Below are 72,089 nucleotides of genomic sequence, written 5' to 3' on the forward strand. Positions count from 1 at the left end.
CGGCGACCTTGACTCCTGGCGTGACGGAGGCACGGAGCAGGATGGGGCGGGCTGGCTCGGGCGGAGCGGCGGCGGCAGCGCGCGCGGCTGGGCGTGGCGGGCTGCGGCGGCGGCGGGGCTGCGGCCGAAACGGTTCACGCGGCTTGCGGGGCTGCGCCGAAACGTTTAAGTGGTGAAGCCACTTTGCCGAGAGCCAGATCTAGGAGGCTCTCGGCAAACCTTCCCCCTTTGCCGAGAGCCCCTAGATCCGGCTCTCGGTAAAGTTATTTTTTTCAAATTCGGTTCGAATTTTTTAACTAGCTAACTGCACAAAAAAATATAAAAAAAATAAAAATTATTATTTGCCGAGAGTAGCTCTCTGCAAACCTCTTCGCCGAGAGCCAGCTCTCGGCAAAAAATTGATCCAGGCCAGGTAAAAAAAAAGAAATCTGCGCCGAGAGCGGGACTAGTTGCTCTCGGCAAAGAGTCTTTGCCGAGAGCAATCCCCTGAAGCTCTCGGCAAATCAAATCCAAAAAAAAAATTAATAAACAACAAACGGCTCCGGAAAAATACGAATTTTTGTCGTGTTACAACTTATGCTCTCTAATGGCTATACAAAAAGTTTGGAACTCCAAAACTAATTCGACCGTGACATTGTTTGAAAATCCTAATGACTCCTTCTCAACTTTATGAAACTTATTCGGAGATGTCTCAGATTATAAGAATCATACGCAACCACTTGTGCGAAACATTTTCAATTTTTTACCACAGCCTCCAAGTGTGATACCATGACTTCATTGCAAATATCACAATTTTCCGACTTCGTTTCCTTTTTTAAGAATTTTTAAATCGTTGGGCGACATATGTTCGTGGTCTTCGATTCGTAAAATAAAAGGTGAAAAAAACGTCAACAAGATGTTATTTGCCCTCAATAATGCATAAATAGCATGAATATCATTTTCTACTTAATTTTTTCCCGTGTTTAAATCAATCGCTGTTCAAATTTTAATCGATTAAAAAAACTCATAGAAATGCAATTAATTAATTATATATAGCAAATAATTACAAAAATACACAAAATTTTAATATTGAGTACAACCTGTAGTATGTCTGTAGAGAAAAAAGTTTGGAGCATATGAAAGAAAAAATTATTTAATTGGAGAGAGTTAGGAGAAGAGAAACACATACACATGAAATATAGAAACCACATTTGTCGAGAGCCTGGGAGGGGCTCTCGGCAAATTTTTGCCGAGAGCAGCTCTCGGCAAAGAGGTTTGCCGAGAGTAGTAACGGAGGGGCTCTCGGCAAAGCGGTGACGCCGTCAGGGCAGGTTACGGCTATGGGCCCGCGGCAATGTTTTGCCGAGAGCCTTATTTTGCCGAGAGCGCGGCCTATGGCAAAGGACCGTTTTGCCGACAGGCATTTTTTGCCGAGCGCGGCTCTCGGCAAAACGGCCCACTTCGCCGAGAGCTGTTGCTTGCCGAGATGCAGGCCCACGGCGATCCTGTCACTTGCCGACAGCCAATGTTTGCCGAGAGCCACTCTCGGCAAACGTTTTATTTGCTGAGAGCCCGCGTTTTTGCTCTCGGCAAAAATATAGGATCTCGGCAAAGGACGTTTTCCGGTAGTGATGCTTCCAATCAAGTATTAGTAATCATTCTAACTTTTTTTTTCGTAAAGCTCGTCATTCTTATTCTAGTACTATATTATATTGGCATCTACCTTTATAGTTGCTCCATGTATCTGATGTGAAAATGGAATCTTTGCTTTGTCAGGCTTGTAAAAATTGTGAGTAGTATAGGAAATATTATAAATTAATGTGAGCATACCCTTTCTGATGCAAATAAAATAGTTAGCCTTCAATTATTCAGCGCTGCTTTTCCTTTCAGCTCTATCTAATTTCGTTTTTATTTTGTTCTTACCTTCAGGGTCTGGATAGCCCCTTGTTCTTTCTCTATGCAATGCTGAATATCCAGAATCCAATGACTGTGTACGGCCGTGGTGTTAGGGCCTTCAGTGGTGGACTGGTTGCAGTTGGACAGTGCAAGCTTCTGGAGCATGTCTTGGTAATCTATATGTGCCATGTTTTCTTGTTGTATGGAAGTTTTTTGGTTTTGTCCTTATTTGCACAATTTGTGGTATGATGACTGTGAGGTGCTTGGTAATCAAATGCTTTGCTAGGAAATGTGATCTACCATATCAAGCATTTCATGTTAGAATTCTAAATAGTTTTACCATATTAAATATCAAAAGAGCTCAAATCTTTTATTTTTTGTGCATGACATATCTATATTAAACTCCTAATATTGTTTCCATGCAAATATTAAACATATTGTTTACCTGCGTCTTAACCAGATGATTTGTCGGCGCGCGCGAGGACGCGCGTGATGGACTAGTATGCATCATGCATGATGCATGGTAGCGATGGGCAACCACCCTGGTCTCGGTCTCAGCTAATCATGCATCATACGGCGCCCACACAACACAAATACACAATGCATATCTATCTACGTGCACATTCACGAGTGTAAGGCATGATTGTTGCCAAAATGTGGTCCCATCACCTTATATTCCTTTGGTTCATCACGGTCGAAAACAAGCTGTGCTAGCTCTTCTCTAACGACCCAATCATCGCCACAACGCTGGATCAACATGCCGACTGAACTTGACAACTTGACATGATATTTTTTTAAACCCAACAACAACAACAAGACAGCCGAACAAATTCCATGAGCCACACAATTTTATTTGGAGACCTATGGCCTAAGATCCCACCATGCTAATAAAACTAATAGTAAACAGTCCCTAGTTAGTTGATCTATTAATATGTTTATTTGGATCTACTAGTACTAAATTTTAGCGGCTAACCATTAGCACTTGCGGATCAAACAGACGTTTTATTATATTTAATCTTTAAAGAATAATAAACAATAAAAAATAAAAGATTGAAGCGAGACTATGAGCAGTTTCATATATAGCTGCCGGCCGGTTTATTAGGCTCCGGCTCCTTCCATTAGAAGCACTCTTCAGTGGTTCCCACGGGGCTTCATACTGGTCACTCTTGCAAGTTGCAACACAGAGCGCTGAGATCGACGATTAGAACCACCAGCGCGCGATGTGGCCCATCTGGGGCGGTTCTTGGCCAGCGTCCGTCGGCTCTGTCACGGACTCACGGCGGCGCTGCTCCTCGCCGCCGTCATCGTGCGCCTCTTTGTCCCCCGTGCCTGGTCTTCATCAGGAATTAGGAGGCAGGCAACCGCGAGCGGCACGGCCGGAGCACGGCTCCCTGCCGGCTCGCTTGGGTGGCCGCGCCTCGGCGAGACGCTGGCGTTCATCCGGGCTGCGTATTCCCCCCGCCCGGAGTCCTTCGTCGAGAAACGCCGCCTCTTGTGAGTAGATATCATTAACCCCGACCTAGCTTATGTTGGAGTTGTTCCAAATTCACTCCAGGATATAGGCCAGGCTTCTGACGGAGCGAAGCGGAGGCCCGTCGCCAGAGCGTAGCGCAGTCTGAAGCCGGCCCATCGGGTCTCGCCCCTGTGTTCGGGGGGGTGCGGGGGGCAGAGCCCCCCACGGTACGGTACGGTATATATACCCTTGCTAGGGTTTCGTGGAGACTTGATTCTCTTGTAAGCCGCCATAGGCGTGTAACCCAAAACTCTTGAGATAGTGAGATTGTTGCTGGCTGGTGCCCGTGGTTTTTCCCCTTCACATCGGAGGGGTTTTCCACGTTAAATCGTGTGTCTCCTCTGTGGTTTGATTCTTTACTTCATATTCCTATACGTCGTTCATAACAAGTGGTACCGGAGCTTTGGTTGCTGTTAGGGTTCATGACGACGTCGATGAAGTTCGATCTTCCGCTGCTGAACTACGACACGCGGTTCTCGCTATGGCAAGTCAAGATGCGGGGGATTCTGGCGCAGACTCATGACTATGATGAGGCGCTGGATAGTTTCGGAAAGAGGAAGGCCGAGTGGACTCCAGAAGAGACCCGCAAGGATCAGAAGGCGCTCGCCCTAATTCAGTTGCATCTTCATAATGATATTTTGCAGGAGTGTCTGAAAGAGAAAACTGCTGCAGAACTATGGCTGAAACTGGAATCGATCTGTATGTCCAAGGATCTAACCAGTAAGATGCAGATGAAGATGAAGCTGTTCACCCTGAAGATGAAGGAGGAGGATTCAGTGATGAGCCACATCGCTGAATTCAAGAAGATCGTCGCCGACCTAGTGTCGATGGAGGTGAAGTATGATGATGAGGACTTAGGTCTTTTGCTGCTATGTTCTTTGCCAAATTCGTATGCAAATTTTCGTGACACCATACTTTTGAGCCGTGATGAACTAACCCTAAAGGAAGTTTATGAGGCTCTCCAGTCTAGGGAGAAGATGAGAGACATGGTGCAGAATGACGGGACGTCGTCCTCCAAGGGCGATGCTTTGCATGTGAGAGGCAGAACTGAAAACAGATCCTCCAATGATGGCAATGATGGTAGAAAGAACTACGAAAGGAGAGGCCGTTCAAAGTCCAAGCCGCATGGTAATAAAAAGTTCTGTGTTTATTGCAAGCTGACAAATCATAATGTTGAGGATTGCAGAAAAGTATAGAATAAGGAGAAGAGGAAAAACAAGTCGGCTGGTAAGGTCTCTGTTGCTGCGGCTGCGTCTAATGATGATTCTGGAGATTGTCTGGTAGTATTTGCTGGTTGTGTTGCTGGTCATGATGAATGGATTCTCGATTCCGCATGTTCATTTCATATTTGCACTAACAGAAATTGGTTTAGCTCGTATAAGTCTGTGCAGAAAGGGGATGTTGTGCGGATGGGAGATGATAACCCGTGTGACATTGTGGGGATTGGATCAGTTCAGATCAAGACTGATGATGGCATGACACGCACGCTGAAAAACGTCAGGTATATACCAGGGATGTCCAGAAATCTTATCTCATTGAGCACGCTTGATGCAGAAGGTTACAAATATTCCGGTTCAGATGGCGTTCTGAAGGTATCAAAAGGTTCTCTTGTTTGCTTGAAAGGTGATCTTAATTCTGCAAAGTTATATGTCCTTAGAGGGTGTACTTTACCTGGTTCTGATTCCGTTGTTGCTGCTATTACTAATGATGAACCTAGTAAAACTAACCTTTGGCATATGCGTTTGGGACATATGAGTCACCATGGTATGGCAGAATTGATGAAGAGAAACCTGCTGGATGGCTGCACTTCGAGTAAAATAAAGTTTTGTGAGCATTGTATTTTCGGGAAGCATAAAAGGGTACATTTCAACACTTCAGTTCACACCACTAAAGGTACTCTTGATTATGTTCATGCTAATTTATGGGGTCCTTCCCGTAAGTCCTCACTTGGTGGTGCTCGTTACATGCTTACAATTATTGATGATTACTCTAGAAGGGTTTGGCCTTATTTTCTGAAACAGAAAGATGATACTTTTGTTGCTTTTAAGGACTGGAAAGTAATGATAGAAAGGCAAACTGAAAGGAAGGTAAAATTGCTTCGTACTGATAATGGTGGAGAATTTTATTCGCGTGAATTTAATGATTATTGCAGATCGGAAGGCATTGTTAGGCATCACACCATACCCCATACTCCACAACAGAATGGTGTGGCCGAACGCATGAACAGAACCATCATGTCCAAGGCCCGTTACATGCTGTCTAATGCCAGGATGAGCAAGCATTTTTGGGCTGAAGCTGCTAATACTGCCTGTTACTTGATAAACAGGTCGCCTTCTATTCCACTAAATAAAAGAACTCCCATTGAGGTATGGTCTGGTACGCCTGCTGATTATTCACAGTTGAAAGTTTTTGGATGCACTGCTTATGCTCATGTTGATAATGGAAAATTAGAGCCTAGAGCTGTTAAGTGTCTTTTCCTTGGTTATAGTTCGGGAGTCAAAGGCTATAAATTGTGGAATCCTGAAACAGGAAAGACTTTTATGAGCAGGAGTGTTGTTTTCAATGAATCTGTGATGTTTACTGACAGTTTGCCCTCAGATCATGTTCCAGAAAAAGAGCTGCAGCGTATGCGCATGCAGGTGGAGCATGTTGATGATGATACAGGTGTGCAGGTGGAGCCTGTTGATGAGCATGGTGACCATGATAATGATGTTGCTGAGGATGATGCTCATGATGATGTTCAGCAAACTCCTCCTATTTTGCAGTTAGAGGAGGATTTACCTATTGCTCAACGCAAGTCAAAAAGGACAATTGCACCTCCTAAGCGTCTTATTGAAGAGTGTAATTTGTCTTACTATGCTTTGAGTTGTGCTGAACAGGTGGAGAATGTTCATGAGCCAGCAACCTATAAAGAAGCTATTCGTTGTGGTGATACTGAGAATTGGATTTCTGCTATGCATGAGGAGATGCAGTCTCTTGAGAAGAACAGTACATGGGAGATTGTACCTTTGCCTAAGAATAAGAAGACCATCAGCTGCAAAATGGATCTTCAAGAGAAAGGAGGGTTTATCTCCAAGCGAGCCTCCAAAGTATAAGGCAAGGTTAGTTGCTAAAGGCTACAGTCAAATTCTGGGTGTTGACTACAATGATGTGTTCTCTCCAGTGGTAAAACACAGTTCAATTCGTATTTTCCTTAGTATTGTTGCTTCACATGATCTTGAGCTTGAGCAATTAGATGTGAAGACTGCGTTTTTGCATGGAGAGCTTGAGGAGGACATATACATGGACCAACCAGAAGGGTTCATAGTGCCTGGCAAGGAAAAATATGTGTGCAAGTTGAAGAGATCCTTGTATGGTTTGAAACAGTCCCCTCGTCAGTGGAACAAGAGGTTTGATTCATTTATGTTAGCACACAGTTTTAAAAGATCTAAGTATGATAGCTGTGTTTACATCAAGCATGTTAATGGATCACCTATATATTTGCTGTTATATGTTGATGATATGCTGATTGCTGCCAAGAGCAAGATTGAAATCACTAAGTTAAAGAAGCTATTGAGTAGTGGTTTTGATATGAAAGATCTTGGTAGTGCTAAGAAAATTCTTGGTATGGAAATTAGTAGAGACAGAAAATCTGGTTTGCTATTTCTTAGTCAACAAAATTATATCAAGAAAGTTCTTCAGCGTTTCAACATGCAAAATGCTAAGGTTGTTAGTACCCCTATTGCACCTCACTTTAAGTTGTTAGCTACTCAGTGTCCTAGTACAGATGCAGAGATTGAATACATGTCAAGGGTTCCTTATTCTAGTGCTGTTGGGTCTTTGATGTATGCCATGGTTTGCTCTCGTCCAGATTTGTCATATGCTATGAGTCTTGTTAGTAGATATATGTCTAATCCTGGCAAAGAACATTGGAGGGCAGTTCAGTGGATTTTCAGGTACCTCAGAGGCACAGCAGATTCCTGTTTAAAGTTTGGAAGAACTGATAAGGGTCTTATTGGCTATGTGGATTCTGATTATGCTGCTGATCTAGACAGGCGAAGATCACTTACAGGTTATGTGTTTACTGTTGGCAGTTGTGCTGTGAGTTGGAGGGCTACTTTACAGTCAGTTGTTGCTTTGTCTACTACTGAAGCAGAATATATGGCTATTTGTGAAGCGTGCAAAGAATTAATTTGGCTGAAAGGTTTGTACGCTGAGCTTTGTGGAGTTGAATCTTGCATAAGTTTGCACTGTGACAGTCAAAGTGCAATTTACCTCATTAAAGATCAGATGTTCCATGAGAGAACTAAGCACATAGATATCAAGTATCATTTTGTGCGTGATGTGATTGAAGAAGGTAAGCTGAAGGTATGCAAAATTAGTACTCATGATAATCCTGCTGATATGATGACAAAGCCTGTTCCTGTTGCTAAGTTTGAGCTGTGCTCAAGCTGAGTTGGTTTAATTAGATAGTCCAAGAGACTATTGTTGGCACCAGTGGTTTTCTATCTTTGTTATGTTCAGGATGAAGGGTTGATTTATGATACAAGATGAATTTGTCTCAAGGTGGAGTTTGTTGGAGTTGTTCCAAATTCACTCCAGGATATAGGCCAGGCTTCTGACGGAGCGAAGCGGAGGCCCGTCGCCGGAGGCTTTTTTCCTTCTTTTAATTATTTTTTGGCGGCAAGAATAATTGACGACTGTGGACGACAATTATTCTCAATTTCTCAGGTACGGCAAGGTGTTCAAGTCGCACCTGTGGGGTTCGCCGGCGGTGGTGAGGTCGGACCCGGAGGTGAGCCACGCGGTGCTGCAGGCCGACGCGTCGGCGTTCGTGCCGTGGTACCCGCGGTCGCTCATGGAGCTGATGGGGCAGTCGTCCATCCTGGTGCTCGGCGGCGGGCTGCAGCGCCGGGTGCACGGCCTCGCGGGCGCCTTCTTCAAGTTGCCGCAGCTCAAGGCGCAGGTCACCGCGGACATGCAGCGCCGCGTCGGCCGCGCAAGGACGCGTGGAGCAGGCGCCACCACCGGAGCATGAGCAGCAACGGCGGCGGCGCACCGCCCGTGCGCGTCCAGGACGAGGCCAGGTCGGTACGTGACGCGACGCGACGCGAGCACCGTCGTCGTCCTCCTCGTCCCTCCATGCTTGTTGACTACAATTAGTGCCAACTGCCGACTGCCGACTGCCGATCCAGTATTTGTGTCCATACTGCATGCACGTAGACGTCGTAAATAGACTAGTAGCTGCGTTTTTCCTTGGGTCGCCGCCACACGTGTGCCGATTCTCGTGCACGCGTGCGCGCCCCATCCCATGTCGGCATGTCGCTACCATGGGCGCCGTGCCGTGCGTGCGTCTGGATGCGACATGCGAGGTCAGTATTGATGCTTCGCGGCTTTGGGAGTTAGCATTTTGTCCATATGTACACATGCATGGAGCCATGGACAGTATTGCGGTCGCCAAGATTACCCACAGCTTGATTGGAACCGCATATCATCCTCACACAATCGACATGTTTGGATGGAGGGATATTTCCTACATATAATAAAGAGGTGGGATATCTTTTAGGGATAGAGATAGAGATAGAGATAAAGATAGAGATGTAGTTTGTTTGGATAATAAGAACTGATGAAAATCATAAGATTTTTAGGACATTTAATTTTATGGAAGATGAGAAAAGTCGCATGTACCTCTCCTTAAAGAAATGCAGACATTGATTTGCACATGAAGTCATGAGAGATTAATTGGCTGTACCAAAAAAAAGTACCATGTATATCCAAACAAAATCCATACCTTATATTTAGAGAGCACATATTTTGAATGCCTGATGAAATGATGAATCCCTGATATTGGAGGACGGATGATGTAGTGTTCAATGTTTACATCTTTTTGACGTTTTATTATAGGCAACTAATAATTGTTACGTACCATCCTTTTTTTTACTTAATAGGTTTGTGGTTGTTGCTGATGGCCAACTTTTGCTGCCATTGAGCTCTTCTAACAGTAGATTTTATCAATTTCATGGGTTCTGCAGATTGTGTTTGAAATCCTAGTGAGAGCGCTGATTGGGCTAGAGGAAGGAGACGAAATGCAGTACCACAGGCAACAATTTCAAGAATTCATTGCCGGTTTGACATCACTTCCAGTTAAGCTTCCGGGGACTCAACTCTACAGATCCCTAAGGGTAAACACGGCGAACCCTTATATTTTTCCACTCTATATACTTTCTTGCAATGAACTGAACTGCGATAACTATATATAAGGAAACAAGCCTCATATGTGTGCTCTGGTATCAAACACTACCCAGGCTAAGAAGAGGATGACAAAGTTGATAAAAATGATCATCCAAGAGAAGAGGAAGAAGATGATCACCGAAGGCGAGCATATGCGTGGCACTCATCCACGTGATATGATCGACGTGCTGCTAGGCAATGACAACGACGAGCTCACTGACGAGCTGATATCTGACAACATGATCGACTTCATGATCCCTGCAGAGGACTCCGTGCCGGTGCTCATTACCCTGGCAGTCAAGTATCTCAGCGAATGCCCACTAGGCTCTGCAGCAGCTCGAGGCACTACTGGAAACCGGTAATTTGTCGAGTGCCTGCGGCACTCGGCAAAGCCCGAAATACACTCGGTAAAAGCTTTGCCAAGTGCCGCACTCGGCAAAGAGCAGTCGGCAAAGAAGCCGTCAGCAAAGGTTTCTTTGCCGAGTGCCACATATCGGGCACTCGGTAAAGTCTTTGCCGAGTGTCACGTCAGCACTCGGCAAAAAAAACCGACGTCAAATCTGACGGCCTCTTTGCCGAGTGCCACCTCAGTGGCACTTGGCAAAGAATTTTCCTTTTTTTAAAAAAAATTCTTTGCCGAGTGCCATACTCTTGCACTCGGCAAAGAAATTTTTTCTTTTTTTTTAAAAAAAATCTTTGCCGAGTGTCATGGCTCTGGCACTCGGCAAAGCTGGGAAATTGGGTCTCTGGTTCCCAGGTTTGCCGAGTGCCATGGTCACGGCACTTGTCAAAGCCCTCTTTGTCGAGTGTGGCACTCGGAAAAGAGGGGAAAATGCTATTTTTTTTTTTTTGTTTTTTGCTTTTCATCAGCGCAAACAAAGAAATCACATATATATCAACACACAGCACAGGATATATCACATCCATATTCCATCACATACACATCCACCATCCATAATACATCACATACAAATCCATTGTCCATAATCCATCATACATTCGCATCATCCATGACAATATCCATCACAATATATATATGTCTCTAGTAGTAGTCCAACATAAGGCTAAGTCTAACACAAGTCCATGCAACATGAAAAGAAACAAATAAACAGTACCTACTGTCAGCCTCCCCACCCAGAGTGTGAACTACCACCTTGAGGAGGGCCAGTTATCCACCCGGCATGTGGAGAAGGGCCACCTTGAGGAGTCGGGTTCGAACCCGCCGACTATTGCTGCACAAAGGAGAAGCGAATTCATGAGTATCTACAGAAGGGCCGCACAAGCTAAAGGAATAAATAACCATATATACTCACCGGAGTCCCTACAGAAGGAGGAGGAGCCACAACTGGAGCGAGCAGCGACTGGGGCACGACCACACCTGGCTAAGGTCTGAAGGCTCGCCATGAAGCTGAACATGTCCTGCAACCTCTGCGTCTCGGCCGCCCTCTGGGCTTGTACAACCTCCAGTCTCTAGCCGATGGGCCTCCGCCTGGGCCGCCTGCTGGGCCTCCAACCTCCGCAAGTCGGTCTGCAATATTCTACCCGCAATGTTTAAATAATGCAAAGACAAGGTAGAATTGTAAAAGCAATGAACGATGAATAAAACAGTACTAACCTGGAGTTCCGCCATCTGCTGCTGTGAGCTCTGCTGCCGAGAGCGTATGGGGAGGGAGGAGCTCGTGCTCCTTGCTCGAATGTCGGCGAGGTTGGGAACAGAGGCGGAGTCGACTGTGTTGTCCGCCATCCAGTACCGGTCAGTGCTGCTTCCCTCCTCCTAGCCTTATCAGGAGGTCTGTGTCCAGGGGCTGGGTGGCTGGATCGAAGTCCTCCCCATGGCGCTCGCTGGCCTGCCGAGGTGTACTCGCTAAGCTTGCTGTGGACGCTCACGCTGGTGTACGCCTTGGGCCCGTCCGCCGGGTTGTAGGTGACTTCCGGGGCCGTCGCCTTGCCCTTGTGTGCCAGGGCGTACGCCATGAACTCGTTGCATTCCTGGCCTTGGTGCGCTTGGGACTGCGAGGAAAACACAAAGATGATTACAAGTAATGAGAATTGAGCATTAGAATAAATAAATAAAGATGAAAACATAAAGAAGATTACCCATGTCTGGACGTACGCGCTGAGGCTCCGGTTGCCTTGGTGGTGTGGTGCCCCACCCATCTGCAGGCGGCAGTCTCGACGGATGTTGTGCTTCTCCTCCCACTCCTCCGAGAGCCACATGTCCACAATGGCCTCCCAGTAGAGGCGGTGCCTGGTGCACCAATCAGGACATTGCCTGCATGCCATCAAGTTATTGATATGTCAGAAGATGAAATGAAGCCTACCTATTCTTCATGGAGATGTCCTGGTTTATGAGCATCGTACGTGATAACGTGCTCGAAACTTTTTCAAATTTTTTTCACGACATACGCATACGATACGGCGACAACTCGACAAGTTTCATGATTTTCGGAATTCGTTCGCATTTTATACAATTAAAAAACCACTCCCACGCAGGTTGGCGGCGTTGCCCCGTGAGCACGTTGATCGAAATTTCGAGACAGTTCCTGGATTTAGCCTAAATTTACACTAAGAAACAAGGATAACATTTTTTGAACGAATGTAATCCATTATTCGATGCACCTGCAGTTCAATCTTATATTTTCTGGAAAAATTCAACAAAACAAAATAAACTATAGAAATATGCCAAAATACAATGAAAATGTCCCAAATTTAAACATGTTGTTTGTGGTAGTGTACTAAAGCTTCAAAAAAAATTGGTGGCAAAAAACAAAAAAAAATATTTTGCCGAGTGCGCCACTACCTGCTAGTCAAACGGTAGCTAGCACTACCCGCGACCGGCTCTTTGCCGAGTGTTAAGTGGTTTGCCGAGTGTTATTTTTCGGGCATTCGACAAAGACGTTTTTGCCGAGTGTTTTTTGACGCTCGGCAAAGAAGCTCTTTGCCGAGTGTTTTTTTTTACGCTCGACAAAGAGCTTCTTTGCCGAGTTTTTTTTTTGACGCTCGGCAAAGAGCTTCTTTGCCGAAAGTTTTTTTTTGACACTCGGCAAAGAAGCTTCTTTGCCGAATGTTTTTTTTGACATTTGGTAAAGAAGCTTCTTTACTGAGTGTTTTTTTTACACTCGGCAAAGAAGCTCTTTGCCGAGTGTTTTTTTTACACTCGACAAAGAAAATTTCAAAGCATATTTTAAAGCAGTAAATTAATTCAAATGAAAAAGTTTTCAACTACAAAGTTGTATAACTCATCAAGATGTACAATATTTGTTTTGGTCTTTTCTTCATATGACAAAGTAAAAGTAATTTTGTTCACAAATCTAACATATCTCTATTGTAGTTTATGAAACTACAAGAGAGATATATAAGATTTGTGAATAATGTTAGAATGACCATGTCGGATGAACAGATGACTGAACAACCAAAATAAACTTTGTATATCTCGAAAAGTTATGAAACTTTGTAATTGACAACTTTTTAATTTGAAATCATCTTGTCATGCAAAACTGTGTTTGAATTTTAAAATTTTAAAATTCGAACTTTTCAAACGACCTCGGATGGAAAAACAACCAAAATAAACTCTGTAGATCTCGAAAAGTTATGAAATATTGTAGTCGGCAACTTTTTGATTTGAAATCATCTTGTCATGCAAAACTGTGTTTGAATTTCAAAATTTTAAAATTCGAACTTTTCAAACGACCTCGGATGGAAAAACAACAAAAATAAACTCTGTAGATCTCGAAAAGTTATGAAACATTGTAGTTGGCTACTTTTTGATTTGGAATCATCTTGTCATGCAAAACTGTATTTGAATTTCAAAATTTTAAAATTTAAATTTTGTAAACGACCTCGGATGGAAAAACTTCCTAAACTAAAAGTGTAGATCTCGAAAAGTTATGAAACTTTGTAGTTTACAACCTTTTTATTTGAATTCGTTTAGGGCTTCAAACAAGCAATTTACACTTGGTTTAGTATAATATGTTAGGAACTAAAACGGAATCTAGACACAAGTGACAGTGTGGTGTAGTGGTAGAGGAGGTTCGCGCGCAGTGGGAGGTCGCGGGTTCGAATCTCGTCGGCCGCGTTGCTGCGAAATTTACGTGAAAAATGCCAGAGATGGGCAAGCGCTGGCTGGTGGGGGCCTCCACCGATTAAATTTTTTTTTTCTTTTTTTCCCATTTTTTCGGGTTTTTTCGGTTCCAACTTTGCCGAGTGTCGGGCACTCAGCAAAGACTTTGCCGAGTGCCTAATAAAAGGCACTCGGCAAAGAATTCTTTGCCGACGAATTTTTTACCGGAGGACTCTTTGTCGAGTGCTGCACTCGGCAAAGGCTTTACTGAGGGCAAAGTAGCCTTTGCCTAAGTGCATTAGCCACTCGGTTAAGCGTCTGAATCCGGTAGTGTAGTCACAGGCTAGTGTGTGATGGACTGTCGAACTAGCTATCTTCAATTTGTGTGTGCTGGATGTTGACGCTCCATGAATCCTTGTCGGCTGCTGCTGCTGCTGCTGCAGGTGGATGGCGGAGGAGGACACCGTCGTCAACTTCCCCACGGTGCGGCTCAAGCGAGGGATGCCAATAGCACTGACGCCCAGAACCTGAACACAACGAACTAGGCAGAATGGCAGGCAAGAAGGAGGATCCAGTCGTCGATCTCGTTGTAGCCTCGTCGTCTCTGTCGTCCAAGTATTTGACTAGGATAGCTAGTTTCCTTTCTCCAAGCAGAAAAGAGTAACAACCATACATTTATACTGTAATCAACAACTAAAGAGGTGTGAGAAATACAGTCCATGTAATGGAGGGTGAAACGTTGGCACGGCAAAGAAGAAAGCAGGAGCTGGTGGCAATTGCCAAAAGGTCAGTTTGCAAATTCTATACTACTATAATTTACTGCTACACTAAGGGCCTGTTTAGTTTCATAGGCCTAGAGACTAAATAGTACTTTTTAGTCCCTTTTAACCAAATAGGAGGGACTACTAGAGAAACTTTTAGTCTCTAGTCCACTAGTCCCTTGAGAGAAGCTTTTTACGACTAATGGACCAACTTTACAGCCCTTATCCCTCCCTCTCTCTCCTCCTTCACCTCTGTCCAAAGGAAGAAGAATGATATTTTAGTCTTTGTTCAGCCCTTTAGTCCCTTTTAGTCTCTAAAACCAAACATGTTATTTAGTTCCTTTTAGTCCTCTTTTAGTCTCTAGTCTGCACCATGCCTGATGCCTCGTTGTGAGTCTTTGTTCCCCTTGTCCTGCTTTTTCAAGCAGACAAATCCGCTGGACCAGGCAGAGAATACTGAATACATGGCACTAGAATTCAAAGGATAATGAACAGTGAGTGATAACAGAGGATGGACGTTTGCAGGCGAACCAACAGTGGTGCCTTTTGGTCGTCTGACCATGCATTAAGATATAACTGAATTGCTTCTACAATCATGATCTCCTACAAGAGATCACTTGTTCAGTTTGGTTCCATGCAGAGTATAATGCTCTGAATCAAAACTGAGAGACCAAAACTTGACAAATATCTTGGTTTATCGATAATGAGTGTTGATGTCTGTTTTGCTCTGAACTTTTTCAGTATTGCATGAGCAAGTTTAGTTTCAAGTAATGGATGCTCAATTTTGGAGGTTGTGTTGGAATATTACAATTATTAATTAGAGGTTCCTGACAGAGCCTCCACATTATATATCTTTACAAGACACTACTAGAGTGAAAAAAAGATAAACCACAGGAATTCTCATAAAATAAAAAGGTTTGCCCACCAATATTCAGTCCATCATCATTGAAACTAATAGGCACTGGATACTCTACCTTCTAATAAAAAGTTACTTGCCTCTGCTACTATATGAAAAACTTGTCTTTGATTTCTCTTTATTAGTGTTGTCCTCTTGTCGCTTGTGTAGCTTAGTAGTGGCACCTCTCTTATTAGTAGTTCTAGAGTAGCTAGTTGTTCTTGTCAGTAGTAACTAATTGTTCTTGTTAGTAGTAACTAGTTGTTAGTTGCTTTGTAGCTTAGCTCTCTAGTGTCGTTGTGTAGCTAGTAGCTTTCTGTGGTGAAGTGTTTTAGATAGAATTAAGTTGATACTAGACTTGTGTAGGGGGCTTGCTTGAGTGAACTAGAGTTAGTGCTTGTAGTGGCTATTAGGATCTCCTTTTATACTAACCACTTTGCTCTAGTGCATTGTGTTTTGTAGAAGAAATTTTTATAGGCCATTCACCCCCCTCTTGCCATCTAGACCCTTACAACGGTACGGTTCGTGAACGCAATGAGGACTCATGACTCAACATTGGAGGTTCGAAGGTCAGCCGGTGAGTGACACGTGGCCATCTCTAGACCAGGGAAATGAGTGACAGGCTCGCCATGATAGGTCCCACCAGCGGTCTTAGCCTAGGCATACGAAGTGCCCCAGCTATCATGTAGCGGGCAACCTGAGCTAGTGAAGTTGCCATCGAACCCCTCGGTCGGGGTGGAACTCCAAGAGACGACCAGGCATCGAGCCTAGTCGCTTGGTCCACGTCAAGTTGGGTAAGCGGTGCGCCTCACGTAGGACCAAGATGAAACTCCCCCGAGGGATCATCCATGCCTTGCTCATGCTCAGTTGGTTTGAGCTCAAGGAGGGTGTCTCCTGACCTAAACATTGGGCTGGCATCCTTCACTGTCCTTCGAAGGACATCAAACCCAATTCTAGGGCCTTGGCTTAGTTGGACGAATGCCGAAAAGGGCTGATCCCATCGTCGTCGTCCCAAAGATGGCTTGAGAGATCATGAGGGGCTCGGGGGGATCCTATTGAGTACCTAACAATAGTGTTACCTAAATCATAGATTAGTGCCATAATACCATGAGTAACCCCCTAACCGATTCTCCCAATCAGCCTAGGGACTAGGCATCACACCCTGGTGGGTGCGCCCATGTGCCCCTTCTAGATAATGGAGAAGGTCAGTTAGGACCAAGGTGACCTAATCAACGAGAAGCCTCGTTGCTTAGGAAAAGCGCCTCTTGCTAGGCCAGTGGACAAGTCTCTTGCCTGGGAGCCTTGGGAACAACCAAGTGACCCGACCCAAACCTTAGCGCAAATGCCCACGACCGACGACGAAGGTGTCTCGGCAACAATGGGCTCATGCCCCATCGTCCCAACCGACCTTACGCCTGCGGCAATGTAGGGAATCTCCTAGCAGGCCTAGTAGGATTCAGGAACCTAATACGCAGGCAGAGCCACAGTGCTCCTGGCCCTGCCAAAGCTCTGCCCCCACCCCCACCTCCATAAGGCCTTGTCAGGCCACTCCTGGCTCAAGGTCATGCATGGGGCATGACGCAAGACGATAGGGGACGTGCACCGTCTCTACACCGTGGGGAGACAGAAGCATGGGGCTGGTTGGTCTCTCTAGGGGCTGCTTCTCCCTCATTGGCATGAGATGGACATGAGAGTAAAGGTAGACTCAGGAGAGACACAACAACCTCTTTATGCTTTGACGACCGGCTCTAGGCTTCAGAGGCGCATTAGAGACGATTCTAGCATTGTCGGCCACTACCATGGAGGAGGAGATGCCTCCAAAGACTCATGAAACCTTACAAATCCCTTGCCCACCAAGGAGTAAAGTTGCCCTTGAGAGCTAGCATATTGGTGGCATGGACACAATATGTATCTTGTGGAAACTATCATATTGTAGCCTTCTTTTATGATAAGAACTCTATGTGAGATAATTGTGCAAGACATGTGTCGTAAACATTAACTACTTTTAATTTGTTAAGAACCATGGTGTGTACTATATGTATTGTCTATACACATTTGATCTTAGTTTTCTACATATTATGGCATAGATAGTGCAATACCAGGGACAACTTGATTAGCTGAGGTTAGTTAGAGGATGATATTTTGATTTAGCTTAGTTAATTGGACAGTCATCACACTTGTCATTGTCATGTCTCATGATCGGTGGGAACCTTGGTAGCAAACCCAACACCATAAATAGAGAAAGACAAGATGACCTAGAGCATATCCTCCTTTGTGGAGCTTCAGCGACGTGTACTAATGGTTACAATTTTACCAATGGCACTGCTAGCACCCTGACACCCCATTCATGCACCTACGCTCCATGTATCGTCCGACCCCAAGCGATCTCTGTGCTCCCACCCATGCCTGCACTCTGCGTACCGTCCAACCCCACGTTGTGTTTGCACCCCCACCCGACCCCTCACGCCCGCTCTAGCAACTACAAGGTGGGTCACATTGCAACATATGCAACACCCGATCTACTTTTGAAATATTTAGATACAACACTTGCAACATACGTCTGAAGACAGATGAAACACTAGAAACATGCGTCTAAAACACTTGTGAAAACACATGAAAACACTTGAAAACCATTGCAAACATACACTAACATCCAGATAAAACACTTGCAACATATGTGTGAAAAATATGCAACATCCTGATAAACACACTTACAACATATGTCTAAAAAATAGATGAAATATTTGGAACAGACGTTTGCAATATAATGTACAACCATTGCAATATATGCAACATCCCAATCTACTTTGCAACATTGATATAAAACACTTGCAACATACCTCTGATACACCTGAAACACTTAAAACAACAACATGCTCTTTCAGCACAAACATCACTGCCTAATCTCGTCTACATTGTTGGATGTCATCGTCGAGGGAGGAAGCAAATCGAGCGTGGTAGAGAGAGGGGGAAGGCCTACTGGTCGCCGCTCCTAGCATGAGCTGTCGCCGAAAAGTGACAGAAGCAACCGAGCGGGTGTGATGCAAAACAGAAGCCATGCAGTAGACGGTGAGCACGGTGGAGAGGGAGGAAGGTGGGCGTGGCGCTCGGACATGGTGGAGAGGAAGGATGGCGGTCGGGCGAGCACGGTGGAGAGCGATGCGGTCATGATGTAGTGGTTAAGAGGAAAGTGAGAGTAGAGATTTTTGTTTTTTAGCAAAACAAGAGATGGGTGCGCCATGCGAATGATAGCATTAGGCTGTTTGGGCGGGAATTGAGGCCCACTGTTGTGGGGTCAAAACCGCGGCAAGCATTGTTGTTTGTCGGGTGTCAGAGTGCGTGTCTCTGGTGGCCCGGGTGGACTCAAGAACACAAGAATCACATAGGGGACGCAATAGTTTATCCTGGTTCAGGCTATCAGGGCCCTACATCCAGCAAGTGATTGATCCTTATACTCAAGAGCAACCAAAATCTGAGGGTTACAATAGAGTGTAAGAGAGTGATTTGGTAGGGTATCACTCGGTGCTGATCCTAGGGAAGCCGCGCCACCGGTGGTGCCTTCCACATCATTAGAGAGGAGAAGACAATGGGAGTGGTGGAGGAGCTCTTGGTGCCCCTCTCTAGCTTGCTCTGCTCTTGGTGGAGAGTGTGAGCTTTGAATGGTGAGGACTCGAATGATCTATTCGGTATTGTCCTATTGCAGAACTGACCAATTTATAATAGCACAAGTACAATGGTAGCCCGCAAGCCATCGCACTGTCATACTTGAGCCCATATAAACCCGGTAGTCCATCGAGTACCACTGACGGGTCTCGATAGACGATCCACATACAACCAAGATCGTACATGATTCAACATACATGTCACATATTACATAAAGTTTACAATTACAACCCATTCATCAGAGTACGAAATAGAGTTATTACAAACCAAGTTCAATAGATAGTAGTGGAAGCAAATTAAAGTTTCGAAAGTAGCATTTGCCAACATAGTTCAAATACAGTGCCAACACATGATCATAATCCACAAAAGCATATAGAAGAATTATTAAAGATGCCTGCCCAAGGCTCACTCATCCATGGTGAGATAGAAGCAGTTCTTGCAATAGCCGTGATAGACGGTACCTTCCGCAACAATGGGAATAAAACCCTGAGTACGAGAAGGTACTCAGCTAGACTTACCCGTCATAAACTAGAAATAAATTGACTCCAAGGATTATGCAAGGCTTTATAAGTGGAGGTAGCTTGACAACATTTTTGCATAAAAAGCCATTAACTTAGTTATACAATTATAGTTCCATCATCAAGTTAATTATAACTATCCGTCTCTAGATTTGCAACTATCATGTGCCAAACATGTGGTATATCATTTGATAACATACAATAGTAACCATAGCAGGTGTAGTAATTCCATGTTTATCCGAACCATCACATTCCATAATACAATTACTATGATGTTGGTGCTAGCCAAGTTTCTCACTATCCAAGAGAGACGGCATTTTGAATCGATTTCAACCAGTTGGAAATTTATTCCTAACACAAACCCAGACAGACCAGATCAATGGTCACCTTTGGTATAACTCAAGTACACATTTCATGGGTTCACCGAGCGCCGCACAATTAGGGACAACCAGCTGCCAGGACGATCAGGACTACCCTGCCCTTGGACTCAAGGCTGGCTCCCCGCACATCCTTACTACCATCCAGAGTGTGCACTCTTATAGAGCAGGGGCCCAGCTTCAGTTGAGCTACTTAGCTTCATGGTCAGAATGAGTTATCCAGTCAGCTAAGTGATAGGCATGCGTTCAATCTTGTCAGAAGTGCCAACAACGGTATAGGTCCTTAATCGGCACAGATGAAATCACATGAGTTAACCTATACATAGACTTCGCCCGGCCTCCATTTACATTACGCCATGGTTCTTTTCCATGATAGCAAATATAGCTAACCGTGCTTCGGTATCCACCTATATCTTGCAGGTGACAGGAAATCACCCGACTTCTACTAGTCTAAGCATGGCTAAGCATATATTCGATCCTGGACCTACACAGGGTTAATGGTGTATGTAATTGGACAAGGTAGTTCTATGCATCAAGTGTTTCTAACCAACTCTTATAACCTAATGCATCAAACATAAAGGACTCAAGTAGTATTTTCTAAAACACTATGAGACTTAGAATGCTCCGGGGCTTGCCTTTGAGAAAAGAGGTGGGGCGACGATCTTGGCACTCAGGGAGCTCTTCGAGAGTCTGCTCCTCTTATTTGGGAGCTTTGGCTTGAGGAGTCTCCTATTGATCCCCTTCCTCTTCTTCGTTGAATTCCAGCAATGTTATCTCCTCGGTTGATCCTATATGCATGATCATGGAATAAGATATCGCGAATGCATGTATGATGACATGTATAATATGATAAAACATGATGAATGCATCCTTGTAAGTATTTTCAACAGCATGGTGTGAAAGTAATAACAAGTGCATCCTATTTTACTGAGTAGGTGCATATCTCTTCTCTATTACTTAAGCAAACACTTCTATAATTTATTTACCGAACTATCAAACAGTAGCTACTCGTTTTAACCATAATTGGAGTTATATACATCAAAATCATATGATTCTAGACATTATGGAAAGCTTATGAAATTGTCTACAACTTTCTTTTAATGCTCTTAAGGTGATTCAATAGTTATCTAGGTCAAACAATTCAGTCAATCAAATCTGTTCAGGAAAGTAAACATTTCAGGACAGCAAACTTGTAATAGCTAAAACTCTTAAACCCTAAGGCCTATAACTATGAAAATTTAACACAAGGTGGATTGGTAAGTGATTTACAACTTTGTTTTTGACAAGTTTTAAAGAAAAGGCCATTATCAACATAAAATCATCCACTCAACCGAAACTATACAAGCAATCATTTATTTGAATTATAAAGCAAAAAATAATTAGTTGCATATAATCAATTGCTTCTAAGCCTTACTACTAATATCAACAGTTCAGATGTATCACAAGCACTATAGAAAACATCATGGCCAATCATAATTTATTTATTTAAATGCTTTTATTAATTTAATTAGATAATTAGGGGAAATAACAAACATATATCTAATTTGCACAATAAATTCTCATAAAAATACAGTGGCTTCCAAGTGGTCCTAATAGACTACTGTAAAAGTTTCACACCATTTTAACATGTATAACGTCCTCTACACAAATAACAAGCTAACAAGTCCTATTTTAGTGAAAATAGTAAACCCTATAGAAAAGTGTCAAACAACATATTATATATTTTTTCTAGCTTCATATTAGTGCCATACTACTATAAAAAAATTGGCATATCAATAGGTTATATATTTGTATCCCTATAATTTTCCTCAAAAAATACCATTTATTACTAGATAAATAGAAAGACCTTACTTAATCAAATTTACAACAAGTTTATTACTTTTCCTAGCTAGAGCATGTCAACACAAGACCAACAAAATTGGAATCACAATTTTATCACTTTTCTAGCGCAAGATATATAATTTAAAAGATTGTAAGCATTCAAAAAGCATTTATTGAAATACATTTTAATCACCATGATAAACACTAGAAACTGTACATTTCATATTTTTATAAAATACTACACTTCATGAGTATTACAACAAAATTTGGTTCACAAGAATTGGACTTCTAGAACTCAACTTATGATTTTTAAAGTTAGTACAAGAATATTCAAAAGAAATAACAAAAACCCTAAACTGCTCTCACTGACATCAGGGACCCAGAGGTCAGCGGACCTCGCGTGTCAGTGACCCAAAGACAGAGCATGGTGGTCGACCGGCGCTATCTCGCCGACTGGCGAGCACTCCGGCGAAACTAACTACACCATCGTGATCTACACATCAAACCGCATCGATTGACCTAGGTCGTGGAGGCGCAGACGCACAAGAGCCACCTCATCGCCGGCCATGGCGGCGCTGCTCTGCGGTGCGCCGGCCGTCTCTGGCCATTGGCAAGGCCAGGCGAGGAGCGCATGAGTTCCACGGTGACAATGCAACCCTATTGTGGCTACCTAGGCTAGGCGCTCTGACGAGCTCTGCCCGCGTGCGCGGTGGCGCTGCACTGCGTGTTCTGCGCTGGCAAGGCAATGGCTTGCCGTAACATCATGCTACATGCTAGTGAGCATCCTACCCAAGCTCTAACGTGTGGAATCAAAAGAAATGTGCATGCAAGCTCAATAGCAGCGAGCTCACCGTGGAGGTGGCCATGGGAGCTGAGATCTCTGACAAGGGCGGGAACTGCGACTTCACCCTCACCGTAGCTCATCCGGTGCTGCAACCACGTCAAGGAGGTAGAGGGGAATGCGGCAATGCTAGCTGCAAGATGGAGGTGGCAATGGTGTGGTGGAGCAGGCGCTAGGTGACGGCAAAGTGGTGCGGGTGCTCGGTGGCGCTTGGTGGTTCCACGGCGAGAGCGAGAGAGAGCGTTGGAGAGTGAGCGAGTGAGTGGGTGAATGTGAAATGAGGCATGCGGGGTCTAAGGTATCGAGTGCCAGTGCACTACGGCGAGGGCTCGACGTCGGCCAGTGGTGGCCACGTGGCGGCCAGAAGCTGCGCCCGATCGGCCACCTCGGCAAGCGACGTGGCATTCATCAGCGCCCGAATTCTGGCCTGACAACGCGATTTCAACCCATTCTAAATCCTAAACGGTAGCAAATTAGTGCAAAATGTTAAAACAGGATTTGTAGATCTATGTACCATCTACAAATTTGTTTTAGAAATCAACGTCTAATTCCCAACGGTTTGGAAGAAAAACCAGTACAAAGTCGAGCCTATCAAACTGTAAACTCAGAATGACTTAGCAAATTGTCCAAGTCCCAAAATCTATGAAATGTTGATTTTTGTGAGCTACATTCAAGCATGTTAGGAGCTGAACTAGCCTATGACCCAAAAATAAAAGTTGTTGCTCTACTCAAATACTACAACTTTGATTTAGTGAACACATCCATGCAAAGGCTCTATGACATAGTTCAACCTAGGTCAAACATACCACTTTCAAATGATGGCTTACACTATATCTATGTCTTAGAGACCAAACTAGCCTTAGTCAATGAGTACCAAAGTTGTTCATAGTGACATTCTAAACATGTTTAATGTATTCCTAAGGCCACACAAGCATTTCATGCATTGGTTACATATTTTACTTCTAGGTCAACATGCATAACATCACTTAGGAGCTTAATTAGACAAAGTGATCTACATGAACATTGTTCCATTAATCATCCTAAGTGTAGCTAGGGTGGTTTAGTGACCAACATCAACCACTTACACTTATTCACACATGATCACATGCATACATATAGGGAAACATAAAATAACAAAGTATGGTTCATATGTTTCAATCCTATGTTTCACATGTAAAAGCTTATATATGAATGCTTGATGCTTATGCTCATGTAATGCAAGTCAAATTATGCAAGCCTAACACCTAGGGTGTTACAGCCCCTCCCTCTTATAAAAATCATGTCCTGAGATTTGCAAGGCCTACCATTCTTGGAAAAAGGCAGGATAAACCTCACGTAAATAATCCTCCCGTTCCCACGTGGCATCTTATTCACTGTGGTTATTCCACACCACCTTATAGAACTTAATGACCTTACTCCATGTTACTCTTTCCATCTCTTCTAACACTCGGATTGGTTTCTCTTCATAGGTCAAATCCGATTGGAGCTTAATGTTGGTGGGTGCAATGGCTTCCTCAGGTATACGAAGACATCTCTTCAACTGAGAAACATGGAAAACATCGAATATTGCACTCATCTCCTATGGAAGTTGTAACTTGTAAGCGACATTCCCTTTCCATTTAGTAATCTTATATGGCCCTACATATCTAGGCGCAAGCTTTCTTTTGACTCCAAATCTCTGTACTCCTTTCATGGGTGACACTTTTAAGTATACATAGTCTCCCACTTCAAAAGTTAGTGGTCTTCTTCTTTTATCAGCATAACTCTTTTGTCTTGACTGAGCTGCTTTCATATGCTGTTGGATAATGTGCACTTGCTCTTTAGCTTCAGTGACAAAGTCAATGCAAAAGTATCTTCTCTCACCGGGCTCAATCCAATTCAATGGAGTTCTACATTTCCTACTATACAAGGCTTCAAACGGAGCTATCTTGATGCTTTCTTGATAATTGTTGTTGTAGGAGAACTCTGCTAAAGGTAGCCATTTCTCCCACGAACCCTTGGAAGATGTAACACAAGCTCTCAGTAAATCTTCTAAGATTTGGTTCACTCACTCAGTCTATCTGGAAGTTTGTGGATGGTATGCCGAACTTCTGATTAGTTTAGTCCCCAAGGCCTGGTGCAAGTGTTCCTAGAAATGAGCTATAAACTATGGTCCTCGATCTAAGATTATAGTCCTAGGTATCCCGTGTAGTCTCACGATTTGAGAAACATACAGTTCGGCGTATTTCCCTGTGTGATCCATTGTGTTAACCGGTATAAAATGTGCTAACTTGGTGAGATGATCTACAATGACCCATATGGAATACTAATCTTGTGTCAGCGGAAGGCCTGTAATAAAGTCCATAATTATTTCTTCTCATTTCCACCCTAGAATAGGCAATGACTGAAGTAATCCAGTAGATTTCAAATAAATAGCCTTTACTCTACTACAATTATCACACCTAGCGACATAGGCGGCAATTTCCTTCTTCATCTTGGTCCACCAAAAACGGGTTTTCAGATCTTGATGCATCTTGCTACTACCTGGGTGGATAGACAACTTGGATGAATGTGCTTTGTCTAAAATTTGATTTCTATGCTCACGGTCTTTCGGTACCACAAGTCGGTCCTCAAACCATAGTACACCTCTTTCATCTAATCTTAAATGCTTGGTTTCTTGCTCTTGCATCTTTCTCTTGAAGTGAAATATACCTACGTCTATCTTCTACAGTTCTATGATTTTACTCTCAAGTGAACAACTGATAGTGATATTGTGCAGCACAATAGGATGTAACAAATTAAATCCATCCTCCAACAATGCTTCCATAGTGTTGCAATGAGATTTCTGACTAAGTGCATCTGCTACAACATTGGCTTTCCCTAGATGGTAGTGCACTTCTAAATTGTAGTCCTTAATCAGCTCTATCCATCTTCGCTATCGCATGTTCAGCTCAGGTTGGGTAAAGATATATTTGAGACTTTTGTGGTCAGTATATATGTGACATACATTGCCCAACAAATAATGTCTCCATATCTTTAACGCATGAACAACTAATGCAAGTTCTAAATCATGCGTAGGGTAGTTGACTTCATGTTTTCTCAACTACCTAGAAGGCATAGGCAATAACTCTTCCTTCTTGCATGAGCACACACCCCAAACCTACACCTGATGCATCACAGAACACATCGAAAGGCTTTTCAATGTTGGGTTGTGCTAAAATAGGAGCTATAGTTTATAGAGTCCTTAGGGTGTGAAAAGCTACTTCACACTCTGATGTCCAACTAAACTTTTCATCTTTCTGAAGGAGTCTAGTCATGGGCTTAGCTATCTTAGAGAAATCCAGAATGAAACGACGATAGTAACCCGCTAACCCTAGAAAACTCTAAACTTCATGAACCAAAGTCGGGGCCTTCTAATCCACGACCTCTTGTACTTTAGATGGGTCTATAGAAATTCCATCTCTCGATAAAATGTGACCCAAGAAAGGTACTTAACCAAAATTCACATTTACTAAACTTTGCATATAACTTATGTTCCCTCAATCTGGATTGAATAATTCTCAGATGCTCTGCATGATCTGTCTCATTCTCCGAATAAATCAAGATATCATCGATAAACACCACCATGAACTTGTTGAGCTCGGGCATGAATACCGAATTCATCAAGTACATGAAGTAGGCATGAGCATTCATCAGTTCAAAAGACATGACCAAATACTCATACAAGCCTACCTGGTGGAGAAAGCGGTTTTAGGTATATCCTCTGGCATGATCCTTATCTGATGATAGCCTGACCTCAAGTCAATCTTGGAGAATACCATTGCCTTTGCCAACTGATCGAACAAGATATCGATATGAGGCAAAGGATTAATATGAGAACAAGATATTTTTGATGGTCACAGCATTAAGTGGCCTATAATCTACACACATTCTCAAGGACTTGTCCTTCTTCACAAACAAAGCTAGACATCCCCATGGAGACAAACTAGGTTGAATGAGACCTTTGTCCAATAGTTCTTGTAACTAAATTTTAAGTTCAGCTAACTCATTTGGTGGCATCCTATAGGGTCTTCTTGAGATAGGTGTCGTACCTGGTACTAACTCAGTCTTAAATTCCACATCCCTATCAGGTGGCAAACCTAGTAACTCATCTAGGAATACATCAGGAAACTCACAAACCACTGGATTATCACAAAGGGTAGTGGCTTGGATAGCACAAGACAAGTTCTAGAGTTCAAAGTTGTGGGAAAGTGGTACTAGGAAAGCATTACCTCCCTTGCTTACCTCAATTACTTTCTGATCATGTCTAGATGAAAATGCTTGGCTCATAAATGAATGAGAAGCCCCCAAATCAAATAAAACAATGGTGGGATGTTTGTTAACAAGAAACAACTAGCAGTGACAACTTCTCCTACAAGAACCTCTTCAACAACAATATAATGCACGTATCCAGGATGTGCCTTAGGATTCGCCTACCTCTGATTGTTGTTCTTCTTAGGATGGGGGCACTCTTTGGACCAATGGCCCAACTAATTATAGTTGAAGCAGGGTTGATTGCTCTTGGGTCCTAAGGAGCTTCCTTGCCCTCCATTCCCCTTGGGTAAGGCAATGGTGAACGCCTTATGGAACACTTTCTGGGGTCGGTTAGTCTGAACTTTTGGTGGAGGAGGCCTAAACTTGGGCGCTGGTGATTGAAACTGTGGCCTAGCTACCACTGGAGCTCTAGGACTATGAAGACCCTGAGGCGCTTGCCTTAGCTACCCTCTTGCGACCCTTTGCTACCACATGTAGATTGTTGTGGTTCTCTTGAGTCAATGCATCACTGATGAACTCATTGTATGTGGCGCACCTTGAGTTGGCTATAGTCTTCATTAGCTTTGTGCCAAGACCTCTCTTGAAGCTTTCTATCTTCTTTTCTTCAGTATCAACAAAACCAGGGGCATACCGAGATAGATTGTTGAAAGCATGCATATACTCTATAAGGGTCTTGGTCCCTTATGTGAGTCACATAAACTCAGCTGCCTTCATGCAGCATTAGCCCTAGGGGAATGTGATGTCCCCTAAAGGCTAACTTGAACTGCTCCCACATGACCTGTGCATTGGTAGGTAGAGAGGACAGGAAATGGGTCCACCAAATCCCTAGTCGGTCCCTGTAGCTAATGGGATGCATATTCTGCCTTCTGATGTTCGGTGACCCTCAGTAGATGGAACTTTTGCTCAATAGTGTTGAGCCACTCATCCACCTAGAGCAGTTCCTTAGCCAGCCTTGAAGATAGGAGGCTTGGTATCTAGAAAATCCTTGAAGGTGTTGTACTGGTTTGGCTCAGGCCCCTGCTGTTGTTGGCGGGTGCGAGCCGTATTCTGTGCAATGAGGCACATGGTTTCCTCCATAGTCCTCTAGCTTCCCAAGAATTGGGCAAAGAACTTATTAGTAGATGGTGGTGGCAGTGGTGGTAAGTCGCCTGTCATTGCCCTCTTGGCTGCTGCCTGCTCCGGCAAGGGTGCGAGTCATCTGCAAAGTTGCAATAATAAGTGATTATTGGATGATGTTAAGAGATTGCATATGAATTGTATAATTATGCCAAACTAAAATTACTAGGAGAGAATCTTAAATTCATACAATAAACAGAGGCATAATAATTCATTCTCGCAACATGACATCACCAATTTGATCACTTATCGGGCTCGTAGTGCATTAACATACAAGTCATAGTCACTAGTAAGATGAAACTGGAATTTCATTAACGTTCAACCTAACATGAAATAACATGCAAAGTACCAATATTACATGAAAGGCAAATCACAGTTACCAACTCCAACTACAAGTCCATTACATAATAGCGAGATACATCAAGCAGTTTCCACTAGTCACTAGGTGATTCCAATCTTCATTATGATCACTGTTGAGATCAGAGATAGGATCATCCTCATTCTTTGGCTCCACTTCTTCCTTGTCCCAGCCAGTCATCTTCTACTAACATCTCTGGATCTTCATCTTCCTCATCTAGGATCAGGTGCAATTGGTTGTTCAGATAATGTACCTGATGCTGAAGATCCATCACTACATGCTGGGCCTATGCAAGCTGCTGGTGCAAGTCCCTTTCAATGCGGTCCTACATGGCGCTCACTGACATGGGTCCTATCTCGTTCCACCTCAGCCAGTAGAGGCACGACTATTTTCTATGATCGGCTAGGCGTGTAGCTGTGGACACCTCAGGCATGGGCGGCCTCCAGCTACTCCCACAGTCCTGCTAGCATTGCTTGATCATCTGCTCTTGCTTCTTGGGTGGTAGCTCTCTATTGATCCACTTGCTCCATTTGGGTGTGGAGATTTCCCAAAGCTACATAGGCTTGATCGGTTTCCCATCGAGGCTCACTAGCTACCTTTTTGTGCTTGTGCACATGCTTCTTGAGCTTACGTTGTGCGACTTCGGCCCTCATGAGCTTATCCATGCAAGTGGTATAGGATTCCTACCAAAAGTCCCTAGGTGTCCTAATGAGTGTAGAACATCTTCATTACAGTAAACATGACGCTCATAGGCGGGACTAGAACTATCTGCCCGCTCATCTTGATCTCGGATCAATGCAATTGCAGGTTGCATTATGCCCATATTGTTGTGGATGGATCCACCTGAGGAAAAACACCAGTAGCACTACCAGTAAGCTCATCCCCATGCTGCTGATAGATCTGACTTAGTACCTCACCCTCAAAGGCTACTACTTGGGTAGCCTCCCAAGGAGTTCTTCCTTCAGATTCTGCCTTCCATTCCTGCCAGAAGGGTGCTTGGGTACGAGCTGGTATGGTTAGCTACACTTCATACCATGGATGTCCCTCTAGGTATACTTCATTCTAGTGATATAGGGGCGGTTCATAATACCCTGTAAAGTGTAAGACTCTCCAAAGCAAAGCAGGAGTTTTGAACATCATCAGGAAACTCTCACTTCCAGCCTGGTGCTGCCATCTGTACCAACAACATGTGCAACTCTCGTGAGACAAAGTTAACATGGATAAGAGTTACATAACCGAGTAAGAGATCTATAAGGGGAGGAATAATGCAAGTATTGAATAATGATTTATCATGATGCATGCACGTTCCGTACGTCCTTACAAACTTAGGAAAAATTTATCTCTAACGACATACACGGTGGCATACATATGTTCTCTCATATATAGCGTAGCTAGTCGGGCTACATGTTTCATTGTTAGTGTACTTGCATAAAAGTTTCATTTCAGCCCAACCCCACAATTATATATGCAGAATGTAAATTTGGGCTCTAAGTTGTAATCTAAATACTTCCATATATGTATACCTATACATATACTTTTGTATCAAAGCTACCTGATGACAAGTTATTACCCACAATTAAATATGCACCATACACACATGCAAGTATGCATACACAGCCATATCAAAGCTAGCTCTCCCTGACCGCACTGCTCACATCTTGCGGTCATGCCACTCATCAACTTACCTTCTTACCTTGGCGTAGAGGCATTTGATCCATGCATTACCACTCAAGTGAATGGCACCCATACAATAGCATGCTGTATGGATGACAAAAATGAAAACCCCCAAGTTAGTACTTAATTAGCCACCTAAGAGCCTTAATTGGGCATAAAGAAAGTGATCACTAGCACACTTTAGATTTCAACTCTAGGTTTCAAATACCTATTTATATAGCTAGTAGTTGCTAAAAACTGGTTTTGAAAAACAAAAACCTTTGTTTTAAATACACATGTGACAATTAATGTTGAATCTTGCTTTGATGCCAGCTGTCGTAGAATCGACCAATTTATAAGAGCACAAGTACAACGGCAGCCCGCAAGCGGTCGCACTATCATACTTGAGCCTATATAAACCTAGTAGTCCATCGAGTATCATGACGGGTATTGATAAACGATCCACAAACAACCAAGATCGTACATGATTCAACATACATGTCACATATTACATAAAATTCACAATTACAACCCATTCATCAGAGTACGAAATAGAGTTATTACAAACCAAGTTCGATAGATAGTAGCGGAAGCAAATTAAAGTTCAAAAGTAGTATTTGCCAACATAGTTCAAATACAGTGCCAACGCATGATCACAATCCACAAAAGCATATAGAAGGATTTTTTCCTTCTTTTAATTATCTTTTGGCGGCAAGAATAATTGACGACTGTGGACGACGATTATTCTCAGGTACGGCAAGGTGTTCAAGTCGCACCTGTGGGGTTCGCCGGCGGTGGTGAGGTCGGACCCGGAGGTGAGCCACGCGGTGCTGCAGGCCGACGCGTCGGCGTTCGTGCCGTGGTACCCGCGGTCGCTCATGGAGCTGATGGGGCAGTCGTCCATCCTGGTGCTCGGCGGCGGGCTGCAGCGCCGGGTGCACGGCCTCGCGGGCGCCTTCTTCAAGTTGCCGCAGCTCAAGGCGCAGGCACCGCGGACATGCAGCGCCGCGTCGGCCGCGCAATGGACGCGTGGAGCAGGCGCCACCACCGGAGCATGAGCAGCAACGGCGGCGGCGCACCGCCCGTGCGCGTCCAGGACGAGGCCAGGTCGGTACGTGACGCGACGCGACGCGAGCACCGTCGTCCTCCTCCTCGTCCCTCCATGCTTGTTGACTACAATTAGTGCCAACTGCCGACTGCCGACTGCCGACTGCCGACTGCCGATCCAGTATTTGTGTCCATACTGCATGCACGTAGACGTCGTAAATAGACTAGTAGCTGCGTTTTTCCTTGGGTCGCCACCACACGTGTGCCGATTCTCGTGCACGCGTGCGCGCCCCATCCCATGTCGGCATGTCGCTACCATGGGCGCCGTGCCGTGCGTGCGTCTGGATGCGACATGCGAGGTCAGTATTGATGCTTCGCGGCTTTGGGAGTTAGCATTTTGTCCATATGTACACATGCATAGAGCCATGGACAGTATTGCGGTCGCCAAGATTACCCACAGCTTGATTGGAACCGCATATCATCCTCACACAATCGACATGTTTGGATGGAGGGATATTTCCTACATATAATAAAGAGGTGGGATATCTTTTAGGGATAGAGATAGAGATAGAGATAGAGATAGAGATAGAGATAGAGATGTAGTTTGTTTGGATAATAAGAACTGATGAAAATCATAAGATTTTTAGGACATTTAATTTTATGGAAGATGAGAAAAGTCGCATGTACCTCTCCTTAAAGAAATGCAGACATTGATTTGCACATGAAGTCATGAGAGATTAATTGGCTGTACCAAAAAAAAGTACCATGTATATCCAAACAAAATCCATACCTTATATTTAGAGAGCACATATTTTGAATGCCTGATGAAATGATGAATCCCTGATATTGGAGGACGGATGATGTAGTGTTCAATGTTTACATCTTTTTGACGTTTTATTATAGGCAACTAATAATTGTTACGTACCATCCTTTTTTTTTACTTAATAGGTTTGTGGTTGTTGCTGATGACCAACTTTTGCTGCCATTGAGCTCTTCTAACAGTAGATTTTATCAATTTCATGGGTTCTGCAGATTGTGTTTGAAATCCTAGTGAGAGCGCTGATTGGGCTAGAGGAAGGAGACGAAATGCAGTACCACAGGCAACAATTTCAAGAATTCATTGCCGGTTTGACATCACTTCCAGTTAAGCTTCCGGGGACTCAACTCTACAGATCCCTAAGGGTAAACACGGAGAACCCTATATTTTTCCACTCTATATACTTTCTTGCAATGAACTGAACTGCGATAACTATATATAAGGAAACAAGCTTCATATGTGTGCTCTGGTATCAAACACTACCCAGGCTAAGAAGAGGATGACAAAGTTGATAAAAATGATCACCCAAGAGAAGAGGAAGAAGATGATCACCGAAGGCGAGCATATGCGTGGCACTCATCCACGTGATATGATCGACGTGCTGCTAGGCAATGACAACGACGAGCTCACTGACGAGCTGATATCTGACAACATGATCGACTTCATGATCCCTGCAGAGGACTCCGTGCCGGTGCTCATTACCCTGGCAGTCAAGTATCTCAGCGAATGCCCACTAGGCTCTGCAGCAGCTCGAGGCACTACTGGAAACCGGTAATTTGTCGAGTGCCTGCGGCACTCGGCAAAGCCCGAAATACACTCGGTAAAAGCTTTGCCAAGTGCCGCACTCGGCAAAGAGCAGTCGGCAAAGAAGCCGTCAGCAAAGGTTTCTTTGCCGAGTGCCACATATCGGGCACTCGGTAAAGTCTTTGCCGAGTGTCACGTCAGCACTCGGCAAAAAAAACCGACGTCAAATCTGACGGCCTCTTTGCCGAGTGCCACCTCAGTGGCACTTGGCAAAGAATTTTCCTTTTTTTAAAAAAAATTCTTTGCCGAGTGCCATACTCTTGCACTCGGCAAAGAAATTTTTTCTTTTTTTTAAAAAAAATCTTTGCCGAGTGTCATGGCTCTGGCACTCGGCAAAGCTGGGAAATTGGGTCTCTGGTTCCCAGGTTTGCCGAGTGCCATGGTCACGGCACTTGTCAAAGCCCTCTTTGTCGAGTGTGGCACTCGGAAAAGAGGGGAAAATGCTATTTTTTTTTTTTGTTTTTTGCTTTTCATCAGCGCAAACAAAGAAATCACATATATATCAACACACAGCACAGGATATATCACATCCATATTCCATCACATACACATCCACCATCCATAATACATCACATACAAATCCATTGTCCATAATCCATCATACATTCGCATCATCCATGACAATATCCATCACAATATATATATGTCTCTAGTAGTAGTCCAACATAAGGCTAAGTCTAACACAAGTCCATGCAACATGAAAAGAAACAAATAAACAGTACCTACTGTCAGCCTCCCCACCCAGAGTGTGAACTACCACCTTGAGGAGGGCCAGTTATCCACCCGGCATGTGGAGAAGGGCCACCTTGAGGAGTCGGGTTCGAACCCGCCGACTATTGCTGCACAAAGGAGAAGCGAATTCATGAGTATCTACAGAAGGGCCGCACAAGCTAAAGGAATAAACAACCATATATACTCACCGGAGTCCCTACAGAAAGAGGAGGAGCCACAACTGGAGCGAGCAGCGACTGGGGCACGACCACACCTGGCAAGGTCTGAAGGCTCGCCATGAAGCTGAACATGTCCTGCAACCTCTGCGTCTCGGCCGCCCTCTGGGCTTGTACAACCTCCATCTCTAGCCGATGGGCCTCCGCCTGGGCCGCCTGCTGGGCCTCCAACCTCCGCAAGTCGGTCTGCAATATTCTACCCGCAATGTTTAAATAATGCAAAGACAAGGTAGAATTGTAAAAGCAATGAACGATGAATAAAACAGTACTAACCTGGAGTTCCGCCATCTGCTGCTGTGAGCTCTGCTGCCGAGAGCGTATGGGGAGGGAGGAGCTCGTGCTCCTTGCTCAAATGTCGGCGAGGTTGGGAACAGAGGCGGAGTCGACTGTGTTGTCCGCCATCCAGTACCGGCCATGCTGCTTCCCTCCTCCCAGCCTTATCAGGAGGTCTGTGTCCAGGGGCTGGGTGGCTGGATCGAAGTCCTCCCCATGGCGCTCGCGGGCCGCCGAGGTGTACTCGCTAAGCTTGCTGTGGACGCTCGCGCTGGTGTACGCCTTGGGCCCGTCCGCCGGGTTGTAGGTGACTTCCGGGGCCGTCGCCTTGCCCTTGTGTGCCAGGGCGTACGCCATGAACTCGTTGCATTCCTGGCCTTGGTGCGCTTGGGACTGCGAGGAAAACACAAAGATGATTACAAGTAATGAGAATTGAGCATTAGAATAAATAAATAAAGATGAAAACATAAAGAAGATTACCCATGTCTGGACGTACGCGCTGAGGCTCCGGTTGCCTTGGTGGTGTGGTGCCCCACCCATCTGCAGGCGGCAGTCTCGACGGATGTTGTGCTTCTCCTCCCACTCCTCCGAGAGCCACATGTCCACAATGGCCTCCCAGCAGAGGCGGTGCCTGGTGCACCAATCAAGACATTGCTGCATGCCATCAAGTTATTGATATGTCAGAAGATGAAATGAAGCCTACCTATTCTTCATGGAGATGTCCTGGTTTATGAGCATCGTACGTGATAACGTGCTCGAAACTTTTTCAAATTTTTTTCACGACATACGCATACGATACGGCGACAACTCGACAAGTTTCATGATTTTCGGAATTCGTTCGCATTTTATACAATTAAAAAACCACTCCCACGCAGGTTGGCGGCGTTGCCCCGTGAGCACGTTGATCGAAATTTCGAGACAGTTCCTGGATTTAGCCTAAATTTACACTAAGAAACAAGGATAACATTTTTTGAACGAATGTAATCCATTATTCGATGCACCTGCAGTTCAAACTTATATTTTCTGGAAAAATTCAACAAAACAAAATAAACTATAGAAATATGCCAAAATACAATGAAAATGTCCCAAATTTAAACATGTTGTTTGTGGTAGTGTACTAAAGCTTCAAAAAAAATTGGTGGCAAAAAACAAAAAAAAATATTTTGCCGAGTGCGCCACTACCTGCTAGTCAAACGGTAGCTAGCACTACCCGCGACCGGCTCTTTGCCGAGTGTTAAGTGGTTTGCCGAGTGTTATTTTTCGGGCATTCGACAAAGACGTTTTTGCCGAGTGTTTTTTGACGCTCGGCAAAGAAGCTCTTTGCCGAGTGTTTTTTTTTACGCTCGACAAAGAGCTTCTTTGCCGAGTTTTTTTTTTGACGCTCGGCAAAGAGCTTCTTTGCCGAAAGTTTTTTTTTGACACTCGGCAAAGAAGCTTCTTTGCCGAATGTTTTTTTTGACATTTGGTAAAGAAGCTTCTTTACTGAGTGTTTTTTTTACACTCGGCAAAGAAGCTCTTTGCCGAGTGTTTTTTTTACACTCGACAAAGAAAATTTCAAAGCATATTTTAAAGCAGTAAATTAATTCAAATGAAAAAGTTTTCAACTACAAAGTTGTATAACTCATCAAGATGTACAATATTTGTTTTGGTCTTTTCTTCATATGACAAAGTAAAAGTAATTTTGTTCACAAATCTAACATATCTCTATTGTAGTTTATGAAACTACAAGAGAGATATATAAGATTTGTGAATAATGTTAGAATGACCATGTCGGATGAACAGATGACTGAACAACCAAAATAAACTTTGTATATCTCGAAAAGTTATGAAACTTTGTAATTGACAACTTTTTAATTTGAAATCATCTTGTCATGCAAAACTGTGTTTGAATTTTAAAATTTTAAAATTCGAACTTTTCAAACGACCTCGGATGGAAAAACAACCAAAATAAACTCTGTAGATCTCGAAAAGTTATGAAATATTGTAGTCGGCAACTTTTTGATTTGAAATCATCTTGTCATGCAAAACTGTGTTTGAATTTCAAAATTTTAAAATTCGAACTTTTCAAACGACCTCGGATGGAAAAACAACAAAAATAAACTCTGTAGATCTCGAAAAGTTATGAAACATTGTAGTTGGCTACTTTTTGATTTGGAATCATCTTGTCATGCAAAACTGTATTTGAATTTCAAAATTTTAAAATTTAAATTTTGTAAACGACCTCGGATGGAAAAACTTCCTAAACTAAAAGTGTAGATCTCGAAAAGTTATGAAACTTTGTAGTTTACAACCTTTTTATTTGAATTCGTTTAGGGCTTCAAACAAGCAATTTACACTTGGTTTAGTATAATATGTTAGGAACTAAAACGGAATCTAGACACAAGTGACAGTGTGGTGTAGTGGTAGAGGAGGTTCGCGCGCAGTGGGAGGTCGCGGGTTCGAATCTCGTCGGCCGCGTTGCTGCGAAATTTACGTGAAAAATGCCAGAGATGGGCAAGCGCTGGCTGGTGGGGGCCTCCACCGATTAAATTTTTTTTTTTCTTTTTTTCCCATTTTTTCGGGTTTTTTCGGTTCCAACTTTGCCGAGTGTCGGGCACTCAGCAAAGACTTTGCCGAGTGCCTAATAAAAGGCACTCGGCAAAGAATTCTTTGCCGACGAATTTTTTACCGGAGGCTCTTTGTCGAGTGCTGCACTCGGCAAAGGCTTTGCTGAGGGCAAAGTAGCCTTTGCCAAGTGCATTAGCCACTCGGTAAAGCGTCTGAATCCGGTAGTGTAGTCACAGGCTAGTGTGTGATGGACTGTCGAACTTGCTATCTTCAATTTGTGTGTGCTGGATGTTGACGCTCCATGAATCCTTGTCGGCTGCTGCTGCTGCTGCTGCAGGTGGGTGGCGGAGGAGGACACCGTCGTCAACTTCCCCACGGTGCGGCTCAAGCGAGGGATGCCAATAGCACTGACGCCCAGAACCTGAACACAACGAACTAGGCAGAATGGCAGGCAAGAAGGAGGATCCAGTCGTCGATCTCGTTGTAGCCTCGTCGTCTCTGTCGTCCAAGTATTTGACTAGGATAGCTAGTTTCCTTTCTCCAAGCAGAAAAGAGTAACAACCATACATTTATACTGTAATCAACAACTAAAGAGGTGTGAGAAATACAGTCCATGTAATGGAGGGTGAAACGTTGGCACGGCAAAGAAGAAAGCAGGAGCTGGTGGCAATTGCCAAAAGGTCAGTTTGCAAATTCTATACTACTATAATTTACTGTTACACTAAGGGCCTGTTTAGTTCCATAGGCCTAGAGACTAAATACTACTTTTTAGTCCTTTTTAACCAAATAGGAGGGACTACTGGAGAAACTTTTAGTCTCTAGTCCACTGGTCCCTTGAGAGAAGCTTTTTACGACTAATGGACCAACTTTACAGCCCTTATCCCTCCCTCTCTCTCCTCCCTCACCTCTGTCCAAAGGAAGAAGAATGATATTTTAGTCTTTGTTCAGCCCTTTAGTCCATTTTAGTCTCTAAAACCAAACATGTTATTTAGTTCCCTTTTAGTCCTCTTTTAGTCTCTAGTCTGCACCATGCCTTATGCCTCGTTGTGAGTCTTTGTTCCCCTTGTCCTGCTTTTTCAAGCAGACAAATCCGCTGGACCAGGCAGAGAATACTGAATACATGGCACTAGAATTCAAAGGATAATGAACAGTGAGTGATAACAGAGGATGGACGTTTGCAGGCGAACCAACAGTGGTGCCTTTTGGTCGTCTGACCATGCATTAAGATATAACTGAATTGCTTCTACAATCATGATCTCCTACAAGAGATCACTTGTTCAGTTTGGTTCCATGCAGAGTATAATGCTCTGAATCAAAACTGAGAGACCAAAACTTGACAAATATCTTGGTTTATCGATAATGAGTGTTGATGTCTGTTTTGCTCTGAACTTTTTCAGTATTGCATGAGCAAGTTTAGTTTCAAGTAATGGATGCTCAATTTTGGAGGTTGTGTTGGAATATTACAATTATTAATTAGAGGTTCCTGACAGAGCCTCCACATTATATATCTTTACAAGACACTACTAGAGTGAAAAAAAGATAAACCACAGGAATTCTCATAAAATAAAAAGGTTTGCCCACCAATATTCAGTCCATCATCATTGAAACTAATAGGCACTGGATACTCTACCTTCTAATAAAAAGTTACTTGCCTCTGCTACTATATGAAAAACTTGTCTTTGATTTCTCTTTATTAGTGTTGTCCTCTTGTCGCTTGTGTAGCTTAGTAGTGGCACCTCTCTTATTAGTAGTTCTAGAGTAGCTAGTTGTTCTTGTCAGTAGTAACTAATTGTTCTTGTTAGTAGTAACTAGTTGTTAGTTGCTTTGTAGCTTAGCTCTCTAGTGTCGTTGTGTAGCTAGTAGCTTTCTGTGGTGAAGTGTTTTAGATAGAATTAAGTTGATACTAGACTTGTGTAGGGGGCTTGCTTGAGTGAACTAGAGTTAGTGCTTGTAGTGGCTATTAGGATCTCCTTTTATACTAACCACTTTGCTCTAGTGCATTGTGTTTTGTAGAAGAAATTTTTATAGGCCATTCACCCCCCTCTTGCCATCTAGACCCTTACAACGGTACGGTTCGTGAACGCAATGAGGACTCATGACTCAACATTGGAGGTTCGAAGGTCAGCCGGTGAGTGACACGTGGCCATCTCTAGACCAGGGAAATGAGTGACAGGCTCGCCATGATAGGCCCACCAGCGGTCTTAGCCTAGGCATACGAAGTGCCCCAGCTGTCATGTAGCGGGCAACCTGAGCTAGTGAAGTTGCCATCGAACCCCTCGGTCGGGGTGGAACTCCAAGAGACGACCAGGCATCGAGCCTAGTCGCTTGGTCCACGTCAAGTTGGGTAAGCGGTGCGCCTCACGTAGGACCAAGACAAACTCCCCCGAGGGATCATCCATGCCTTGCTCATGCTCAGTTGGTTTGAGCTCAAGGAGGGTGTCTCCTGACCTAAACATTGGGCTGGCATCCTTCACGTCCTTCGAAGGACATCAAACCCAATTCTAGGGCCTTGGCTTAGTTGGACGAATGCCGAAAAGGGCTGATCCCATCGTCGTCGTCCCAAAGATGGCTTGAGAGATCATGAGGGGCTCGGGGGGATCCTATTGAGTACCTAACAATAGTGTTACCTAAATCATAGATTAGTGCCATAATACCATGAGTAACCCCCTAACCGATTCTCCCAATCAGCCAGGGACTAGGCATCACACCCGGTGGGTGCGCCCATGTGCCCCTTCTAGATAATGGAGAAGGTCAGTTAGGACCAAGGTGACCTAATCAACGAGAAGCCTCGTTGCTTAGGAAAAGCGCCTCTTGCTAGGCCAGTGGACAAGTCTCTTGCCTGGGAGCTTGGGAACAACCAAGTGACCCGACCCAAACCTTAGCGCAAATGCCCACGACCGACGACGAAGGTGTCTCGGCAACAATGGGCTCATGCCCCATCGTCCCAACCGACCTTACGCCTGCGGCAATGTAGGGAATCTCCTAGCAGGCCTAGTAGGATTCAGGAACCTAATACGCAGGCAGAGCCACAGTGCTCCTGGCCCTGCCAAAGCTCTGCCCCCACCCCCACCTCCATAAGGCCTTGTCAGCCACTCCTGGCTCAAGGTCATGCATGGGGCATGACGCAAGACGATAGGGGACGTGCGCCGTCTCTACACCGTGGGGAGACAGAAGCATGGGGCTGGTTGGTCTCTCTAGGGGCTGCTTCTCCCTCATTGGCATGAGATGGACATGAGAGTAAAGGTAGACTCAGGAGAGACACAACAACCTCTTTATGCTTTGACGACCGGCTCTAGGCTTCAGAGGCGCATTAGAGACGATTCTAGCATTGTCGGCCACTACCATGGAGGAGGAGATGCCTCCAAAGACTCATGAAACCTTACAAATCCCTTGCCCACCAAGGAGTAAAGTTGCCCTTGAGAGCTAGCATATTGGTGGCATGGACACAATATGTATCTTGTGGAAACTATCATATTGTAGCCTTCTTTTATGATAAGAACTCTATGTGAGATAATTGTGCAAGACATGTGTCGTAAACATTAACTACTTTTAATTTGTTAAGAACCATGGTGTGTACTATATGTATTGTCTATACACATTTGATCTTAGTTTTCTACATATTATGGCATAGATAGTGCAATACCAGGGACAACTTGATTAGCTGAGGTTAGTTAGAGGATGATATTTTGATTTAGCTTAGTTAATTGGACAGTCATCACACTTGTCATTGTCATGTCTCATGATCGGTGGGAACCTTGGTAGCAAACCCAACACCATAAATAGAGAAAGACAAGATGACCTAGAGCATATCCTCCTTTGTGGAGCTTCAGCGACGTGTACTAATGGTTACAATTTTACCAATGGCACTGCTAGCACCCTGACACCCCATTCATGCACCTACGCTCCATGTATCGTCCGACCCCAAGCGATCTCTGTGCTCCCACCCATGCCTGCACTCTGCGTACCGTCCAACCCCACGTTGTGTTTGCACCCCCACCCGACCCCTCACGCCCGCTCTAGCAACTACAAGGTGGGTCACATTGCAACATATGCAACACCCGATCTACTTTTGAAATATTTAGATACAACACTTGCAACATACGTCTGAAGACAGATGAAACACTAGAAACATGCGTCTAAAACACTTGTGAAAACACATGAAAACACTTGAAAACCATTGCAAACATACACAACATCCAGATAAAACACTTGCAACATATGTGTGAAAAATATGCAACATCCTGATAAACACACTTACAACATATGTCTAAAAAATAGATGAAACATTTGGAACAGACGTTTGCAATATAATGTACAACCATTGCAATATATGCAACATCCCAATCTACTTTGCAACATTGATATAAAACACTTGCAACATACCTCTGATACACCTGAAACACTTAAAACAACAACATGCTCTTTCAGCACAAACATCACTGCCTAATCTTGTCTACATTGTTGGATGTCATCGTCGAGGGAGGAAGCAAACCGAGCGTGGTAGAGAGAGGGGGAAGGCCTACTGGTCGCCGCTCCTAGCATGAGCTGTCGCCGAAAAGTGACAGAAGCAACCGAGCGGGTGTGATGCAAAACAGAAGCCATGCAGTAGACGGTGAGCACGGTGGAGAGGGAGGAAGGTGGGCGTGGCGCTCGGACATGGTGGAGAGGAAGGATGGCGGTCGGGCGAGCACGGTGGAGAGCGATGCGGTCATGATGTAGTGGTTAAGAGGAAAGTGAGAGTAGAGATTTTTGTTTTTTAGCAAAACAAGAGATGGGTGCGCCATGCGAATGATAGCATTAGGCTGTTTGGGCGGGAATTGAGGCCCACTGTTGTGGGGTCAAAACCGCGGCAAGCATTGTTGTTTGTCGGGTGTCAGAGTGCGTGTCTCTGGTGGCCCGGGTGGACTCAAGAACACAAGAATCACATAGGGGACGCAATAGTTTATCCTGGTTCAGGCTATCAGGGCCCTACATCCAGCAAGTGTTGATCCTTATACTCAAGAGCAACCAAAATCTGAGGGTTACAATAGAGTGTAAGAGAGTGATTTGGTAGGGTATCACTCGGTGCTGATCCTAGGGAAGCCGCGCCACCGGTGGTGCCTTCCACATCATTAGAGAGGAGAAGACAATGGGAGTGGTGGAGGAGCTCTTGGTGCCCCTCTCTAGCTTGCTCTGCTCTTGGTGGAGAGTGTGAGCTTTGAATGGTGAGGACTCGAATGATCTATTTGGTATTGTCTATTGCAGAACTGACCAATTTATAATAGCACAAGTACAATGGTAGCCCGCAAGCCATCGCACTGTCATACTTGAGCCCATATAAACCCGGTAGTCCATCGAGTACCATGACGGGTCTCGATAGACGATCCACATACAACCAAGATCGTACATGATTCAACATACATGTCACATATTACATAAAGTTTACAATTACAACCCATTCATCAGAGTACGAAATAGAGTTATTACAAACCAAGTTCAATAGATAGTAGTGGAAGCAAATTAAAGTTTGAAAGTAGCATTTGCCAACATAGTTCAAATACAGTGCCAACACATGATCATAATCCACAAAAGCATATAGAAGAATTATTAAAGATGCCTGCCCAAGGCTCACTCATCCATGGTGAGATAGAAGCAGTTCTTGCAATAGCCGTGATAGACGGTACCTTCCGCAACAATGGGAATAAAACCCTGAGTACGAGAAGGTACTCAGCTAGACTTACCCGTCATAAACTAGAAATAAATTGACTCCAAGGATTATGCAAGGCTTTATAAGTGGAGGTAGCTTGACAACATTTTTGCATAAAAAGCCATTAACTTAGTTATACAATTATAGTTCCATCATCAAGTTAATTATAACTATCCGTCTCTAGATTTGCAACTATCATGTGCCAAACATGTGGTATATCATTTGATAACATACAATAGTAACCATAGCAGGTGTAGTAATTCCATGTTTATCCGAACCATCACATTCCATAATACAATTACTATGATGTTGGTGCTAGCCAAGTTTCTCACTATCCAAGAGAGACGGCATTTTGAATCGATTTCAACCAGTTGGAAATTTATTCCTAACACAAACCCAGACAGACCAGATCAATGGTCACCTTTGGTATAACTCAAGTACACATTTCATGGGTTCACCGAGCGCCGCACAATTAGGGACAACCAGCTGCCAGGACGATCAGGACTACCCTGCCCTTGGACTCAAGGCTGGCTCCCCGCACATCCTTACTACCATCCAGAGTGTGCACTCTTATAGAGCGGGGCCCAGCTTCAGTTGAGCTACTTAGCTTCATGGTCAGAATGAGTTATCCAGTCAGCTAAGTGATAGGCATGCGTTCAATCTTGTCAGAAGTGCCAACAACGGTATGGTCCTTAATCGGCACAGATGAAATCACATGAGTTAACCTATACATAGACTTCGCCCGGCCTCCATTTACATTACGCCATGGTTCTTTTCCATGATAGCAAATATAGCTAACCGTGCTTCGGTATCCACCTATATCTTGCAGGTGACAGGAAATCACCCGACTTCTACTAGTCTAAGCATGGCTAAGCATATATTCGATCCTGGACCTACACAGGGTTAATGGTGTATGTAATTGGACAAGGTAGTTCTATGCATCAAGTGTTTCTAACCAACTCTTATAACCTAATGCATCAAACATAAAGGACTCAAGTAGTATTTTCTAAAACACTATGAGACTTAGAATGCTCCGGGGCTTGCCTTTGAGAAAAGAGGTGGGGCGACGATCTTGGCACTCAGGGAGCTCTTCGAGAGTCTGCTCCTCTTATTTGGGAGCTTTGGCTTGAGGAGTCTCCTATTGATCCCCTTCCTCTTCTTCGTTGAATTCCAGCAATGTTATCTCCTCGGTTGATCCTATATGCATGATCATGGAATAAGATATCGCGAATGCATGTATGATGACATGTATAATATGATAAAACATGATGAATGCATCCTTGTAAGTATTTTCAACAGCATGGTGTGAAAGTAATAACAAGTGCATCCTATTTTACTGAGTAGGTGCATATCTCTTCTCTATTACTTAAGCAAACACTTCTATAATTTATTTACCGAACTATCAAACAGTAGCTACTCGTTTTAACCATAATTGGAGTTATATACATCAAAATCATATGGTTCTAGACATTATGGAAAGCTTATGAAATTGTCTACAACTTTCTTTTAATGCTCTTAAGGTGATTCAACAGTTATCTAGGTCAAACAATTCAGTCAATCAAATCTGTTCAGAAAGTAAACATTTCGGACAGCAAACTTGTAACAGCTAAAACTCTTAAACCCTAAGGCCTATGACTATGAAAATTTAACACAAGGTGGATTGGTAAGTGATTTACAACTTTGTTTTTTGACAAGTTTTAAAGAAAAGGCCATTATCAACATAAAATCATCCACTCAACCGAAACTATACAAGCAATCATTTATTTGAATTATAAAGCAAAAAATAATTAGTTGCATATAATCAATTGCTTCTAAGCCTTACTACTAATATCAACAGTTCAGATGTGTCACAAGCACTATAGAAAACATCATGGCCAATCATAATTTATTTATTTAAATGCTTTTATTAATTTAATTAGATAATTAGGGGAAATAACAAACATATATCTAATTTGCACAATAAATTCTCATAAAAATACAGTGGCTTCCAAGTGGTCCTAATAGACTACTGTAAAAGTTTCACACCATTTTAACATGTATAACGTCCTCTACACAAATAACAAGCTAACAAGTCCTATTTTAGTGAAAATAGTAAACCCTATAGAAAAGTGTCAAACAACATATTATATATTTTTTCTAGCTTCATATTAGTGCCATACTACTATAAAAAAATTGGCATATCAATAGGTTATATATTTGTATCCCTATAATTTTCCTCAGAAAATACCATTTATTACTAGATAAATAGAAAGACCTTACTTAATCAAATTTACAGCAAGTTTATTAATTTTCCTAGCTAGAGCATGTCAACACAAGACCAACAAAATTGGAATCACAATTTTATCACTTTTCTAGCCCAAGATATATAATTTAAAAGATTGTAAGCATTCAAAAAGCATTTATTGAAATACATTTTAATCACCATGATAAACACTAGAAACTGTACATTTCATATTTTTATAAAACACTACACTTCATGAGTATTACAACAAAATTTGGTTCACAAGAATTGGACTTCTAGAACTCAACTTATGATTTTTTAAAGTTAGTACAAGAATATTCAAAAGAAATAACAAAAACCCTAAACTGCTCTCACTGACATCAGGGACCCAGAGGTCAGCGGACCCCGCGTGTTAGTGACCTGAAGACAGAGCATGGTGGTCGACCGGTGCTATCTCACCGATGGCGAGCACTCCGGCGAAACTAACTACACCATCGTGATCTACACATCAAACCGCATCGATTGACCTAGGTGGTGGAGGCGTAGACGCACAAGAGCCACCTCATCACCGGCCATGGCGGCGCTGCTCTACGGTGCGCCGGCCGTCTCTGGCCATGGCAAGGCCAGGCGAGGAGCGCATGAGTTCCACAGTGACAATGCGACCCTATTGCGGCTACCTAGGCTAGGCGCTTTGACGAGCTCTGCCCGCGTGCGCGGTGGCGCTGCGCTGCGTGTTCTGCGCCGGCAAGGCAATGGCTTGCCATAACATCATGCTACATGCTAGTGAGCATCCTACCCAAGCTCTAACGTGTGGAATCAAAAGAAATGTGCATGCAAGCTCAATAGCAGCGAGCTCACCGTGGAGGCGGCCATGGGAGCTGAGATCTCCGACGAGGGCGGGAACTGCGATTTCACCCTCACCGTAGCTCATCCGGTGCTGCAACCATGTCAAGGAGGTAGAGGGGAATGCGGCAATGCTAGCTGCAAGATGGAGGTGGCAATGGTGTGGTGGAGCAGGCGCTAGGTGACGGCGAAGTGGTGCGGGTGCTCGGCGGCGCTTGGTGGTTCCACGGCGAGAGCGAGAGAGAGCGTTGGAGAGTGAGCAAGTGAGTGGGTGAATGCGAAATGAGGCACGCGGGGTCTAAGGTATCGAGTGCCAGTGCACTACGGCGAGGGCTCGACGTCGGCCAGTGGTGGCCATGTGGCGGCCAGAAGCTGCGCCCGGTCGACCACCTCGGCAAGCGACGTGGCGTTCATCAGCGCCCGAATTCTGGCCTGACAACGTGATTTCAACCCATTCTAAATCCTAAACGGTAGCAAATTAGTGCAAAATGTTAAAACAAGATTTGTAGATCTATGTACCATCTGCAAATTTGTTTTAGAAATCAACGTCTAATTCCCAACGGTTTGGAAGAAAAACTAGTACAAAGTCGAGCCTGTCAAACTGTAAACTCAGAATGACTTAGCAAATTGTCCAAGTCCCAAAATCTATGAAATGTTGATTTTTGTGAGCTACATTCAAGCATGTTAGGAGCTGAACTAGCCTATGACCCAAAAATAAAAGTTGTTGCTCTACTCAAATACTACAACTTTGATTTAGTGAACACATCCATGCAAAGGCTCTATGACATAGTTCAACCTAGGTCAAACATACCACTTTCAAATGATGGCTTACACTATATCTATGTCTTAGAGACCAAACTAGCCTTAGTCATGAGTACCAAAGTTGTTCATAGTGACATTCTAAACATGTTTAATGTATTCCTAAGGCCACACAAGCATTTCATGCATTGGTTACATATTTTACTTCTAGGTCAACATGCATAACATCACTTAGGAGCTTAATTAGACAAAGTGATCTACATGAACATTGTTCCATTAATCATCCTAAGTGTAGCTAGGGTGGTTTAGTGACCAACATCAACCACTTACACTTATTCACACATGATCACATGCATACATATAGGGAAACATAAAATAACAAAGTATGGTTCATATGTTTCAATCCTATGTTTCACATGTAAAAGCTTATATATGAATGCTTGATGCTTATGCTCATGTAATGCAAGTCAAATTATGCAAGCCTAACACCTAGGGTGTTACAGCCCCTCCCTCTTATAAAAATCACGTCCTGAGATTTGCAAGGCCTACCATTCTTGAAAAAAGGCGGGATAAACCTCACGTAAATAATCCTCCCGTTCCCACGTGGCATCTTATTCACTATGGTTATTCCACACCACCTTATAGAACTTAATGACCTTACTCCATGTTACTCTTTCCATCTCTTCTAACACTTAGATTGGTTTCTCTTCATAGGTCAAATCCGATTGGAGCTTAATGTTGGTGGGTGCAATGGCTTCCTCAGGTATACGAAGACATCTCTTCAACTGAGAAACATGGAAAACATCGAATATTGCACTCATCTCCTATGGAAGTTGTAACTTGTAAGCGACATTCCCTTTTCATTCAGTAATCTTATATGGCCCTACATATCTAGGCGCAAGCTTTCTTTTGACTCCAAATCTCTGTACTCCTTTCATGGGTGACACTTTTAAGTATACATAGTCTCCCACTTCAAAAGTCTGTGGTCTTCTTCTTTTATCAGCATAACTCTTTTGTCTTGACTGAGCTGCTTTCATATGTTGTTGGATAATGTGCACTTGCTCTTTAGCTTCAGTGACAAAGTCAATGCAAAAGTATCTTCTCTCACCGGGCTCAATCCAATTCAACGGAGTTCTACATTTCCTACCATACAAGGCTTCAAATGGAGCCATCTTGATGCTTTCTAGATAATTGTTGTTGTTGGAGAACTCTGCTAAAGGTAGCCATTTCTCCCACGAACCCTTGGAAGATATAACACAAGCTCTTAGTAAATCTTCTAAGATTTGGTTCACTCGCTCAGTCTATCTGGAAGTTTGTGGATGGTATGCCGAACTTCTGATTAGTTTAGTCCCCAAGGCCTGGTGCAAGTGTTCCTAGAAATGAGCTATAAACTATGGTCCTCGATCTAAGATTATAGTCCTAGGGTATCCCATGTAGTCTCACGATTTGAGAAACATACAGTTCGGCGTATTTCCCTGTGCGATCCATTGTGTTAACCGGTATAAAATGTGCTAACTTGGTGAGACGATCTACAATGACCCATATGGAATACTAACCTTGTGTCAGCGGAAGGCCTGTAATAAAGTCCATAATTATTTCTTCTCATTTCCACCCTAGAATAGGCAATGACTGAAGTAATCCAGTAGATTTCAAATGAACAGCCTTTACTCTACTGTAATTATCACACCTAGCGACATAGGCGGCAATTTCCTTCTTCATCTTGGTCCACCAAAAACGGGTTTTCAGATCTTGATACATCTTGCTACTACCTGGGTGGATAGACAACTTGGACGAATGTGCTTTGTCTAAAATTTGATTTCTATGCTCACGGTCTTTCGGTACCACAAGTTGGTCCTCAAACCATAGTACACCTCTTTCATCTAATCTTAAATGCTTGGTTTCTTGCTCTTGCATCTTTCTCTTGAAGTGAAATATACCTACATCTATCTTCTGCAGTTCTATGATTTTACTCTCAAGTGAACAACTGATAGTGATATTGTGCAGCACAATAGGATGTAACAAATTAAATCCATCCTCCAACAATGCTTCCAGAGTGTTGCAATGAGATTTCTGACTAAGTGCATCTGCTACAACATTGGCTTTCCCTAGATGGTAGTGCACTTCTAAATTGTAGTCCTTAATCAGCTCTATCCATCTTCGCTATCGCATGTTCAGTTCAGGTTGGGTAAAGATATATTTGAGACTTTTGTGGTCAGTATATATGTGACATACATTGCCCAACAAATAATGTCTCCATATCTTTAACGCATGAACAACTGATGCAAGTTCTAAATCATGCATAGGGTAGTTGACTTCATGTTTTCTCAACTACTTAGAAGGCATAGGCAATAACTCTTCCTTCTTGCATGAGCACACACCCCAAACCTACACCTGATGCATCATAGAACACATCGAAAGGCTTTTCAATGTTGGGTTGTGCTAAAATAGGAGCTATAGTTAATAGAGTCCTTAGGGTGTGAAAAGCTACTTCACACTCTGATGTCCAACTAAACTTTTCATCTTTCTGAAGGAGTCTAGTCATGGGCTTAGCTATCTTAGAGAAATCCAGAATGAAACGACGATAGTAACCCGCTAACCCTAGAAAACTCTAAACTTCATGAACCAAAGTCGGGGCCTTCTAATCCACGACCTCTTGTACTTTAGATGGGTCTATAGAAATTCCATCTCTCGATAAGATGTGACCCAAGAAAGGTACTTAACCAAAATTCACATTTACTAAACTTTGCATATAACTTATGTTCCCTCAATCTGGACTGAACAATTCTCAGATGCTCTGCATGATCTGTCTCATTCTCTGAATAAATTAAGATATCATCGATAAACACCACCATGAACTTGTCGAGCTCAGGCATGAATACCGAATTCATCAAGTACATGAAGTAGGCAGGAGCATTCATTAGTCTGAAAGACATGACCAAATACTCATACAAGCCTACCTGGTGGAGAAAGCGGTTTTAGGTATATCCTCTGGCCTGATCCTTATCTGATGATAGCCTGACCTCAAGTCAATCTTGGAGAATACCATTGCCTTTGCCAACTGATCGAACAAGATATTGATATGAGGCAAAGGATTAATATGAGAACAAGATATTTTTGATGGTCACAGCATTAAGTGGCCTATAATCTACACACATTCTCAAGGACTTGTCCTTCTTCACAAACAAAGCTAGACATCCCCATGGAGACAAACTAGGTTGAATGAGACCTTTGTCCAATAGTTCTTGTAACTAAATTTTAAGTTTAGCTAACTCATTTGGTGGCATCCTATAGGGTCTTCTTGAGATAGGTGTCGTACCTGGTACTAACTCAAGTCTTAAATTCCACATCCCTATCAGGTGGCAAACCTAGTAACTCATCTAGGAATACATCAGGAAACTCACAAACCACTGGATTATCACAAAGGGTAGTGGCTTGGATAGCACAAGACAAGTTCTAGAGTTCAAAGTTGTGGGAAAGTGGTACTAGGAAAGCATTACCTCCCTTGCTTACCTCAATTACTTTCTGATCATGTCTAGATGCAAATGCTTGGCTCATAAATGAATGAGAAGCCCCCGAATCAAATAAAACAATGGTGGGATGTTTGTTAACAAGAAACAACTAGCAGTGACAACTTCTCCTACAAGAACCTCTTCAACAACAATATAATGCACATATCCAGGATGTGCCTTAGGATTCGCCTACCTCTGATTGTTGTTCTTCTTAGGATGGGGGCACTCTTTGGACCAATGGCCCAACTAATTATAGTTGAAGCAGGGTTGATTGCTCTTGGGTCCTGAGGAGCTTCCTTGCCCTCCATTCCCCTTGGGTAAGGCAATGGTGAACACCTTATGGAACACTTTCTGGGGTCGGTTAGTCTGAACTTTTGGTGGAGGAGGCCTAAACTTGGGCGCTGGTGATTGAAACTATGGCCTAGCTACCACTGGAGCTCTAGGACTATGAAGACCCTGAGGCACTTGCCTTAGCTACCCTCTTGCGACCCTTTGCTACCACATGCAGATTGTTGTGGTTCTCTTGAGTCAATGCATCACTGATGAACTCATTGTATGTGGCGCACCTTGAGTTGGCTATAGTCTTCATCAGCTTTGTGCCAAGACCTCTCTTGAAGCTTTCTATCTTCTTTTCTTCAGTATCAACAAAACCAGGGGCATACCGAGATAGATTGTTGAAAGCATGCATATACTCTATAAGGGTCTTGGTCCCTTATGTGAGTCACATAAACTCAGCTGCCTTCATGCACATTAGCCCTAGGGGAATGTGATGTCCCCTAAAGGCTAACTTGAACTGCTCCCACATGACCTGTGCATTGGTAGGTAGAGAGGACAGGAAATGGGTCCACCAAATCCTAGTCGGTCCCTGTAGCTAATGGGATGCATATTCTGCCTTCTGATGTTCGGTGACCCTCAGTAGATGGAACTTTTGCTCAATAGTGTTGAGCCACTCATCCACCTAGAGCAGTTCCTCAGCCACCTTGAAGATAGGAGGCTTGGTATCTAGAAAATCCTTGAAGGTGTTGTACTGGTTTGGCTCAGGCCCCTGCTGTTGTTGGCGGGTGCGAGCCGTATTCTGTGCAATGAGGCACATGGTTTCCTCCATTGTCCTCTAGCTTCCCAAGAATTGGGCAAAGAACTTATTAGTAGACTGGTGGTGGCAGTGGTGGTAAGTCGCTGTCATTGCCCTCTTGGCTGCTGCCTGCTCCGGCAAGGGTGCGAGTCATCTGCAAAGTTGCAATAATAAGTGATTATTGGATGATGTTAAGAGATTGCATATGAATTGTATAATTATGCCAAACTAAAATTACTAGGAGAGAATCTTAAATTCATACAATAAACAGAGGCATAATAATTCATTCTCGCAACATGACATCACCAATTTGATCACTTATCGGGCTCGTAGTGCATTAACATACAAGTCATAGTCACTAGTAAGATGAAACTGGAATTTCATTAACGTTCAACCTAACATGAAATAACATGCAAAGTACCAATATTACATGAAAGGCAAATCACAGTTACCAACTCCAACTACAAGTCCATTACATAATAGCGAGATACATCAAGCATTTCCACTAGTCACTAGGTGATTCCAATCTTCATTATGATCACTGTTGAGATCAGAGATAGGATCATCCTCATTCTTTGGCTCCACTTCTTCCTTGTCCCAGCCATCATCTTCTACTAACATCTCTGGATCTTCATCTTCCTCATCTAGGATCAGGTGCAATTGGTTGTTCAGATAATGTACCTGATGCTGAATATCCATCACTACATGCTGGGCTTGTGCAAGCTGCTGGTGCAAGTCCCTTTCAATGCGGTCCTACATGGCGCTCATGACATGGGTCCTATCTCATTCCACCTCAGCCATAGAGGCACGGCTAGTTTTCTATGATCGGCTAGCGTGTAGCTGTGGACACCTCAGCATGGGCGGCCTCCAGCTACTCCCGCAGTCCTGCTAGCATTGCTTGATCATCTGCTCTTGCTTCTTGGGTGGTAGCTCTCTATTGATCCACTTGCTCCATTTGGGTGTGGAGATTTCCCAAAGCTACATAGGCTTGATCGGTTTCCCATCGAGGCTCACTTAGCTACCTTTTTGTGCTTGTGCACATGCTTCTTGAGCTTACGTTGTGCGACTTCGGCCCTCATGAGCTTATCCATGCAAGTGGTATAGGATTCCTACCAAAAGTCCCTAGTGTCCTAATGAGTGTAGAACATCTTCATTACAGTAAACATGACGCTCATAGCGGGACTAGAACTATCTGCCCGCTCATCTTGATCTCAGATCAATGCAATTGCAGTTGCATTATGCCCATATTGTTGTGGATGGATCCACCTGAGGAAAAACACCAGTAGCACTGCCAGTAAGCTCATCCCCATGCTGCTGATAGATCTGACTTAGTACCTCACCCTCAAAGGCTACTACTTGGGTAGCCTCCCAAGGAGTTCTTCCTTCAGATTCTGCCTTCCATTCCTGCCAGAAGGGTGCTTGGGTACGAGCTGGTATGGTTAGCTACACTTCATACCATGGATGTCCCTCTAGGTATACTTCATTCTAGTGATATAGGGGCGGTTCATAATACCCTGTAAAGTGTAAGACTCTCCAAAGCAAAGCAGGAGTTTTGAACATCATCAGGAAACTCTCACTTCCAGCCTGGTGCTGCCATCTGTACCAACAACATGTGCAACTCTCGTGAGACAAAGTTAACATGGATAAGAGTTACATAACCGAGTAAGAGATCTATAAGGGGAGGAATAATGCAAGTATTGAATAATGATTTATCATGATGCATGCACGTTCCGTACGTCCTTACAAACTTAGGAAAAATTTATCTCTAACGACATACACGGTGGCATACATATGTTCTCTCATATATAGCGTAGCTAGTCGGGCTACATGTTTCATTGTTAGTGTACTTGCATAAAAGTTTTCATTTCAGCCCAACCCCACAATTATATATGCAGAATGTAAATTTGGGCTCTAAGTTGTAATCTAAATACTTCCATATATGTATACCTATACATATACTTTTGTATCAAAGCTACCTGATGACAAGTTATTACCCACAATTAAATATGCACCATACACACATGCAAGTATGCATACACAGCCATATCAAAGCTAGCTCTCCCTGACCGCACTGCTCACATCTTGCGGTCATGCCACTCATCAACTTACCTTCTTACCTTGGCGTAGAGGCATTTGATCCATGCATTACCACTCAAGTGAATGGCACCCATACAATAGCACGTTGTATGGACTGACGAAAATGAAAACCCCCAAGTTAGTACTTAATTAGCCACCTAAGAGCCTTAATTGGGCATAAAGAAAGTGATCACTAGCACACTTTAGATTTCAACTCTAGGTTTCAAATACCTATTTATATAGCTAGTAGTTGCTAAAAACTGGTTTTGAAAAACAAAAACCTTTGTTTTAAATACACATGTGACAATTAATGTTGAATCTTGCTTTGATGCCAGCTGTCGTAGAATCCGACCAATTTATAAGAGCACAAGTACAACGGCAGCCCAGCAAGCGGTCGCACTATCATACTTGAGCCTATATAAACCTAGTAGTCCATCGAGTATCATGACGGGTATCGATAAACGATCCACAAACAACCAAGATCGTACATGATTCAACATACATGTCACATATTACATAAAATTCACAATTACAACCCATTCATCAGAGTACGAAATAGAGTTATTACAAACCAAGTTCGATAGATAGTAGCGGAAGCAAATTAAAGTTCAAAAGTAGTATTTGCCAACATAGTTCAAATATAGTGCCAACAGCATGATCACAATCCACAAAAGCATATAGAAGGATTATTAATGATGCCTGCCCAAGGCTCACTCCTCATCCACTGACGGGATAGAAGCAGTTCTTGCAATAGCCGTGATAGACGGTACCATCTGCAACAATGGGAATAAAACCCTGAGTATGAGAAGGTACTCAGCTAGACTTACCCGTCATAAACCAGAAGTAAATTGACTCCAAGGATTATGCAAGGCTTTATAAGTAGAGGTAGCTTGACAATATTTTTGCATAAAAAGCGATTAACTTAGTTATACAATTATAGTTATGTCATCAAGTTAATTATAACTATCCATCTCTAGATTTGCAACTATCCTATGCTAAACATGTGGTTATATCATTTTATAACATACAATAGTAACCATAGCAGGTGTAGTAATTCCATGTTTATCCGAACCATCACATTCCATAATACAATTACTACGATGTTGGTGCTAGCCAAATTTCTCACTATCCGAGAGAGACGGACAATTCGAATCAATTTCAACTAGCTAGAAATTTATTCCTAACACAAACCTAGGCAAACCTAGATCAACAGTCATCTTAGGTCACCTTTGGTACAACTCAAGTACACATTTTGTGGGTTCAGCCTAGCTGCCACATAATCAGGGACAACTAGCTGCCTAGGACGATTAGGACTACCCTGCCCTTGGACTCAAAGTTGGCTCCCCATGCATCCTTACTAGCATCTAGAGTGTGCACTCTTATAGAGCGGGGCCTGGCTTGAGTTGAGCTACTAGGCTTCGTGGTTGGAACGAGTTATCCGGCTAGCTAAGTGATAGGCATGCGTTCAATCTTGTCAAAAGGGTCAACGATGGTACGGTCCTTAATCAACACAGACAGAATCACATGAGTCAACCTATACATAAACTCTGCCTAGGACTCTATTTACATTACCCCATGGTTCTTTTCCACGATAGCAAATATAGCCAATCGTGCTTTGGTATCCACCTATATCTCGCAGGTGATAGGAAATCACTCGACTTCTACCGGTCTAAAGCATGGCTAAGCATATATTCGATCCTGGACCTACATAGGGTTAAAGGTGTATATAACTGGACAAGGTAGTTCTATGCATTAAGTGTTTCTAGCCAACTCTTATAAGCTAATGCATCAAACATAAAGAACTCAAGTAGTATTTTATAAAACACTAGGAGACTTAGAATGCTCCGGGGCTTGGCCTTTGAGAAACAAGGTGGGGCGGTGATCTTGGCACTCAGGGAGCTCTTCGGGAGTCTACTCCTCTTCTTTGGGAGCTTTGGCATGAGGAGTCTCCTATTGATCCCCTTCCTCTTCTTCGTTGAATTCCAGCAATGTTATCTCCTCGGTTGATCCTATATGCATGATCATGGAATAAGATATCATGAATGAATGTATGACTGACATGTATAATATGATAAAACATGATGAATGCATCCTCGTAAGTATTTTCAATAGCATGGTGTCAAAGTAATAACAAGTGCATCCTATTTTACTGAGTAGGTGCATATCTCTTCTCTATTACTTAAGCAAACACTTCTGCAATTCATTTACCGAACTACCAAACAATAGCTACTCGTTTTAACCATAACTAGAGTTATATAAATTGAAATCATATGGTTGTGGACATTCTGGAAATCTTATGAAATTGTCTACAACTTTCTTTTAATACTCTTAAGGTGATTCAATAGTTATCTAGGTCAAACAATTCAGTCAATCAAATCTATTTGGAAAGTAAACATTTCGGACAACAAACTTGTAACAGCTAAAACTCTTAAACCCTAAGGCCTATGACTAGTGAAAATTTAACACAGAGTTGATTACTAAGTTGTCTACAACTTTGGTATTGACAAGTTTTACAGAAAAGGCCATTATCAATATGAAATCATCCACTCAACCGAAACTCTAAATGCAATCATTTATTTGAATTATAAAGTAATAATTAATTAGTTGCATATAACCAATTGCTTCTAAGCTTTACTACTAACATCAACAGTTCAGACGTATCACAAGCACTATAGAAAACATCATGTCCAATCACAATTTATTTATTTAAATGCTTTTATTGATTTAACTAAATAATTAGGGGAAATAATAGACATATACCAAATTTGCACAATAAATTCTCATAAAATTACAGTGGCTTCCAAGTGCTCCCAATAGACTACTGTCAAAGTGTCACATCATTTTAACATGTATAACATCCTCTACAAAAATAACAAGCTAGCAAGGCCTATTTTAGTGAAAATAGTAAACCCTATAGAAAAGTGTCAAACAACAGATTATATATTTTTTCTAGCTTCATATTAGTGCCATACTACTGTACAAAAATTTGCATATCAATAGGATACATATTTTTATCCCTATAATTTTCCTCAAAAATACCATTTATTACTAGATAAATAGAAAGACCTTACTTAAATCAAATTTATAGCAAGTTTATTATTTTTCCTAGCTACATCATGTCAACACAAGACCAACAAAATTGGAATCACAATTTTATCACTTTTCTAGCTCAAGATATATAATTTTCAAGATTGTAAGCATTCAAAAAGCATTTATCTAAATACATTTTAATCACCATGATAAACACTAGAAACTATACATTTCATATTTTTATAAAACACTACACTTCATGAGGATTACAACAGAATTTGGTTCACAAGAATTCAACATCAAGAACTCAACTTATGATTTTTCAAAGTTAGTACAAGAATCTGCAAAAGAAATAATAGAAACCCTAAACTATTCTCACTGACATCAGGGCCCCATAGGTCAGCAGACCCTATGTGTCAGCGACCCAAAGATAGAGCACGGTGGTCGGCCGGCGCTATCTCGCCGACGGCGAGCACTCTGGCGAAACTAACTACACCATCATGATCTACACACCAAACCGCATCGATTGACCTAGGTGGTGGAGGCGCGGACGCATAGGAGCCACCTCGTCACCGGCCATGGCGGCACGGTGGCGCTACGCTATGGTGTGCCAGGCCATCTCTGGCCATGGCAAGGCCAGGCGAGGAGTGCATGAGTTCCGTGGTGACAATGCGACCCTATTGCGGCTACCTAGGCTAGGTGAGGTGCTTCGACAAGCTCTACCTCGCTGTCCTGCGGTGGCGTGGCACTGTGTGTTCTACTGCCAACAAGGCAATGGCTAGCCGTAACATCATGCTACATGCTAGTGCGCATCCTACCCAAGCTCTAACGCGTGGAATCAAAAGAAATGCACATGCAAGCTCAACAACGGCGAGCTCACCGTGGAGGTGGCCATGGGAGCCAAGATCTCCGGTGAGGGCGGGAACTATGATTTCGCACTCACCGTAGCTCGTTCAGTGCTGCAACCACGTCGAGGAGGTAGAGGGGAATGCGGTGAAGCTAGTTGCAAGATGGAGGTGGCAATGGCGTGGTGGAGAAGGTGCTAGGCGACGACGGAGTGGTGCAGGTGCTCGGCGGCGCTCGGTGGTTCCGCGGCGGGAGCGAGAAAGAGCGCTAGAGAGTGAGCAAGTGAGTGGGTGAATGCGAAATGAGGCATGCATGGTCTTAGGTATCGAGCGCCGGCGCACTGCGGCGTGGGCCTGATGTTGGCTAGAGGCAGCCATGCAGTGGCCAGAAGCTACGCCCTATCGGCTACCTTGGCGCGCGACGCGGCATTCATCATCGCCCGAATTCCGACCTGATGACGCGATTTCAACCCATTCTAAATCCTAAACGGTGGCAAATTAGTGCAAAATGTTAAAATATGATTTGTAGATCTATGTACCAGCTACAAATTTGTTTTAGAAATCAATGTCTAATTCCCAATGGTTAGGAAGAAAAATCAGCACAAAGTCAAGCATGTCAAACTGTAAACTCAGAATGACAGCAAATTTTCCAAGTCCCAAAATTAGTGAAATGTTGATATTTGTGAGCTACATTAATGCATGTTAGGACCTAAACTTGCCTATGACCCAAAAATAAAAGTTGTTGCTCTACTCAAATACTACAACTTTGATTTAGTGAACACATCCATGCAAAGGCTCTATAACATAGTTCAACCTAGGTCAACATGCATAGCATCACTTAGGAGCTAAATTAGACAAAGTGATCTACATGAACATTGTTCCATTAGTCATCCTAAGTGTAGCTAGGGTGTTTTAGTGACCAACTTCAACCACTTACACTTATTCACACATGATCACATGCATACATATAGGGAAACATAAAATAACAAAGTATGTTTCATATGTCTCAATCCTATGTTTCACATGTAAAAGCTTATATATGAATGCTTGATGCTTATGCTCATGCAATGCAAGTCAAATTATGCAAGCCTAACACCTAGGGTGTTACATCGCCCTCCCCCTCTTAGGGTTTGACCTCCCCTTATATATTGTCGGTAGGTCGGGTACATGGTAGTTTGGGAGAGTTGAGCCTATGGTCTACATGAGCTAGAGTCTAGGAGGGTCTTGCAGCGTCGTTGTGTGGACCATGGTGTTGTCATGGAGCCAAAGAAGCTCTAGACATCATCCAGCTACTCTGTTCTAACACACTGAGTGTTAGGTTGTGTCAGGTTGGACCGGCCTCCACCAGGTGCATCATTTGGAGGCTTCTTGGTGGCGAAGGTGGTCAGCTTGAGGGGCTGATGCGTTGGCGGTCACTAACGATCAAATTCAACCACTAAATAAAGTCCAAAATAGGAGAAATAAACAAACTTATGACACATATGCTTTTACTATTGACATAGTTCCACTTGTATTGGAGAAAACATGTTTTGTAGAATACACATTCAAATACAAGTGGAAAACCAAGCAAAAGGCGCAATTCAAAAAGCATAATGCAGAAATGTGCAAGAGGAATAAGTCTAGAAGCCCACCTATGCAACTTACCTGGATAGAACACTGATGTAGGAGGGGCCCAGGCCTAGCCAGTAGCCCACCTAGCAAAGGTAGTGGCCAGGTGAGCTAGCCAGCGTGTGGTCGCACCCTAGGTGCGCCCGCACCCCAGGCGGCATAGCCTAGGCCCAGCCTTCGCAGGTGGTTGCATGGCGGCATGCTTGGTTAGTTTTAGGTAGTTTACTAATTTACTAAGGCCAAACCAACCATCAACCACTATAAAAGAGAGGGAGGAGCTCACCATTCAACACACCCACATTTGAAGCCTCTATCTCACTACCACTTCTTGTATTTTTACTTTAGTAGTCTTTTATGAGCTAGCAAAGCTATCAAGGAAGGCTTGGCTCCTTGGAAGAAGAGCAACTTTGGTATGAATACTATGAAGAGTTCTTCCATAGCCTTATTCTCATCTTATCAATATAGCAATGCATATCAACTAGACTATAGTTCTCATGTTATAATCATGATATATGAACTAGCATATAGTTTGTGTGTTATGATCTTGATATGTAGAACTTTATGCTTAATCATTCATATAACTTATATGAGTAGAATTAGAGCTAAGTTGAGGGGTACGCGACAGGTGGTGATAGCTCTGTCTATCCCTTGTAATCCCCCATGTTCGGGTTGGGTGTAGAAATCTAAATTGTCACACGAGGTTGCTGACAGACTAGTACTTGGTGGCCTCCTGACCTATCTTACACTTAGTTCTAGCTCTATCCATGTAATTTGTACGATCATCAATTATTCTTTGCATGGCTATATTAGAACATGCCGGCTCCACATAGGAACATTTTTTTATTCTTTGTTTTTCTTTTATCCTTGAGGTTGGCTCAGATGTGTGTCCACTATCCTTGAAATACCATTTCTACCCCTGTCATAACTATGGTCCACTATGTAAGTATGTAATCTAGTTCATACTTATAACACCCCGGGTGTTAGCCACTTGCTAGGCAGTGTGTTTGAGCTCAAACATGACAGATCAAGAGGTAATCAGGAGCTTTAGTTCCTTATGTCTAAAATGGTGATGAAGGTGTTGAGGTCAAATCTGAAAATGAGCCCAACTTAAATTTGGACAACACACCATTGTTTACATGTTGACCCTTTTCAAATGTATTCTTGAGTAGTGTTAAACATGGTTGTTTCATGAGCATCACGTTAACATCTATCTATCTCCACAAATGGAAAAGTTTCATGAAGTTTGGAGCCAAGAAGTCTCATGAAATGATAAGTTATAACCTTGCTTAAATTGCTTTATTAAGTGAATGGGAATATGGGATGTCGACCAAACCTTGTGACCTTGCTCAAGCAACTCCAATTCAACTCATGAACAAAAGTCATGAAGGATTCGTGTTGAGCTAATGTCAAGAAAATGCCTCAATTGGTCGACAACCCTAATTCCAGGGTTTAACAAGGTGCTCCTTTGACCAAGATGAAACTATGATTTTAGGACTAGATATGAAGTTGAACCTTAAATAAAAGTTGTAGCTTGAGTTGTGCACAACAAACTTTGTTTAAGGGTCATGAGCTAGTTTGTTCCCTACTTAGTCAAACTGAGGCCTCAAAACTGAACCTAGTGCTATTTTGGATCTCGAAATTTTGTCTAAGTCTAAGATTACAATGTTGATGATGGTTGGCATTTCACGTTCTCGGATTTTTGTTAAGCAACTCAACTTGAGCCCAATATAAAAGTTGAAGTTTACAGCATGGAGTTGAGCATGAACAAAGTTGGACTTAGTTTGACCAAGTTTGACCTCCCAAAGCTAACAAAAACTGAGCAAAGCTTAATCACTATCAAATCATTGATAGTGCCATTTTTGAAGCTAATTAACTGCTAATCTACTGCCCTAATGACCATGGCCCCTAAATAAATATTGTAGAGCAGTTCATGGGCTTCAACTTTGCTTTTGGGCCCAGGGTCCAATTCGGCCCATAAGTGGCCCAAAAACGTGTCCCACGCTGGCCACTTCATCGCTCGCCATGTACTCAGGGAAATGTCCACTGCGCCCTCCATGTGCTGGCCACGCCCCCTCCATGGACGACGCATGCCTCCTGCCCCTCCACATGCCCGAGCTCCCTCTACCCGCTATTCAACTCGTGCTCGCCTCCCTCTACTCCATCTTTCTCTTCTCTGCTCTCCTTCGACTTCGCTAGAGCGTGAACGCCAAGCTCTGCCATGGCCGCCGTGGAAGCTCCAGCCGCCATTGCTGTTCCCACCTTTACTCCTCACCACAGCCACGGCCACGTGCACCACCGCCTCCGCCTCATCCTCCTCTCCGACCGGTGCACCTCGGTCGAGCAAGAGATCGCCGAAGCCGGCCTATCGACGGCTATCAAAGCCACAAGCATCTGGCACTCATAGCTAAGCCACCATGGGCAAGGCCCTACCACATCGAGCCCCTCCATGAATGCGTGTGGACCCCTTTGTGCTCTGCCGCCATTCCACCACCGTCGACGAGCCTCTTTCGGCTGGAACCGGCGAGCTCCCACGCGTCCCCTACTCCAAATCGCGACAAGGACCTCGTGCAAGAGTTTGAGAAAAGGGGAGAGCCTAACTGCAAAGCTATAGACTCATATGAATAGTGCCTAGAAGGACCTATTCGCTGGAATCGGTATTTAGAAAGTCCAGGGTCTCCGCATGCAAATGTGTTTCTCCTTTATTGCTTTTAATTTAGCTAAAATTTTGGAAAATCATAATAAATCATAGAAAAATAGTAAAATAGCAAATGAAGACTTTTTGGAATCCTTGAGAGTAGATCTATGTAGTAGAGTCATATTATGACATGTATTAGTAGAAGGTTTTTTTTGTTTTTATTTATCTATGTTAATAAGGGTTTTCTAGAAATAAATTCATATCTAAAGTTGTGGTGCTCCAATTGTTGTGAATTTTTTATGGTAGGCTATTGATGCTATATGTGTGCTGTGGTAAAACTTTCATGGTCATTGGATGCAGTATGGTTGAGTTATTGATTTAATTTTTTTAGTGCTTGATAAATAATTTTAAATGAGTTATAATTTTTTATGAAGGTGTAAAAATAGAAAATGTTGTTCCATTACCTTGGTAGGAGGTTATTGTGTCATGTTGACACATAATATGGCTATGTCTTTATAGAAAGTAGTGTGTTTTAGATTTATCTTGCTCACACATGTTTTCTTGCAATAGCAATTTGTCTTTTTTGTAATAATTAATTTGTAAAACCTAAGTATGTGAAATTTGTGCAATAGCCATGTTTTGATAGGACCTACCACTCATAAAAATCTCAGGTCCAAACTAGATGTTTACCACATCACCTAAAAATCAATATATAGCTTTATATATATAAATAGGAGAGTAAAAGTTGCTAGTAGATGCATGTAGTTAAGTCATACGATGCTCCCTTGCTTACCCTAAGTTGAATGTTGCTGAGCTATGAGCAATAATGGTTTAAAGCTAGTTCAATGTCTTATGTGGCTGCTCTCTTGTTAATATAATAACTCGCAAGTACGTTGCCTATGCATATTTCTAGTCCTTGCTTTAGCTCTTACTCTAATGTGTGCTATGTGTAAGTGTATTTTTGTGTGTTGTTAAGGCCAGCCCCTGAATCACCTTGGGGCAGGTTGCTTTCCTTTATAGGTTTGTCTATGTTTGCTAATTAGTAAACAAGTGCCCATAGAATAAAAATGAGAAAGGAACATCAATATGTAACCTCTATGTTTTGGAGATGTGTTAAGATGCTTTTTATGCAAACCATAACTAATGTTGAGTGACAATGTTAATAGTAGTTTGTGATCCATATGATTAGTGGTACATGTATGGCATTGTTAAAGAATGAAGTGAAGCACCACTTTGATTATGTGCTGAAAATCGCTGCATGTATAGTTTCTGTGGTGGTGATATTTTAGTGATGCAAATGATGTTTTCTGTAGATATGTTGAATATAAAAGTTGTAGATAATTTCCTTATCTTTCTTTTCCTAAAATTTCATGATTTTAGAACTGCTGGTTTAGGAGTTATAGATTTTACAATTTGCTGTCAGCTTTTATATGTGCTCTAAACAGATCTGAATGATTGTATTGTTTGGATTATTTAAACATGAAATTATGTATTGGTGATAATATGAGAGTTGTAGTGATTTTCCTAAGATTTCTAAAATGTCTAAGATCATAACTTTTGGTGGTCTAGAACTCTAGTTATTGCTGTTCAATGGCAGGTTCTGTTCAAATCTGGACAGAGATGTCTTCATTAGGTTGTTTAACCTTGTTAGTTGTAGAATCATCTTGAGATGATAATAAGAAAGTTATAAGTAACTTAATAATATTTCTATAAAGTCAAGGATCATGTTTGTTGGATGATTAAACTCTAGTTATGCATTCCTGAAGTTCATGTCAGTTTTCTATCCTAGTTTGAGCAGATCGGCTTGTTAGTGTTTTTCACCCATGTTAACCTTTGAATCAACTCTAGGTAATAATAAAGTTGTAGACAATTTCCTAAGCTTTCTAGAAAGTCTTAGATCACCTTTGTTTGATGCCTATAGCTCTAGTTATGGTTGAAACAAGTGAATGCTGTGCTGCTGCCCTAGAATTTGAGCATGTACCTAAAGTTGTTTGCTTCTCTTTGCTTTGCTTTGTATGCTTGTTAGTGTTAGCTCATGACACTACTAGAGATAAATTGATCTATCTGAGGTATCTTATAAATGTGTTATATAATGTTGGTCAAGCATGTAACTAATAAATGGTCATGTATGCATGTTGCCACAAAATGATCTTGATGCATGTTTTCCTAGAGCTTTAATTATGTTGGTGTTGTTCACCGCAACCTTAGTTCTTATGTGATGCTACGCTTAATTAGTTCTTGTTTGTTAAATGCTTGTAATAGTTTGACTTGAGTTAACTGGTGTGCCATGCTTGTTATGCTTGCTACCCCTATGCTAGACATGAGTAATAGTTAGTTAAATGACTTGCTCTCTAAGTGCATATGTCTTGAGGTGTAACCTTATACTTGTCTTGAATGCTTTTATATGATGCATCTCATGTTACCATTCTTCATATTCATGCACTTGCATTGTTGCATCCCATCTAGGTACGCTAGATGCACAACACTGTGGACGTGAAGCACATGATAATGGAGTCGAACCATAAGACTGGTGTTGGTGGACCTATCTCGAAGATGTAAGGACCCTTGGAGTGCATGCCTAGAGTGGAAGATGTTCCCCAAGATGGTGCAAGCTAACTGAATTGACTTTGTGTTGGATCATAGGCAAGCCCCTAAAGTATTTTAAGCCTCCTATGTTTTACAAAATATCACTTGAGTCCTTTATGTTTTGATGGATTAGGTTGAAAGAATTGATTTGGAAACACTTGATGCATAGAACTATCTTGTTCAGATATATATACCTTTAACCTTGTATAGGTCCAAGATCGAATATATGCTTAGCAATGCTTAGACTGGTAGAAGTCGGGTGATTTCCTATCACTTGCGAGATATAGGTGGATACCGAAGCACAGTTGGCTATATTTGCTATCATGGAATAGAACCATGGGGTAATGTAACTAGAGGTCGGGCGGAGTCTATGCGTAGGTTGACTTATGTGATTCTGTCTGTGCCGATTGAGGACCACATCGTTGGAGGCCCTCTTGTCATTTTGAACGCATGCCTCTCACTTAGCTAGCCGTATAACTTATTCCGACCGCAAAGCTGAGTAGCTCAACTCAGGACGGCCCTTGTTCTGTTAGAGTGCGCATAGTGGAGGTAGTAAGGATGTACGGGGAGCTAGTGTGAGGCCAAGGGTAGGTTAGAATCCTGATCGACCTGGCATCCGGTAGTGTCCCTGATTGTGCGGCGCTAATTGAACCCACAAATTGGATTTGAGTTGTACCAAAGGTGACCTAAGGTGACCATTGATCTGGCCTGCCTGGGTTTGTGTTAGGAATACTACTCAGTTAGTTGCAATTGATTCGAATCGCCGTCTCTCTCGAATAGTGAGAAACTTGACGGAGCCCCTTCATCATAGTAATTGGATTATGGAATATGATGGTTCTGATGAATATGAAAATCTTATACTGGCTATGGTTACTATTGTTATGCTACTAAATGATATACCACATATTTGGCACAGGTTAGTTGCTAATCTAGAGATGAATAGCTATAATTAACTTGGTTACCGAATTATAAAATGTATAGCTCAACTAGTGGCTTTTATGCAAAATGTTGTTCAGCTAGCTCCACTTATATAGCCTTGCATGATCATTGGTGTCAATTTATTTTTGGTTTATGATGGGTAAGTCTAGCTGAGTATATTCGAGTACTCAGGGTTTATCCCACCATGTTGTAGGTGAAGTTCTCGGCCTACTGAAGATGGTGGCTAACCACCGGTGGGCTCGGCGACTCTATATAGTGTTCTTATCTATATGCTTTTGTCAGAGGATGTCACGTATGCTAGCAATGTATTTGGAACTTATATTATTGTAATCATTTGAAAGCTATGTTGTTTTCACTAATCGATTTTGAAACCCAAACTTGTATTATTATTTGTGAACTCATTATAAACATTATTTCCGCTGCAACTCCATGTATATGATGTGTATTTTCTTAATCATGCGATCTTGGTTGTGATGTTGATTTACCGAGGTCCTTCGTGACACTCGGCGGATTACCGGATTTATATAAGTGAAAGTATGTGCGCGTCAACGTGTTAAACTGAGGGCAGCCATACTTGCGCTTTTATGAATTGGGCGGTTCTATCATAGCTGGTATCAGAGCAAGATTAAGCATAATACTGTCATGTACGTGGTTTTAAAAACAAAGTTTTGATTTTAAAAGCCTATTTGGACTAAAACTTTAGCTACAGGCAAATTTGTCAAAACTAATTTGAAAAACTATGCTAGCAACAACCTTAAGTTAAGCCCAATTAAGGACTACTAGTTGGCTAAGTAAACTGATACTAACTATGGGGGATTTACTTAATTGTAATTTTTATTTTGTCGTCCATACGGCGTGCTATTGTATGGATGCCATTCGCTTGAATGGTAATGTATAGATCAATATACCTCTACGCCTAGGTAAGTTGGTGAGTGGCATGACCACAAGATGTGAGTGTGCAGTCAAAGGGGAGAGGTAGTTTTGATATTAAAGTATATATATCTCATATATATACGGAAGTATTTAATTGTGGGTTAGCTTTGGTACGGCTATATATGCATATTCTATATGTATGTATAGACATATTTACATATGGGTAGCTTTGATACAGAAGTATATATATATTCTATATATATATGGAATTATTTAGAATGAAACCTAGAGACCAGACTTTCATTTCTGTATATATATAATTATGGGGTTAGGCTAAAATGAAATTCTTCTGCAGGTACGCTAACTACGAATGCGTAGATTGAATATAGCTGATGACTAGCTATATGTCGAGAGAGTAACTAGTTATGCCACCTGAAATAGAACATGATTGCCACCTTAGGCTGGCAATTTTTTGAGGACGAATAGGATGGTCATGCATCATGATTGTGCTTGTGCATAAATATGCTTCCCTCACTTTTGTTCTAATAATAAGTAACTTGTGATCAATGTGATGTTACTATCTTCCCTGTGTGAAGCTAGGCAAAATGCCTTGTTCCATGCCGCTTGAATAGCTGTGCTTGAAGATAGTGTGTGATTAGCTTTGCCTTCAATGTTTGCTTCCAAAGAAAATAGATGACAAGTTAGTAGTTAGCAAAAACTTCACCGTTTTGAAAACTAAAACTAGTAGTGATACCTTGTTAGAAGCCTACAGATGCTTTTCTTTTAAATATAATGTTAGGTTCTTCCTTTCAAGTTATCTTCACATTAGTTCCTTAGACGTGTGGTTGCTTGATTTCTAGGTATTACCATGATGTATGTGTGAATGTGTTGTGATCTAGGTGGTACCATAGTTGTCACCCTTTTTGTCCTCAGTAAGCATGTGAGTGTAAACAGCCTTATCCTAGAACAACACCCAAGTTATGCTAATCTCATGGTTGTCTCCAAGTAGATTCCCTTGCTTAGGAGCTTGAGCCTGTGTGTGTGATAGTTAGCCCTTGAATGTTTGTGTATCCATGCTTTTGCTTGACTTGTGAGTCCAAGCTTGGTTCCCTTAAATGCTTGCATATGTCATGGATGTCTTGCTCCTATGCGTGAAGACCCTACCCAAAAATCCTTGTCGGACATCTCTGCCCTTATCCTAAAGGTGATCTAGTGCAACACTAACCTCTCACTGCCTAAACCTCAGAGTCTTTTCCTTGCAAATCATTTTGTTGCTTTATCAACTGAATCTCTGAGTAGTGTATCAGCTCTATCTCTCAAATCTCACTTGTTTAATCTCCAACTCTCTCAAGTCTCGGAATCTTTATCGATCTTGATCTCATGTTGCTGCCCAATAAGACCAAATCTCATGTAATCTTTTATCTGGTAATATCCTTGGTAAACGCAAGGCTGTGTGGGAAATTAAAGCAAGAGTCTCATGCTTAGTTGTCTTCGTTAGTTAATTTATGTTTCTCTTGTGCCATGTCTTTACCTTGGACCACCCTTGTTGACTCCTAACCTTGTGACTACCTTTGCCTACTATCCCTCCTTCACATGGTGCGTGCTCCTATGCAACCCAATTTGTGCCATGTGAGAACTCTCGTGGGTTGTAGGTTCAGTAATGGTGCCACAATTAGAGATCTACGGTGCCACAACGAAACCAAGAGCCTCATGTGGCGGCCGACACAAGGTTGTGCTGCTCGAACACGTGCTGGTATTGAGGTTTCTAGTCATGACCCATTATGGATCTACACCGATGGGTTGTCTCCTCGTGAGCTTTTCCTTGGTAATCTCTCCATATCGTGTTGGAAGATCCATATATCGGACTAAAAGTAGTAGAGTTTTCTTCTGAAGTTGCAAAAAGGATAACCTAGAAGAACAGATCACTGACATAAACAATAGCAGACTACAAGAGGTGGTAGACAAGTGACTCTACTTGACTGTCCCTATAATGACATCGGTCATCTAGTGAGCAACTTGTGTCATCCCCTTTGGATCAGAAAGTTACACAACACTTAACGTTGGACAAGTTATCAGTCGGATGATAATGGGTGGAGATATTATGTGTTGTAATAGGTCACCTGGTACTCATGAGCTTCTTGTCCAAGTTCTCAATCTTTAGGTGCATAAGGATCATGCAGGCAAAAACCGACCTTCTTCGGTGTGACCCCTTCTCGGTTGACTTCCATGGTGACTGTTTGTTTACGCATCCACTACAATTGTTGCCATCAAAAAAGAAATTTTGGAGCTTTCTAAGTGTTGAGATACAACTAATTAGTTACCAGTAGGAAGGTTAATCTCTAGCTAGGTAACGACTCTTTGGTAGCCCTAAAGGCTATGTCTCATAGAACAATGTTAAGCAAAGAAATAGCAAAGCCGATCAACAATGCAAGTACTGCTTTCTTCTCCAGACCCTGTGTTGTCAAGTCAATTCCATCTTGGACAATTGCATGGGTAGCGCAAGATGCTGTATCAGCTAAGTAAAGAGCTAGAGAAAGCACGTCCCTAGTTTCAGTCAGCATCGTTATGTATATGGTGCTATCAAAGGATTTGTTCAGGACTCTATTGGATGAAGCACAGAAGGATAGTTAGAAACGGTCCCTTATCTTTGCCGGACTGCCCCTCTACATGTAGTATGCATTGTGCCCTACAAAAACAGCCCACAAGTCTAGTGCTGGTGCATCGTCGAGTTGGTGTCTAAATCAACGGTTGAGGTGTTTCCTAAGAGGCATGTAAGGAAAAACCCTAGCCTCCATCCTCATTGAGAAAGCTACTGCTGCTTCTGTGCGAAGAGTTAGAGAGTGCGAAACACAATCCACAATGTGTGATGCAAAGAAAAAGAAGAACGGGAAATCTATCCAGATTTCATGGCACCAAACCAGTTATCTTTAAGCCAGTGATTAGAAGCCCAAACATGGTTGGATTGTCACAAAACTTGGTGAGCTGATTCTTCGCTTGGGGTACTTCAATGTCTGAAGTTGGTTTGAGCATTGGTTGAGTAAAGCATCAGAGTTGAGTGATGTTTTATCAGTTTGGGGACACTAAAAATTTCAGAACAGAGCAGTTTTGGTAAATGATTCGTTTGGATAGTCAAACAGTGTTCGTTTGAGCTGAATTTTGGTCAGTTCTTAGAGAACTCGTGGGTATACATGCCTACCAAAATTCATGTGGAATGGACTAGTAGTTTGTGAGATATAAACTGAAAACCAATGTGTACATAATCTGTGATTTCTCTGTTGACTGCTATCATCCCTCATGTTAGAAGGTTGTGTTTGTGATTGATGCCAAGATTAGCAATATGGTCAATGTTTTGCCATTAGGTAATCCTTTAGATGCCCTAGAGAAGACTCCCTACACCCCTTTGTGCCTTGCTTTTGCCCTCTCATATCAACAATGCTTGAGCAGTCAAGGTGTTCTACAAGTCAATTTGTGCCTTTGCGAGTCGAAAACAATTTGAAAAGTGTCAAACAACATATTTTTTATTATGATTTTGAGTTGTTGATTGACATTAGAAAGAAAGCTTCAATGTCAAAAGTAGTTCAACAAGTAAGCTTTGTTGGATTGTAATTGTACCATGAAAGAATGTTGTACTCAAGCTACTTTGGTAGAGGACTACTTTTTGAACTTTGTAAATAAATCCTCGACCACTACTGTCCTTCGAGCATCACTATTCTCCTTTTCAGTAGCAATCTTTAATATCGACTCATCCTTTGGTACTTGCTATGTGTTTTACCCAAGAGATTGCATCAGATTCAACCTAGATAACTGTTGCCTGCTTGGATATGAGGATCCCCTTAACTAATGATCGTCGAAACCATGGAGCCGATAGAGTCAGCTGTCACATTCACCGCTCTCTCAACAGACTCAGATAATACCATGTTATCATTAGAGAAAGAGAACTGCACACATGGAATATTATGTAGTTTTCCATCAATTGGCATTTGAGTGATTGGACAGTTACGACCAGCATAGGCATGACCTATTTGATTAGTCGGTTTTTCACCGCCTTAGAAGATGTTTACCCATCTATGATCTCAACCCTTAAAGAAAGTTGTACATGCTATGCCCACTAGAGAGGTAGAGGATGCGAGTAGTTCATTATGCTCTAAACCACCCTTCGTACACCAAGAACAAGTACCTAGAACAGTGATGTCCTGGATTCCTCCAAAAGTAATAATGCTTGATGGGAATCAATGAAGGAAATTCTACAGACAAAAATTTACTACAAAGAACAAGTATCAGAGAGTGTCTTGACCAAATTAGCCTCTCTGATGCTCGGAGCTAAGTAACCTAATGCTATCGTAGACGTTGAAAATTGGATGACATGCTTCCCTTCCCTTAAAAGTCTTTCGCACCGAATCTCGAGGTGAGATTCTCGTAAGGGGGGAGGACTGTAACACCCCTAGGTGTTAGCCACTTACTAGGCAGTGGGTTTGAGCTCAAACATGATAGATCAAGAGGTAATTAGGAGCTTTAGTTCCTTATCTCTGAAATGGTGATGAAGGTGTTGAGGTCAAATCTGTGAAAATGAGCCCAACTTAAATTTGGACAACACACCATTGTTTACATGTTGACCCTTTTCAAATGTATGCTTGAGTAGTGTTAAACATGGCTCTTTCATGAGCATCACCTTAACATCTGTCTATCTCCGCCAGTGGAAAAGTTTCATGAAGTTTGAAGCCAAGAAGTCACTATGAAATGATAAGTTATAACCTTGCTTGAATTGCTTTGTTAAGTGAATGGGAATATGGAATGTCGACCAAACCTTGAGACCTTGCTCAAGCAACTCCAATTCAACTCATGAACAAAAGTCATGAAGGATTCGTGTTGAGCTAATGTCAAGAAAATGCCTCAATTGGTCGACAACCCTAATTCTAGGGTTTAACGAGGTGCTCCTTTGACCAAGATGAAACTATGATTTTAGGACTAGATATGAAGTTGAACCTTAAATAAAAGTTGTAGCTTGAGTTGTGCACAAGAAACTTTGTTTAAGGGTCATGAGCTAGTTTGGTCCCTAACTTAGTCAAACTGAGGCCTCAAAACTGAACCCAGTGCTGTTTTGGATCTCGAAATTTTGGCTAAGCTTGAGATTACAATGTTGATGATGGTTGGCATTTCGCGTTCTTAGATTTTTGTTAAGCAACTCAAGTCGAGCCAAATATAAAAGTTGGAGTTTACAGCTTGGAGTTGAGCATGAACAAAGTTGGACTTAGTTTGACCAAGTTTGACCTCCCTAAGCTAACAAAAACCGAGAAAAGCATAATCACTATCAAATCTTTGACAGTGACATTTTTGAAGCTAATTAACTACTAATCTACTACCCCAATGACCATGGCCCCTAAATAAATATTGTAGAGCAGTTCATGGGCTTCAACTTTGCTTTTGGGCCCAGGGTCCAATTCAGCCCATAACTGGCCCAAAAATGCATCCCACGCCGGCTACTTCGTCGCTCACCACATACTCGTGGAAATGTCCATGCGCCCTCCATCTGCTAGTCGGCACCCCCTCCATGGACAACGCGTGCCTCCTGCCCCTCCACATACTTGAGCTCCCTCTACCTGCTATCCCACTCGCGCTCTCCTCCCTCCACTCCTGTTTGGCTCTTCTCTGCTCTCCGTCGACTCCTCTAGAGCGCTGAACACCTGAGCTCTGCCATGGCTACCGTGGAAGCTCTGGCTACCACTGCCATTCCCGCCTTTACTCCCCACCACAGCCACTAGCCATGTGGACCACCACCTCCATCTCATCCTCCTCTCCTGACCGGCGCACCTCGGTCGAGTAGGAGATCATCGGAGCCGTCCTACCAATAGGCCACCAGTAGCTGCAAGCAGCTAGCACTCAGTGGCTAGGCCACCATAGGCAAGCCCCTTGCCATGTAGAGCCCCTCCACAGATGCGCGTGGACCCCCTAGTGCTCCACCGCCACTCCACCTGCCGCCGCCGATCCTCCTTTGGCTGGAACCGGCGAGCTCCCACGCGTCTCCCTACTCCAAATCGCGATAAGAACCTCACGCAAGAGTTTGAGAAAAGGGGAGAGCCTAATTGCAAAGCTATAGACTCATATGAATAGTGCCTAGAAGGACCTGTTCGCTAGAATCAGTATTTGAGGAAAGTTCAGGGTCTCTGATGCAAATGTGTTTCTCCTTTATTGCTTTTGATTTAGCTAAAACTTTGGAAAATCATAATAAATCATAGAAAAATCATAAAATAGCAAATGAAGACTTTTTGGAATCCTTGAGAGTCATCTTATGACATGTGTTAGTAGAAGGTTTTTGTGGTTTTTATTTATCTATGTTAATTTGGGTTTTCTAGAAATAAATTCATATCTAAAGTTGTGGTGCTCCAATTGCTATGAATTTTTTATGGTAGGCTACTGATGCTATATGTGTGCTATGGTAAAAATTTCATGCTCACTGGATGCAATATGGTTGAGTTATTGATTTAACTTGTTTAGTTCTTGATAAATAATTTTAAATGAGTTATAATTTTTTATGAAGGTGTAAAAATGGAAAATGTTGTTCCATTACCTTGGTAGGAGGTTGTTGTGTCATGTTGATAAATAATATGGCTATGTGTTTGCAAAAAATAGTGTGTTTTAGATTTATCTTGCTCACACATGCATAGTCAGGGTCCTGGTCCTTGACCTTCACCTCCTTTTCTTTTTCTATTTCCTCAAACACTTCACCCTTGCTTCTAAGTTGCTAACCACAAAGTGTATAACCTATGTGCACGTGTGTTAGCATTTTTCAAGGGTCAATTGTTAGCACACTAGGTCCCTAATGCATATGTAAGAATCATTTCACCTAGTGGCACTCGATAACCGCTTAGCCAAAGATTTCCCCTCTTAATAGTATGGCTATTGATCCTAAACACCCACACACATACTCTATGGTGTCTTGAGTGCCAAAATAAAAACCTAATTGATACCTTTGCCTTGATCATCACTTGGTTTTTGTTTTTCTCTTTCTTCTTTTCCATGT

The 72,089-nt window shown here is 42.7% G+C and overlaps 2 pseudogenes; both read left to right on the forward strand.

Annotated features, from left to right (window-relative positions):
• The first annotated feature begins 2,987 nt into the window (after positions 1–2,987).
• On the forward strand, positions 2,988–9,960 carry LOC136510613 (cytochrome P450 90D2-like; annotated as a pseudogene).
• A 12,597-nt stretch (positions 9,961–22,557) lies between these two features.
• LOC136510614 (cytochrome P450 90D2-like) lies at positions 22,558–32,642 on the forward strand (annotated as a pseudogene).
• Positions 32,643–72,089: the final 39,447 nt, after the last annotated feature.

Source organism: Miscanthus floridulus, chromosome 16 (assembly GCF_019320115.1).
Source record: "Miscanthus floridulus cultivar M001 chromosome 16, ASM1932011v1, whole genome shotgun sequence".
NCBI lineage: Eukaryota > Viridiplantae > Streptophyta > Magnoliopsida > Poales > Poaceae > Miscanthus > Miscanthus floridulus.